Here is a 72,089-nt window from a genome sequence, read left to right on the forward strand (position 1 = left end):
ACCTATTTTTGATAGTAGTAGTTGAAGATTGGTAATACACATTCTTGAGGGTGTGGTTTATAGTCTATTGATTGGACAGTGATATGTTTGGAAGCAATGGAATCCAGAGTCTTACGTTTCATGTGAAATCAAACATTTTTGTGTGGAGTGACCCAAAAAACACTGATAGCAACAAAACATGCTTATAACCCTGTCAAAAGAATAAAACACATTCCTTTGCTGTAGGATCGTAGTTCCAAAGGTATCGTATTGGTTGATATAAATGAAAAGTTGAGATTCTGTTGTTTTCAGCAAAATAGAGCTTGCTTGCAGGGGTTGCTTGCATTTAAAGGGTCGGCAGACCTTTTTAAATTGATGTGGCAAAGCAGCGGGTACTCCCGGTTCCATTTCCTCTCATGCTAAGAGTGAAAATCTTATAGCTGACATACTAATCGGATATCTTTGAAGAGTTGTTAGAGTACTTCTTTATTATTTTCTTTACTCAAACCAGTACATCCACTCAATTAAACAAAATGCTTCTTTAAAATTTTCCGATTGCTCCTTAGCTTCCAGACCTGCCCCTTTTTTGTCTGCCACGGTCTTTCAATGTGTTGTTTGTGACATCCTGTATGAGGCTCCACAAAGTTGTTTGTGGTTGACTGTCTGGAGATTGTAACCCAGCCTATTCAGAGACCTGACATACGCTCTCCAGCAGTCACTCATAATGGTGTAACTTCTTCACACATGTCGTCTGATGATGGGGATTAAGGCTTCCTGTGAACGGTTTCCACCATTTTAACTGGGTGCCGTCTGTTGTTTGACCCTCATCATCCCAAATACCCAACCCTGCCTTCTCCACATTGGCCCCATCTTTCCACGATTGTGCAGAAAGATATGCACTTGTTTCTATCATTATTTTTGTGATAGGGAGTTGGCCAGTGGTTAGTCACGCCTTGGAATGGTGGGGAATCAGCAAATCCATGGGAACTAGCATAAATGTCACTTATGACACAAGCTAATCGATGGGTGAAGCTGTATAATGTTGAAAGACCCAAAACATGATCCTAGGAAACATCACTGCTGATGTGTCTAAGAGCACAGAGATTAATTTATCAAATAATTCATTATATTAAATGGGCAAGACCTCTTTTTTTTATCCATATCAGTATATCTACTGAGGAGTACTTTGATTACCATAAGTGAAATATATCAACAAATTATTTCTCAGTTCCCAAGCCCAGATAATGAATGTTACTTTCTCAAAATGGATAATGCTATACCTTTCTCTTGTGCGAGAACTTAGATTTATCTATCTACTTGTCGTTGCTGGACCGGTTCCATTTCACGTCTATACAGTCCGATCCATCTGCGCTGTTGGCCAGAGAACTGATCTCTCTGCCTGTCTGCCTCCCTGCTCCTCGCCTACCCTGGTCTATCTCTCCCATTCTGGACAGGTGCCCTCACCACTCTCTCTCTCCCCGGAGCTTTGCTCGCCTACATCCTACGCATACATCACTGACTTTTTGTTGGACTATTTGAATAGTGACTTTTAGGGCAATAAACAAACATGATGCTGTTGTTCCTTTTGCTGGTGTCTACCCTGGGCTTTTACAATGTTGGCGATACTTTTAGAGCCCGTTGCACTGTGAATGAGGAAATATGTATCCCAAACAATATGGGAGAAATTGGACTCCTGTGCTTTCATGTCAGGACTGTTTTCTTGGTATTTAACTATGTCTCTGGACTTTACACATCTCCTGAAATATGTGGCGTTAAAGAATCTGTTGACTATGGATTCTCATTCAAGTGCTGTCTGTAAATCCAAATGTTGCAACCCTCGATCTAGACTTGCCATTATCTTGCTGCTTCTATTGTCTGGAAATGTGCAGTCTAACCCAGGTCCTGACATTCTTACCCCTGCCGAATTAAGTAGTCAGAATGGCCTGAAGTCTTGATTTGTGAATAAAAAGATAAAAACTACCGACCCTGATGTAGTTATACTTTCTGAAACCTGGCTCAAAAAAATCTATTACAGACAGAATTATTGGCATAAATGGTTACAATGTTTTTCATACAGATCATAAATCTAAGGGTGGTGGGGTTGCTGTATACGTAAAAGACAAGTTCTCGGTGGTCGTTCTGACTTCTGTTACTAAACCTAAGCAATTTGAATATCTGTCTGAACCTAAACCTTGGCTCATCTTTAAATATTGTTGTATCTTGTTGTTACAGACCTCCATCTGCTACTGTTGGCTCTCTGGATTGTATTTTCGAATTGTTATCACAGAATGTCAATTCTGAGTTTGTCCTGATCGGCAAGACCTATATCAACCTTCTGAATCAGGACTGGTTAACATCTAGCTCTGATCAACTCAAAATTCTATGCAATACCTATAATCTCACTCAGATTGTCAACAGTGTAACTAGGTTGAATATAAAATATCCTCTGAAATCCTCTATGATTGATTAGATCTTAACCAATACTCATTGTTTTAATGCTTCTGGTATTTTTGCAAATTACATAAGTGATCACTGTGCTCTTGCATGTGTGAGAGATTCTTAAGAAATCTCCACGTGTCATTACAAAAAGAAACTGGAAGCGGTCTGATATTCGAGTTTTTTACATGATGTATCTAGCATTGAATGGAATAGAATGGAATTAATTCCTGATGTTGAACTAGCCTATTCTTACTTACACAACACATTCCAGGATGTATGCAATAGGCATGTCCCTCTGGATTAAGGGCAGAGAGAACCCTTGGTTTACCAAGGAATTTACAAAAATCACAAGGGAACGAAATGCTGTGGCTAAAGCAAGAGGGACTGTTTTGGCAGATGATTGGATGGCTTTCAAACATCTTCGAAATATGGGTGTGGCTATGATCTGTAAATTGAAAACAGACCACTACCTGAAATCTACTTCACATAATTTGAATAATCCATCCAAATTTTGACAAGTAGTGAAAGGTTTGGAGTGCAAAAAATATACACAGCTTCCCAAATAATTGGTAGACACACAGACTGTAACTGAGAGAACCTCCATTCTGAAAGCTTTGAATCAGCATTTTTTAGATGCAGGCAGTTTATTTGAAAAGGTCAAAGGTATAATTGAGCCCCTTATGAATTTACCTGACACCCCTGTGCACTCCTTCAACAGGTTCTCCTTTTCATCATTGTCTGTTTCGGAAATGTGTAAAGCCCTGAAAGAAATTGATGGTAAAAAAATCACCTGGCCCTGATGAACTAGACCCCTGTTTCCTACACCTAGCTGCAGACATCATTGCTCCCTCATTAACTTGTATTTTTAACCTCACGCTTGATGTTAAGGAAATCGGCAAGTTATGGAAATCAGCTTTTGCACTGCCTCTCCTGAAAGGTAGAGATCCTTCGCTACTTGACAACTATCGACCCATATAAAAATTGTCAGTACTGTCAAAGGTACTGGAGTTCTTAGTTAGTAGGCAGCTAAAGGCCTACTTCCAAGAAAACAGAATCTTAAATGGAATGCAATCAGGTTTTAGGTCTGACCACAGCACTTTTTCAGCAACAATGAAGGTTTTAAATGACATCCACTGTGCTCTTGATAAGAAGTTAATGTCTTTATTGATTTGTCTAAGGCTTTTGACACCGTGGACCATGCTGTATTAGTACAAAGGTTTAAATGTCTGGTCGTGCTCTAGATTGGTTTATAAATTACTTTTAAAATCGTCCACAATGTGTAATGGCGAATGGATGTAAATCTGATTCCATAGAGGTGTGCGCAGGGTTATATTTTGGGTCCACTGTTGTTCATTTTGTATAACAACAACATTAGGGATCTTATTGAAACAGCGGATGTTCATTTTTATGCAGATGATTCTGTTCTTTATTCAAGTGGTAATAGTTTATCTTTAGCTTTTGAAAATGACCAGAGCATTTAACATCATACAACAGAATCTGTATGATTTAAAGCTGGTTCTAAATTCAGGTAAAGCAAAATGCATGGTATTATCAATGCCAGGCATAATCATGTCATTTCTACATTGACTGGTCATACTATAGAGCAAGTTAAAGTTTACAAATATTTGGGTGTGTGGGTTGATGATAAGCTGAGCTTCACTGCACATGTAGAGAACTTGTTAAGGAAGCTCAAACTGAGAATAGGTTTTTATTACTGGCAAAGGCTTGTTTTTCTTTGGAAGCCAGGAAGGAGCCGGTACGATGTACATTTCTGGTGGTTTTAGATTTGAGTGATGTTATATATATGCAGGCTACCCTGAGAGCACTTGATTAAGTGTATCATGCAGCCCTTACAAATCAAAAACGACTAACACATAATTGTGATCTCTACAGCGCTGTTGGCTGGTCGTCATTGACCTTGCGTAGGCTTAAACACTGGTAAACACTGATTTACAAAGCCATATTGGGTAACATGCCATTTTATCTCTGTTCTTGTTTAGACAGGTCGGTAAATAAATATCAGTTACGGTCCCATTCTCATTTGCTTCTAACAGTATCAAAAATTAGAACAGGTCATGGTAGAAATAGTTTTAGTTACTTAGCCCCGTGGTCCTGGAATTCTCTCCTGAACATTTTAAAGTTTAATGATCTACTTTTGTTGGTGGAGTTTAAACACTTGATCGATGTATACATCATAGAAGAGTGTAATTGTCGTTAGGACAGCTGTTTTTAGTCAATACTTTCATGTTTTTAACGTAATTTGTAATTGTTGTACTGTATTGTGTGTTTATAGTTTTGTTTAATGCTTTGTTTAATGTTGTGTTAGTGTATGGGTTTCTAAACTTGAACCAATTTAGAAACCCTTCCTCCTCTTGAACCTCCTCATGTAACTGCGTTCATCTGTTGAAAGAAGAGAGTCGGACCGAAATGCAGCGTGTAGGTTACTCATGACTTTAATGAAAGAAAATATGCGGTACAATGAAATAACTGAAACTAAATACAAAAACAACAAACGGAACGAGAAACCTATTACAGCCTATCTGTTGACTACAACACAGAGACAGGTACAAACACCCACGAAATACAAAGCGAACTCAGGCTACCTAAATACGGTTCCCAATCAGAGACAACGAAAAGCACCTGACGCTAATTGAGAATCGGCTCAGGCAGCCAAGCCTATACCACACCCCTAATCAGCCGCGATCCCAAAATATACAAACCCCAGTATGAATACAACATATAAACCCATGTCACACCCTGGCCTACCCAAACATATAACAAAAACACAAAATACAATGACCAAGGCGTGACAGAACCCCCCCTAAGGTGCGGACTCCCCGACGCACCTCAAGAGCATAGGGAGGGTCCGGGTGGGCATCTGTCCATGGTGGCGGTTCTGGCTCAGGACGTGGACCCCACTCCATTAATGTCCTAGTTCCTCCCCTTCGCATCCTGGGATAATCCACCCTCTCCGCCGACCATGGCCTAATAGTCCTCACCCAGATCCCCACATAACTGAGGAGCAACTCGTGACAGAGGGGCATCTCGGGACAGAGGGGCATCTCGGGACAGAGGGGCATCTCGGGACAGAGGGGCATCTCGGGACAGAGGGGCATCTCGGGACAGAGGGGCATCTCAGGACAGAGGGGCAGCTCGGGACAGAAGCAGCCCGGGACTGAGGGGAAGCCCGGGACTGAGGGGAAGCCCGGTACTGAGAGGAAGCCCAGTAGAAGATTCAGGTTGACTGGCAGATCTGGAAGATTGTCTGGCGGCGCTTGGCTGACTGGGAGCACTGGCGGCGCTGGGCAGACTGGGAGCACTGGCGGCGCTGGGCAGACTGGGAGCACTGGCGGCGCTGGGCAGACTGGGAGCACTGGCGGCGCAGGAGAGGAGAAAGGCTCTGGCTGCGCTAAACAGGCGGGAGACTCCGACAGCGCAGGAGAGGAGAAAAGCGCTGGCTGCGCTGAACAGGCGAGGCGCACTGGAGGCCTGGTGCGTGGTGCTGGAACTGGTGGTACTGGCGCGAGGACACGCACAGGAAGCCTGGTGCGGGGAGCTGCTACTGGAGGACTGGTGTGTAGAGGCGCACTGGAGCTCTTGAGCACCGAGCCTGCCCAAGCTTACCTGGCTCGATGCCCACTCTAGCCCGGCCAATAGGAAGGGCTGGTATGTGCCGCACCTGGCTCTGCACCCGCACTGGAAACACTGTGCGCTCCATAGCATAACACAGTGCCTGCCCGGTCTCTCTAGCCCAACGGTGAGCACAGGGAGTTTGCACAGGTCTCCTACCTGGCATAACCATTCTCCCTTCTAGCCCCCTCCCAATAATTTTTTGGGGTTGCTTTTCCGGCTTCCAACCGCGTCACCGTGCTGCCTCCTCATACCAGCGCCTCTCCGCTTTAGCCGCATCTATTTCTTCCTTGGGACGGCGATATTCTCCCGGCTGCGCCCAGGGTCCTTTTCCGTCTAATATCAACTCCCAAGACCAGAAGTTCTTATATTGCTGCTCCTCACAATTAACAGGGAGAGTAGGCTCAGGTCTGATTCCTGACTCAGCCACTCTCTCTCTGCGCTCTCCCCCAATAAATATTTGGGGGTTACTTTCGGTTTTCGCTCTGCGTCGCCGTGTTTTCCTTTTAGACTCCATTCGTCTATAGCCCTCTTCGCACTGCTGAAGCGAATCCCAGGCGGGCGCCTGCACTCTCTCTGGGTCGGCCGCCCACCTTTCGATTTCTTCCCACGTCGTATACTCCATGCCTTTACCTTCCATAACGTCCTCCTTTAGCTCCTGCCAGTTATCTACGTCGTTGCCAGTTACATGCTGCTCGGTCCGTGAGAGGTGGGTGTTTCTGTAACGGCGTTCGTCTGTTGAAAGAATAGAGTCGGACCGAAATGCAGCGTGTAGGTTACTCATGACTTTAATGAAAGAAAATACGCGGTACAATGAAATAACTGAAACTAAATACAAAAACAACAAACGGAACGAGAAACCTATTACAGCCTATTTGTATACATCTTTAATAAAGATCAAAATACAACACACCAAACGAACTGTGAAAACCTAACCAGCTTATCTTTTTTTTATTTTTTATAAAAAAATAATTTATTATCTTCAATACCATTCATTCTTTAACTCATAATTTACACACATACACAAATAATGGTATTTTAAATATACTAATTAAACTAAACATAAACCCCAAACAAAACCTCAGAGGAGCATCTTCCCTCCCAGTCACCCTCCAAATTCCTCTCCCTATCTCCCCGTCCCTAATCTATCCTCTTACAAATCTAAATGACACCCAGCCCTAAACCCCCCTTCCACCTCTCCCGAGCAGCATGCTGCCCCCACTTCCTCTCCTCCCTCTTCATCCTCCCCCTCAAATCTCCTTCCACCCTCCTCACTATCCCTTCCACCCCCCAATCTCTCCCTGTCTTCAAATCAAATCAAATGTATTTATATAGCCCTTCGTACATCAGCTGATATCTCAAAGTGCTGTACAGAAACCCAGCCTAAAACCCCAAACAGCAAACAATGCAGGTGTAAAAGCACGGTGGCTAGGAAAAACTCCCTAGAAAGGCCAAAACCTAGGAAGAAACCTAGAGAGGAACCAGGCTATGTGGGGTGGCCAGTCCTCTTCTGACTGTGCCGGGTAGAGATTATAACAGAACATGACCAAGATGTTCAAATGTTCATAAATGACCAGCATGGTCGAATAATAGTAAGGTAGAACAGTTGAAACTGGAGCAGCAGCACAGTCAGGTGGACTGGGGACAGCAAGGCGCCATCATGTCAGGTAGTCCTGGGGCACGGTCCTAGGGCTCAGGTCCCCGAGACAGAGAAAGAAAGAGAGAATTAGAGAGAGTATATGTGGGGTGGCCAGTCCTCTTCTGGCTGTGCCGGGTGGAGATTATAACAGAACGTGGCCAAGATGTTCAAATGTTCATAAATGACCAGCATGGTTGAATAATAGTAAGGTAGAACAGTTGAAACTGGAGCAGCAGCATGGCCAGGTGGACTGGGGACAGCAAGGAGTCATCATGTCAGGTAGTCCTGGGGCATGGTCCTAGGGCTCAGGTCCTCCGAGAGAGAGAAAGAAAGAGAGAAGGAGAGAATTAGAGAACGCACACTTAGATTCACACAGGACACCGAATAGGACAGGAGAAGTACTCCAGATATAAAAAACTGACCCTAGCCCCCCGACACATAAACTACTGCAGCATAAATACTGGAGGCTGAGACAGGAGGGGTCATGAGACACTGTGGCCCCATCCGAGGACACCCCCGGACAGGGCCAAACAGGAAGGATATAACCCCACCCACTTTGCCAAAGCACAGCCCCCACACCACTAGAGGGATATCTTCAACCACCAACTTACCATCCTGAGACTAGGCCGAGTATAGCCCACAAAGATCTCCGCCATGGCACAACCCCATGTTCTGCCTTGCTTCCCACAGCCCCCCGTTTAAAGAGACTCATGAGAAGCCAGAGCAGAAACCTGTCCCTATCCGTCCCTCTCGCTCGCCCTACACCCCTCTCTAACCTGGCCCACGTCAATACAAAATCCCCCTTTACCAAACCTAACAACCCCCGTGCCCTAGCCCATACTACTCCGGCAAAGGCACAGTCCCAAAAGACATGGCGCACAGTCTCCTCCCTGCCACAAGAGGATCTTAGACAGGTGGGGGATTGCACCAAATTATACCGGTACAAGATGGAACGTACCGGCAAACACTTATGAAGGCTCAACCAATTCAGGTCCTTGAGCCTGTTATCCAGACCCCGCGCCTGCACTCCCTCCCAGACCACTTCCGAGATGCCCACTACAGGCGCTGGACTCCCTGCCTTTCTGACCTCCTCGTACAGGTGCCTGTGATCTAAACCTACTCGGGCAACTTCAACCTCAGGGTGCGCACGCAGCCACTTGGCCGCATGACCAAAGTGCCACGGCAGCTGTTCCGCCCGAGGACCCGTGTTAGACCACACCATTATGCTTCTCGCCTGATACGAGAAAAACACCCGCAGGAGGTAACCGGACGGGTGTATCACTGGCTGAGCAAGCTCCGTTAACAAGAAAGAAACAAAAATTGTGTCCAGCTTGAGGGGGAAATGTGGTACCCCCCTACCTCACTCCCCGATGGGACAGATCATGCGTGCCCTGGCGACCCACTCGCACCTGCCACTCCACATAAACTGAAACACAAGCTTCACTAGAGGCCTTCTCAGACAAGCCGGCAATGGGTAGATGTATGCCAAATACAAAAGAGACGGCAACACATCCACCTTTAGGACCAGAACTTTGCCCATAAAAGACAAATACCTAGCTTTCCACATTGCTAGCTTCCTCTGTACCACTGCGATACGCATGTTCCAGTTTAGCGTCGCTGAGCCGGAGGCCTCAAAATGGACCCCGAGAATCCTCAGGGCCCCCTCACAGAGAGATAACCCCCCAGGCACATCCGTTCTAACGCGCCATCTTCCGAAAAACTTGACGGAAGACTTTGCATGGTTCAGAACTGCTCCCGATGCTCGGGTGAAATCCCCAAAGATGGCAAGGGACCTTGTCAGGCACGAGTCCTTGCACAACAGCAAGGAAGTGTCGTCGGCGTACTGCGTCATCTTAACACGCAGCCCACCACTTCCAGGGATCAGCAAACCTTCCACCCCTGTGTCTGCCCTAATGGCAGCCCCCAGAGGCTCCATGTACAGAATGAAGAGGAGAGCCGAGAGTGGGCACCCCAGCCTGACCCCAGACGAGAGGTCAAAAACGTCACCCAAGTGACTATTTACACTAACTCGGCACCCTGCTCCGACATATAATGTACGAATCCATCCTATAAACTTCTCCCCAAATCCTAATCGACCTAACACTCTGAATAAAAAGGATCTATTCACGCGATCGAAGGCTTTCGCCTGATCTAGCGCTGCTACCATTAAAGGAAGACCTCTATCTTCAACCCAAGCGATGGAGTCCCTGATTAACTGTAGGTTCCATCTAATAGAGCGACCCTCTACCCCGCACGTCTGATCCTCATGAACGACGTAGTGAAGGGCTGTGCGCAACCGGTCTGCTAAAACCTTTGCAAGTAGCTTGTAATCTACACACAGCATGGTCAACGGCCGCCAGTTGCCAAGGTCTGTTACTTCCCCCTTCTTATATAAAAGTGACAGCACACCAACAGCCATTGATCCCCCCGGGACCCCCGTCTCAAGGATGGCCTTCAAGACTTCGAGGACCACTGGACTAAGTATACCCCAAAACTTGAGATAAAACTCAGCCGGCAGCCCATCTATCCCAGGCACCTTCCCTTTTCCCATCCTCCTAAGAGCGCTCTCAACCTCTTCTAGTGAGATCTGGGCCTCTATCACTTCTCTAATGTCCTCCGGCAACCGCCTGGACAAGTGTTCTAAAAACACATTTCCCTGCTCTACATCTATTTCCCTTTCCTTAAATAAACCTTGGAAATGATCAGTTGTCACCCTGACCATATCCTCTGGTTCTCTAACTATACTACCATTTTCTTCCCTAACACCATGCATTACCTTCCTACTCTGTCTTGCCCTAAACAACTTAAAGAACATAGCAGAACAAGTCTCATTATGTTCTAGAAAGCCACTATGCGCACGCTCAAGGAAAGCTCGAGCCTTCCGCTCCTGCAACTCCCTGAGCTGCGCCTTTAGGGTTGCGGATCTCTACCAGTCAAACGACCCGCCGAGGTTGCCTGCCTCGTATTCGAGTTCAATTAACCTCTGGATACGATCCACCTCCCTCCTCTCCTCCCTTTTTTTCCTCTTGCAATACCCTATTATAAAAGCCCTAATCCTCACCTTAACTAATTCCCACCCCTCTAACACCCCCTCGCACATGGACCGGAGGCCCTCAAGGCTCCAAAAGAAACCATAAAACCTGTCAACAAAAGCCTGCTCCTCCAGCACATCCCGATCTAGCTTCAAGTACCCTCTACCAAAGAGGCAGACTGGCGACCCCACCTGCAGGAGCACCCCGTCGTGATCCGAAAAGAAAACAGGCAACAGCCGCCCAGACAACTTACCCAAAGACCTGGGTACAAAAATATAGTCGAGCCTCCGCTCAACCCCCCTGGAGTTGCGCCATGTAGGACCGTCCATTTTCGGAGTAGTGTGCAGACCACCATCTACCAGACCATGGCAAGCCATTAGCCTGGCAATGGCGCCCGCACTGCTATCCCCCCCTCTTCCTAAATCTGTATTAAAATCCCCCTATCACTAATTTCCTATTTGTGACACACAGGGGCGTCAGACAGTCCACCATCTCCCTCCTGTCTGCCACCACCTGTGGCCCATACACCACCACTAATCTAAATTTACAATCCTTTATAGTGACATCCACCCCTATAACCCTCCCCTGCATTACCACAAAAGAATCCTCCACTTTTACCTCCCTGTGCCCACACAAAATCCCTACCCCGATGAGTGCACCCCCCAACACCCCAAACCGACTCCCCCTTGTCCCACTCCCTCTTAAACCTAATAACATCCCCTCCATCCCTCAGGTGAACCTCCTGTAAAAAACAAAAATCAAACCCCACACCCTCCAAATAACTAAAAACCGCCCTCCTCTTAACAAAATCCCTTAAACCCCTTACATTTAAACTAACAAAAGTAAAATTAGACTCAATGAAAAAAAAAACATGTAATACACTCAAATTCTAAACCCAGACAGAAAAAAACATAAGCAGGAGACTCACCCGATGCTCCCCTGCTCCATATCTACCGGTGAGAACACCATCCGTAATCCCGACATCCCCCCCCTCTTCCTCCATCACACCATCCCAGGATGCAGGAATAGTGTTTGGCTCCTGGGTGCCCTGCACCCTGGGTCTACCCCCACAATCCTCCCCCTCCCCAGTGTTGCAGCTGGTTTGGAAAAAAATTGGGGAGGCTGAGTCTCCAAACAAAAAACTCCCCACCTCCTCTTGTACCCAGTCCTGAGTCTTGTTATGTGTGTCCCCACCCAACAGAAGTTGAGGGCCTGGGGAAACCAGCAGCAACCCAGAGGTTTCTCCCGCCCCCATCACTCTCTTGGCCATCCCTTCCTCCTCACTGTCGGCCAATCGCCCCCTCCTCTTCATACTCTTCTTTGGTGATGGCGGCAGTGGAGAGATACCACCCCCCCCCGCCAGCTCCTCCACCATACCCCTCATCTCTTCCACCAGGGCACTTTCCCCCCAGTCCACTTTCTCTTCCACCGTCTCCTTCCCCACCACTCCTCCCTCGCTTTCTTCTCTCTCATGCTCCTCCACTCGGTTGCCTTCTTCCGCCGCTTTTTCTGGTTCTCCTACTCCCGTGCCTTCCGTTTCCTTCTCTCTTCCATCCGCCACTTCTGGCTCCTCCTCCTTCCTTGTGGCCTTCCCCTCTGGACCTGAACTCTGGTCATGGGGCGTGCTTCCTTCCCCTTCTCTTCTTCCCCCATCACCCGCTCCTGCTCCCCCCCCAGCCGCAGACGCATATGGCCTCTGATGGGCCGGGCACCCCCTCCACAGGTGTGCTGACGAGCCACACCCATGGCACGTCTTAGGCTTGTCACAATCCCTCGCCTCGTGATCCTCAGATGCACAAAATCTGCATTTTCTTGCACTGCATGGGGCGAATATGTGACCGTAGGCCATACAGCGCCTGCAAAATGGGGGCTGACGTGCATAAAACAACGTCCCCCTGTCAGCCCCTAGGGAGAACATAGCAGGAGGATGGAGGTAGCCACCATGTCCCCTTGGGTCCTCTCTGAGGAGGGCCTGGAAGCCTCTCCTCCCATTCCAAAACCCAAGGGAGTCTTTGAGGTGCCTTGCTGAGGAGACGTTATCCATGTATCTCCCCAGAAAAGCCCTCACCTCTTCGTCCTTAACATAAGGGTTGTAAATGTTGACAGTTACAACCCTAAAGTTATTCTTCGCCAGGCTTGTTATTTCATAGTGGCACATCGGCCTCTCACCTCCCACCGCTCTTGCCCTTCTCAGTATATCATCGTGTTTTTCCTCTGTATATAGCGCCACGTCGTATGCTCCCTCCAACGAGTTGCCTTGGAAACAAAACACGTCCTTCACCATCAGCTTTAGAATCCCCATCAATATTATCCTTCCAAAGGATTCCCGTCCTAAAGGCTCCATCTCCTTTTCCTTCCAAGCAAATCGAATCGTGTTGGCCAGCCCAATCCCAGGGACCGACCGTGTAGATGTATTTAGCACCATCTCCGCAAGGAGAATGGCGCTCGTTCTCTTTTTCCAAAACAAGTAAAAAGAAAAACCAAAGTGACCGCGCCTATCTGGTGACTACAACACAGAGACAGGTACAAACACCCACGAAATACAAAGCGAACTCAGGCTACCTAAATACGGTTCCCAATCAGAGACAACGAAAAGCACCTGACTCTAATTGAGAATCGCCTCAGGCAGCCAAGCCTATACCCGCTTTGGATAAAAGCGTCTGCTAAATGGCATATTATTATTATTATTATTATTATACCACACCCCTAATCAGCCTCGATCCCAAAATATACAAACCCCAGTACGAATACAACATATAAACCCATGTTACACCCTGGCCTACCCAAACATATAACAAAAACACAAAATACAATGACCAAGGCGTGACACCTCAGGGCTTTGTTGCAGACCTTCAATAATAAGAGGTAAGATAAATGTTAGTTGCATGTATTTGAGAAGACTTGAGTGTCCCAGGGAAGCATGACCATCAACTACTATAGAAGGGGCACCGAAATCAAATCTCACTTAGGGTCCCAAATCATCTTGAGCTGACTTGTGCTCCTGTTTTATGTGGAAATAAACTTTAATGGAAGTTGTCACAAAATAACTGAGTTTGTCCGTTGTTGCTATCTGCACTGTAATGCACTGTAAACATTTTATTTGATAAAACATTCAGCCTATATTCAGTCAGCAAAACGGACTTTAAAAAATTCTAACAAATTGAGTAATCAAAGTAATTACTGACAGATTGATTTTCAAAATAGTTGTTAGTTGCAGCTCTAAATACAGTACTAAAACACATTTTTAAACAGCTTTTACTTAATTTACCTGAATAGTGTAGGCTCGCAAGAATAATAAATTAGGGCAGCAACAGTTGTGCAAGCCTCCCCAGTCATGTCATATACTGCCCTTCCCAGCCTGCCACCATGACAAGTAACCTAAAATACCTGTGGGAAACACTTGTCAAGGTGGGTGGCAGAGCAAGCTAAATGTTTTGAAGAGACCCTTTAAGGCAGCCGTCCAGTAAATAATGCATGAAATATCCCAAAAGCCTGATTATGTCAGTTTCACCTGTCTTTGTGCTTGCCTCCACCCCACTCCAGGTGTCGCCCATCTTCCCCATTATCCCTTGTGCATTTATACCTTTGTTCTCTGGTTGTCTGTTGCCAGTTCGTCTTGTCAAGCCTACCAGCATTTTTTTCCATATTCCTGTTTCTTGTTAGTTCCTGTTTTATAGTTCTCCCGGTTTTGACAATTCTGCCTAAAATGAGCCTGCCTGCCGTTCTGTACCTCTTGACACTGCCCCGGATTACTGACCCCTGCCTGCCCTGACCCTGAGAGCATGCCTGCCGTTCTGTACCTTACAGACTCTGCCCTGGATTACTGACCTCTGCCTGCCTTTGACCGGTCATTTGCCTGCCCCCTGTTCCATAAATAAATATTTGATATTTCAAACTGTCTGCATTTGGATCTTATCCTGAGGTCAGATAGATTATTAAAAACACCCTTTTGCATACAGTTTAAGTGAGCAAAAATGTCCTCAGAGTGAATATAGGTTAACAACTGATGATGCCCCCTCTTTCAACAAATCTTGCAAGGAAACATGCACATTTACCTCAGACACAGATGCGTATTTTAGAGACTGGCACTAAGTGATAAATTAAATGGAATGTAGGCTAAGTAATTCTATTACATTCAATTATATTATATGATTTCCAATTAACTTTTTCAGTAGCAGTAGTAATACCTCCACCTTGTTGGAAATAGGAGAACAAAAGCATTCCAGACAGACAAGGAACATATTGAGTGGTATTCTGCAGGCCAAAGGTAGACCAGAAGGGTGTGCGTCTCCTAAGCTCTTTACTCGCTCTACATGGGCTTGCAGTCCTGAGTTGGAATGCAGCCTGGACACAGGAGCCCTTCAAGAAAGACTAGAAATCAAATTTATTGAGCAGCACAGGACACTGGCCTCTGGAAAGCTTAGTTTATTCTCTTCAATGCATGTTCATAGCAACATTTAAAAAATGTGTTCCGGCTGGTGAAATAATGTGTCAATGTACAATGCCAGGCTGACATTGACCAGTGGAAGCTGGTGGGAGGAGCTATAGGAGGACGGCTCATTGTAATGGCTGGAATCGATTAAATGGAACAGTATCAAACATGTTTGACTCCATTCCAATATACCATTCCAGACATTACAATGAGCCCGTCCTCCCATAGCTCATCCCACCAGCTTCCGTTACGGAAAAAGCCTGACATTGCAATAATCTGAGACAGCGCTCAGACGTAAAAGTATTTCTCCGCCATGTTGGAGTTAACAGAAATATGGAATTACAACATAAATATTCCCTTACCTTTGATCTTTCATCAGAATGTAGTGCAAGGAGTCCTAGTTCCACAATAAATTGTTGTTTTGTTCCATAATGTCCATTACTAGTGTCCAATTAGCTACTTTTGCTAGCACGTTTAGTTCACATGTCCAAAAGCTGGCGCTGGTCCAGGCGAACTCGGACAAAAACTCCAAAAAGTTATATTCCAGGTCGAATAAACTGGTCAAACTAAGTAGAGAATCAATCTTCAGGATGTTATTATCATATATATCAATAACGTTCCAACCGGAGCATTTGTTTTGCCTACAGAGTAATGGAACACAAGGTCATGTAATGACTACTGAGTGTAACAAGGAACTGGCATTCTGACAGACCAGTGACTCAAATAGCTGCCATCCGGTCCCACATCACATTAGAGGCTTCATTCCACGTTCTACTAACTGTTGACATCTAGTAGAAGGCGTAGGAAGTGCGAACAGATCCATATTTTATTTGGATGTGAATAGGCGATGAGTTGAAAATCAACCAGCCCCAGAATTTCCACTTCCTGTTTGGAAGTTTGCCTGCCCTATGAGTTCTGTTATACTCACAGACATAATTCAAACAGTTTTAGAAACGTCAGAGTGTTTTCTATCCAATAGTAATAATAATATGCATATATTAGCATCTGGGACAGAGTAGGAGGCAGTTCACTATGGGCAAGCAATTCATCCAAAGTGAAAATGCTGCCCCCTATCCCTAAATGTTTAAGCTGCAGCTGGCTCAGAACAGAGCGGCACATCTTGCTCTTTATTGTAATCAGAGGGCTGATATAAATACTATGCATGCCAATTGTGCATTGTCTCATGGGTCTCCTGGTCGCCACAGAGCCTGGACTCGAACCAGAATGTTCGAGACCAGTTAGTCTAGTTAGCACTGCGCCGCAGTGCCTTAGACCACTGCGCCACTCGGGAGGCCCCGGGAAGTTACTCTCTAACAGGATCCATACAACCCCTGGTGGACAGATGGCCTGTATTAGTAGGCCTACACGTGAGGCTTGACGTTAGCCTACTCTCCATCCGGCTGTAACTGAGCTCTCCTAGATAGCCATGGCTGTATGAATCTTAGACTGTACATAAGGTTAGGTATGAATATATGTGCAGTCAGACAGGTGATGAGGTGACAGGGCCAGAACTGTCCAGCGAAGTTAGCTACTCACTTTCAAGAAGATTGTTACTGAACTCTGCTAGCCAGATGGCTGAGACTGGGTCAGTAGTACTAGTCAGTAGTCAGTCATTACATAGATGTGATAGAACCCATACTCGGAAATGTGATGGGAACCCATACTGCAGTAGAAGCTTCGTCGCAATCCTGGATATCTCAACAGAGACATAATCTCAAAGCCAGTCATACACCAAATCATCCAGTAAAGTGCAGTAGGTTTATACAGGAACAGACACGCAGGCCAGGCAATATTCATCATCAGTAATCGAGGGTCGACACAGAAATAGAAACACAGACTTAATGAATGATTAAGAGAGTGGGGTGAATCATGGATGGAATGGAGTTTAGAAATGGAAATTTAATGGATTTAGAATATGGGGGATTTGAGGTAAGGATATCTTAACTTAAATCTTCTACTATAACAAATATAGTGTTTTATAATTACAACGTTTTATATCATGGGAAGGAAAACCCCTCAAATTATTTATTGGGTTATTTGCAAATGCAGAATTCTTTATTTTCTCTAACACTGACATTACATTTACATGTACAGTATAACTTTGACGTCTGAAAACCATGAAACATTCTGGTACAGCTCACATTACAGATTTCCCTTACAATTCAAACGCTGCATTGAGAAAGGCCTTCCAGTTGAGGATTCAGGCATATATAATGGGAAATATGATTTGAGACGCACATCATGCAATGCCTTGTGTATCTTTCAATCTTAGTAAATTGTGTTGAAGACAATAGTAAAGGCACTGTTAATATTGTCAATCATTGCTCATTATCTTTTTTGCTTTGTATTCAACAGAAATAGATTGTGTTCACAGTACATGTAAGCTAATCTTTAATGTAAAATCATAAATAAATAGTCCCAGGTCCAGTGGTACTGATGTTGCCATGTTCCATTTATGCTATTTTTTCCTGTGATAATTTCATAAAATTATTGGGATTAGGGTAAAAAATGTATCATAATTTTGATTAGACATTAAACTGCATTATTCACTCTAACCTGATGAAGGGAGGTTCAATAAATACTCTAGCTGGGTGTTGTCCTAATCAGGGTGTCTGATCAGTGGTTAGGGTGTGACCCCAGTCACCTGATGTTGATCCAATGATGTAGGTGAGACAGGAGAGGATCAAGACAACACATCCAGCACATCAAAAACGAATTATTACCTTATCAATACAGGCTTACGGGATTAACATTTAACATTGAGATAGCAAATAAGAGCATTAACAATATACACAAATGTTGTTTGTACTTATGTATTATCATAGACTTTATGTTAGAACTGTGATTCAAATTAAGATACAAATGGACCCAGGCAAACTCATGAACATTTACTATGGAGTTCTAGAATGTTTTACTTGATTCCAAAATAGCCAAACTTGTCTTTCACATTTTGGAAAATCTGGGCTTGAATCAAATAATTTTCTGAAATAGATTACGGTTCAACCTTGTTCTAACAATACATGTTTGGTGAAATCATATCGTTTTTTCTACATCTAAAACTTTCCCTCCCTCTTGCTCTGAGAGAAAGCAAGAGTGAAATAAGAGAGAGCAGCATGGGGACATGGAAGGCTGGCCTGAGAGTCAAACCCCTGGGAGGACCCTGACCATTTGGCTTGATGTTGAATAAACACAAATGTGTCTCCCCCCTCTAAAAACAGGCTCTCCTCTGCCCCATGCTGATCCTGTTTATGTGTTTTAGCCAGGTTTCTGTTTTAAGTCCAGGTGCTAAACACCTTCCCTCTGAGATAAGAGATGATTAATGCCTTTGAATGAGCAACGGTTTAATGGCTCAAAGCTTAATTAAGCTGTGGATGGACACACTCACCAATGGGATCCGACAGCATATATACAAGGTCCAGCCCAGCCAGACAGCTGAGATGAAAAGAAAACTCCATATTTTGGATATCATCCCTTTGATGTGAATGATGACCCCCGCCTTTTAGGCCCCATCCCTGTCCGCTACCACCATGGAAATTTGATTAGTTTGCCCTTTTTAATTCCGCACCACTTGCAGAGAGGGTCCTTGGGCTGGTGGTGACAATTGTGACCAAAGCCTGATCCCATATAAATATCAGAGGGTGTGGAAACCAGCAGGCCATTCGGTCAGGAACTAGCTATCAGGGAAGCTGTGCTTTGAGGAGGAACCATAAGGGAGCATAAGGAGTATTTACCATGGATATACTGCTGCCCTACCTACTGCTCATTCTGTGGGCTCTCAACGTAGCCTGTAAGTACTGTTGTTTGTCTTTCTCGATTTGACCATAAAGCTCAATGATCTACTGATGGACTTCAATCAACATTAAGACTTTATAATTCATTTTGATACACAGTAGAACCCAGGCACTGGTACAGAGACCAGCCGTATGACATGCTGATGTGTATCTGTGTCTGATACTGGCTGTTTGATTTAAACTGTTTGGTTTTTCAGAACCTTGTTGTGTGATGTGCTATATTATATATAGCTATTATGCTATATGTGAGAATATTGTATGTCACTTTATTATTAGGTAGTGTCCTGGTACTGGCCATGGCCACTAAGGTCTAGGCCTACATATAGGAGTGCTGATCTGGGATCCGTTTTGTCTTTCAAATTGTAATTAATGGAAAGGGAGGATCTGATCCTAGAGCAGCACTCCTACTCTGAGATATTATACTTGACCAAGGAATCAGAGCCCTGACAGCTCAGGAATGCTGATGTCACCTTGGACTGCTATACAAGGTGTTGATGTGTCTATGTTTATCTTATCCAGCAGCTTCCTTGTTGAACAAACATGTGGAGCACAGGAACCCGTTTGCACTGAGAGCCTGCTGCAAGAGACAGAGCCACTTTGTTTACATCGGCCAAGGTAAATCAATGGTAAAGCACCATAAAAGGGCAGCACTGTCTCATTCCCCATACATGACTTCTAAAGTGATACTATCAAAGTCTAGTCCCATACTGAAGCCAACTCTTCCCAAGGGACTAGGCTACTACAATACAAAGTCTTCCAAAAACCCTTGACTAAAAATTTCCTTGTTTTATCATAGACTTATCTCCCCCTATTCAACAATATTTGTCAGCAGAATTATGTGGTTTGAGAAATGCAAACAAAATGACATCTTCGTATAAATTAGTGTAAGATACATGCTTCCATAGTGACGTTTAGGAGCTTACAGAATTTGGGGTGAGAGAAATTGGGGGGCTTAGCAATGATTGTTGTTATCATGGATTGTTTACCTTCTGTCCTCAGACATCTCTGGTAGTCCTGTGAGTGTGGATGTGGGGATGTGCAGGACTCACTGTGGGGGAGAACAAAGCAGGACATCACATGAGGCTGGACAACAGCAGGGCTATTCCAAACATTCCTCCATGTTGGAATACTTCAGAAGCAAAAAAGTAAGTGAGCAGTTCCTCAAATGACCAACAGAGAGCGCTACAACTTCAGGATTGTAAAGAGTTTAGGAATTTTAAGGAATTAAATCAGGCATCCTTATTTGAGAATTTGATCAATAAAATACAAACATATATTCGATGAAGACAAAACTAACTTTTTTCTTAGTTAAATATGGTTACTTGTTACATTAATAGGGACATTATTATCTCAACATTAGGGTGCTGAGACCCTAACACCATTACAACTTAATAGGCATATAGTCTTGACTAAAAACATCGAAAAGTTTTCTATTTTCCCCTTTATAAAAGGTAAGGGTCCGCAAACCTACCACTCCAATCAGTGCCAAGGGTTCTGGTCAGGTTACGTCCTGCGGGGTGAACCATAACTGTGAGCCGACCGGGGTGAGGGTGGACCAGATGCTGCTGTTCAAGGGTCCCCGGGAGGTGGAGGTCATAGAGGAATGCCACTGTGAAAACAAACTGACCCAATGTGTCCGGGTTCCGGCGCTCAAAACCTACTTCTTTAAGACCCCATACGAGACTGTCATCGATGTGGGAAGCTGTTCGGGTTCGAAAGGTTCTCCAGGTGTGTAGGCTTGATATCTTTCTGAAGGACTACAAAAACAGCCAACATTTTGAGAAGGGTCTGACCGCGTCCAGGGAAGAAGTGCCTTCTCTTTCTGTTGTTTCCCGGCTACTTCCTCGGTCTACGGGTCGACTGTAGCATTGTAGCTAAACCTAACCCTGATCCTAACCTTAACCTAATTCACCCAACCTGTTATGTTAGTTCTCCTAACCTGCTCTGCTAATTATCCTAACCTTATACATGAATTATCCTAACCTGCTACATTAGTTCTCCTAACCTACTACGTTAATTATCCTTACCTGGAACGTTAATTATCCTAACCTGACAAACAGGGGGCTTGGTTTCCCTGGGCTGTTCTTCCCTGGGCGGTTCTTCCCTGGAGTTTCCAGGATGCGGTCCGCAGTCAGCCCTTATTGAAACTTTATGGTTGCAAAAATGTAATGCGTAAAAAAAACATGTATGGGAGATAATGTACAATGAGCCTAAAAGTATTGCTCGCATAGGGGTTAGGATTGAGCCCAGAAGGAGTAGATTATTATTTGTGTGTCATTGCTGTAATACATGGTAAAACATTTTTTATAGCACTCATTGTTGTACCAACAATTTGCACACACAAATACGTTCCTATTGGTAAAGTTCTAATAATAATTCAGTGGTAGCATAATTGCAAAGTCCATATCACAGGACGCATGGAAGACAATAGCATTTGAATAAGAAATGTCAGACAAACAGTTAATGGACACAGAGCTCATGAAACAGACAATCATCATGGTTCATGATCATGTTCAGAATCTAAGTAACTCTAATAATATTGAATAACTATTTCCTTCTCAGATGGGTTCTCCTGCGTGCCCACTAAATTTGACTCGGCCTTGGTGAAGACCCCTAACAAGGTAGACCTGGTCCAGACAGTGGAGGTCTGTGAGCTGAGTAAGAGCTGCTATAGAGTTCCCTACATGGAGTACTACTATGAAATAGTCTATGATGCTAACGGAGTCAAAGAGGAGAAACTCAAGGTGAGCTCATGTTCTGGTATCTTGTCTTTTTATTAGCAACGCCCCGCCCTGTCAATATGCCACTCTAGCAATATATCATTTTCTTTTTCATAAAGAAATAGCAAAAAGAAAAGCTTGCACTAACACCTATGCCTTTTTTCCTTGTCTTTTGGTCTCATTCTTTATAGAAACTGTTTTGCCACTCTTCTTTTTTTTAATAATGAACTTTAAAGCTATGCACAGACTACCTAAGATGAACCCTTATCTGATCTTATTCATTTATCAGCTAGGCAGCTTCACACCAATCAGATGTTTGATCAGAGAGCAAAGGAAGTTAGTGATTCCATCTGAGTGTCAGACACACTAACAAGTCACCTCCATTTGTCAGATAGATCTGTAAATAAAAGATCATTGGCCCACTTTAATAAATTTCCCCCGCACATCCAATCCACTCCCCACTGGTTGGCACCGCACAGACAGACACAGCAGGTGTGAAATGCTGTACTCTTAATGTACACGTCTGTGACTGCTCAAAAAAAGTAATGTCTGTCTCTTTGGCTGGGAGATAAAGAGATGGCTATAGTCTCTTCAATGGGTTCAGCTCCAAAAAAAATTTAAAAGTTTAACTGGATGGATGCTATAGTATGCACAGTGGCCTTTTCTGGGGCACAATGCAAACAAAACACTTACAGTGCCTTCAGAAAGTATTCACAGCCCTTGACTGACGTCTTATTGGGTTACAGTCTGAATTTTAAATGGATTAAATGTAGATAATTTTTTGTCACTACACACAATACCACAATGTCAAAGTGGAATTATGTTTCTGAAAATGTTTACTAGTGAATTACAAATGAAAAGCTGAAATGTCTTGGGTCAATATGTATTTAACCCTTTTGTTATTGTAAGCCTAAATAAGTTCAGGAGTAAAAATGTTCTTAACAAGTCACATAATACGTTGTATGGACTCAGTCTGTGTGTAATAATAGTGTTAACATGATTTTTGAATGACTACCTCATCTCTGTACCCCACACTTATAATTATCTATAAGGTCCCTCAGTCGAGCAGTGCATTTCAAACACAGATTCAACCACAAAGACCAGGGAGGTTTTCGCAAAGAAGGGCACCTATTGGTAGGTGGGTAAAAAAATGTAAAAAGCAGACAATGAATATACATTTGCTCATGGTGAAGTTATTAATTACACTTTGGATGGTGTATCCAGTCACTACAAAAATACAGTCATCCTTCCTAACTCAGTTGCCGGAGAGGAAGGATAAGGCTCAGGGATTTCACCATGAGGCCAATGGTGACTTTGAAAGTTACTGTGATAGGAGAAAACTGAGTATGGATAAACAACATTATAGTTACTCCACAATACTAGCCTAACTGACAGAGTGAAAAGAAGGAAGCCTGTACAGAATAATAAATATTTCAAAACATGCAATAAGTTTGCAATAAGGCACTAAAGTAAAACTGCAAAAAATGTGGCAAAGAAATTAACTTTATGTTCTGAATACAAAGCGTTATGTTTGGGGCAAATCCAATACAACACATCACTGAATACCACTCTTCATATTTTCAATCATGGTGGTGGCTGCATCATGTTATGGGTATGCTTGTCATCTAGGCAAAATCCTATAGGAAAACCTGGTTCAGTTAGCTTTGCAACATATACTGGGAGACAAATTCACCTTTCAGCAGGACCATAACCTAAAGCACAAGGCCAAATATACACTGGAGTTGCTTACCAAGACAGAATTGAATGTTCCTGAAAGACAAAATATTCCTTAGTGGGCTAGTTACAGTTTTGGCTTAAATCGGATTTTAATTATATGGCAAGACTTGAAAATGACTGTCTAACAGTGATCAACAACCATCTTGACAGAGCTTGAAGAATTTTTAAAATAATAATGTGCAAATATTCTACAATCCAGGTGTGCAAAACTCTTAGAGACTTTCCCAGAAAGATTTACTGCTGTAATCGCTGGCGAAGGTGATTCTAACACGTATTGACTCAGGGGGTTGAATACTTATCTAATCAAGATATATTAGTGTTTATTTTTTACAGATGTTAGATTTTTCCTACACTTTGACAATAGAGTATTTTGTGTAAATCGTTGACAAAAAAAATGACATTTAAATCCCACCCACTTCGTAACACAACAAAATGTGGAAAAGTCGAAGGGGTGTAAATACTTTCTGAAGGCACATGCATATATAAGAGCAAACAAAAAAGACATAGGGTTCACGTGTGTACAAGGGGGTTCAACATTTTCAAGTCTTGCCATAGATTTTAAAACTGATTTAAGACAATACTGTAACTAGGCCATGAAGGAACATTCCATTTTAGGCCTCCCGAGTGGCACAGCGGTCTAAGGCACTGCATTGCAGCGTCACCACAGACCCTGGTTCCTTCCCAGGCTGTGTCACAACTGGCCATGATCGGGAGTCCCATAGGGCGGTGCACAATTGGCCCAGCGTTGTCCGGGTCAGAGGAGGGTTTGTCCAGAGGGTAGGCCATCATTGTAAATAAGAATTTGATCTTAACTGACTTGCCTAGTTAAATAAAGGTTAAATAAAAAAATTATTTAAAAACCTCAACCTGCAGCATCTTCTTGCTTAAGTAAATAGTTTTTATTACTATTGTTTAAGACTTTATTTTAAGTATTTAAAAAAAGTGCAATATTGTTTGTTGACAAAGATAGAGATGACAAAATATAGTTATTTAACTGATCTAGGTCTGTTAAATTGAGCATATAGGCCAGGAGTATTCAAATCTTGCCCTACGAGGTCTGGACTACTGCTGGTTTTCTGTTCTACCAGATAATGAATTGCACCTACCTGGGGTCCCAGGTCGAAATAAGTCTCTGATTAGAGGGGAAAAGAGGGAGAAAAAGAAAAAATGCAGTGGAACTGGCTTCAAGGTCCTGATTTGAATTTGAGGGCAATAGATCTTCTGCTACCCCCTCTCACTAAAGGTGTGAGGAGAGCAAACACAAATGGTCTTTGCAGGTGTTGAATCAAAGCATTTAACATAGACCCCCCCTCCCGCCCTGCTGGTGGGTTGGCCTGGCTGTTTTTTTCAGCCTGTGGTGATTTGATTGCTGATGGCATTGTCTCTGTATTGCTAATGTTCCAACAGGAAATAGACGTGGGCAGATGTTTAGGAGGCTGCACCACAGGAAACCGCTGTCTTCTCAGGTAAGCTGAACACATGCAGCTGCTCCCTCCCTCCCGGAAGCACTCCAGCCCTCCTCTCTTCTCCTCCTCCATCATTCTACCACCCCTATCCTAACAACTGCCTGCTAGCTTATAGCTCTAACACTCTGTAATACCCATAAAGTGTAGCTGTTGTGGTTTAAATACGGCTTGTTTGGTTTGGTGATTTCGGTGTATATTTTAGGGATAAGTCTATATTTTAACATTTGAAAGTGTGTCTACCAGAGAAATAGATAGGACTTCAGTATTTGGAGTGCATTTTTATGACAAATGTTGTCTTACAACTTCTGTTTTCTCACTCTGTATTGCAGGAGCCACTCTGATTCCGAAGTGTGCTATCTGTGGGCAGAGAGACCCACCAACTCTTGTGTCCCTCGGGGCTACGACAGCCACATGTCCCTCAACCAGCATGGCCAGATACATACAGTTCTCTCCATCTCCTCTTGTTTCTGTCAGTCCTGAACCAGTCCTCAGTAGGATGCCCTCTAGTGGAGCAGAAACACACTGATATCCCCTGAGAACAAGAAGCTACTGCCCTGTCAGGTCCAGAAACAACCCCTATAGCCTCTAACCCTTAGCAAGTAATGTAGATCTCAAATACTTTGATAGGTAAAAGCAATGCATGATTGTAATGTAACTTGCCAATCCACTTGTCTATCCAAATGCAGCATTGAAGTGCCACACAGTGCCCAAGGATTAGGGGCTAGGGATTATTTTTGTGTGGGGTCTTCAAATCGTCCTTGTTTTAGACTGCAGTCCTATACCATTCATTTCTCCAGTGTAGAGCTAATGATCTCTCTGCAAAAAATTGCTAAAGATATTCTTGTATTGTATGTAATATATGTATAAAATAATTTAAATAAAATGTATTCCAAAACTATTAATCAACTGGCTATCAGCCATCAAATTATTGAATGAACCTCAAACTGGCCCATTATTCTCCCACCAGTCAACATCGGGACACACCTACTCATTAAAGGGTTTTTCTTTATTTTTACTATTTTGTACATTGTAGAATAATAGTGAAGACATCAAAACCATGAAACAACACATGGAATCATGGAGTAAAAAGTGTTAAACAAATCAAAATATGTTATATTTGAGATTCTTCAAAGTAGCCACCCATTGCCTTGGTGACTGCTTTGCACACTCTTGGCATTCTCTAAACCAGATTCATAAAGTAGTCACCTGGAATGCATTTCAATTAACAAGTGTGCCTTGTTAAAAGTTAATGTGTAATTTATTTCCTTCTAAATGTGTTTGAGCCAATCAGCTGTGTTGTGACAAAGTAGGGGTGGTATACAGACGATAACCCTATTTGGTAAAAGACCAAGTCTATTTTATGGCAAGAACAGCTCAAACAAGCAAAGAAAAAATGACAGTCCACCATTACTTTAAGAAATTAAGGTCAGTCAATGTGGAAAAATTTCAAGAACTTTGAACGTTTCTTCAAGTGCAGTTGCAAAAACAATCAAGCGCTATGATGAAACTGGCTCTCACAAGGCCCGCCACAGGAAAGGAAGACCCAGAGTTACCTCTGCTGCAGATAAATTCATTAAAGTCACCAGCTTCAGAAATTGCAGCCCAAATAAATGCTTCAGAGTTCAAGTAACAGACACATCTCAACATCAACTGTTCAGGGGAGACTTCATGAATCAGGTCTTCATGGTCAAATTGCTGCAAAGAAACCACTACTAAATGACACCAATAATAAGAAGATACTTGCTTTGGCCAAGAAACACAAGCTGTGTAAGGGCTATTTGACCAAGAAGGAGACTGATTGAGTGCTGCATCAGATGAACTGGCCTCGACAATCACGCGACCTCAACCCAATTGAGATGGTTTGGGATTTGGACCGCAGGGTGAAGGAAAAGCAGCCAACAAGTGCTCAACATATGTGGGAACCCCTTCAAGACTGTTGGAAAAGCATTCCATGTGAAGCTGGTTTAGAGAATGCCAAGAGTGTGCAAAGCTTTCATCAAGGCAAAGGGTGGCTACGTTTTTGCCATAGATATAAAAGCAGATTTATGTCAAAAATGTAACTAGCCCACTAAGGAACATTGAATTTAAGGCCTTGTCACACTGGTATAAAGGATTTGGCAACAGGTGCAGGAATACACAATAGGGGTTTTTAATACACCAAAAACAAACATATACACAAAACTCTGAGCTGTACCCAAACAAAAGAGCGAGGGTAAACCTCGTTGAACGACACAGAACGATACCCATCACACACAATATATGAAACACGCAGCATAACAGCTGCACCAACGCATAAGTACTCACACCACCAACAGACATGGAAACAATAACCGACAAAGACAGAGGGCACATATTTAACATACTAATCAGGGGAAAGGGGAACCAGGTGAGTGTAATCAGACAAGACAGTTCAGGGTTGATGATAATAAATCCTGTTCAGTGAACCCTAGAATGCGGTGAAGTAGATCTCCAGAATTTGTATACAGAATGAGCAGCAGTACCGGGGGGATCCATCACAGGCCTCCCGAGTGACACAGCGGGTCTAAGGCACTGCATTTTTAAATGATTTGCTACCTCCCATCCAAGTGGTGACTGCCATTTTAAAAAGTATTAATTTTACAGGACTTTTCTCAATTTGCGAAAAACATGTGTGTAATGACGAAAGGAACCAAAGGGCATACCACCGGTAGTGCTTAATACTCACTATAAAACTTTTTCTAACCAGTAATAATGATAACTACAACATATAATGTAAATAATAAATTGATAATAAAAACCAATTCAGTGCCTAGTTCTGTTGCTAAAAATAGCCCATGTTAAAGAAGATCTAGAGACTGCTAAAATAGTCGAAAAAAGCAACATTATTCGATTGCCACACACAATTGGCAATCAAAAAAGTGGATTAAGATATTTTACAAGAGTGTTCTAGTCTGGATATAAATACTTAATTGCTTACTGGAACTAAAAAAGACAACTGTAGTGCATCCTGTAAAATCCCTTAAATCCACGAGGGCGCACAAGTCTGAATTTATCCACACTAATGAATGTTGAATTTGCATATTTAGAGATGGGTTCAATTATGAGTTTAGCGAGGTCAAAATAGTCGGTGTTGTGTTTGACCAGCTGCCAAGACATATGTGTGTACATAAGTGTACATCCCCAAATAGGTGGCCTCCTTATATTTATACAAGTAGGCTAATTGTCTTTCCCCATAAGACGTTATCCCCATTTGTCTAAATGAATGGATTTATTTTGTGGCGGTTAACCTCTTCCTCAGCTATGCTGTCTACAGAAAGGTTTAATCATTTGCTGGATCTTTTACATTTAATGTTTTAATTTGACCCAAAATTACCATGAAAACATTTTTTTTTCTCATCAGACATTGAGAGGAACATTTGAATGAAATCTACATTCGGGTTCACACTTGTTAAATTAGCCTTCGCTGATAGTGGTCCTTCTGTAGCTCAGTTGGTAGAGCATGGCGCTTGTAACGCCAGGGTAGTGGGTTCGATCCCTGGGACTACCCATACGTAGAATGTATGCACATATAATAATATAATATAATATATGCCATTTAGCAGATGCTTTTATCCAAAGCGACTTACAGTCATGTGTGCATACATTCTACGTATGGGTGGTCCCGGGGATCGAACCCACTACCCTGGCGTTACAAGCACCATTCAAAGCGACTGTAAGTTGTTGTCCGAGGGTTTAAGGACACTATAGCCAATGCTGAAGCATTTGATAAAAACCTGGGGCCAAAGCTCTCTCGGCACTTGGACTTCGACTGCTGGAAGACAAGAAACTGATGCCTCAGCTCTCTCGGCACTTGGACTTCGACTGCTGGAAGACAAGAAACTGATGCCTCAAGGACCCACAACAATAATAATGCACCACCACAGATGTTACCTGTTGCCATGTTAGTGTGCTTGGCTACTGCAAAACCATCACTAAATTTGGAAAATCACTTTTCCATGGAAAACAATTCTGAAGAAGTGCGTTCAGCTGCTATCAAGAGGCTCCTGGAGGTTTTTGGTATGGAGGACCCTCCTCTCCTCAAGGGCGATAAGCAGCCACCTTAGTACATGATCGACCTGTACAACACAGTTGGAGATGTGGACGACGTTACCAAGGACCCCTACCTTCTGGGGGGGAATACAGTTTGCAGTTTCTTTAACAAACGTACGATTTTAACCTTGTTAATACAGAGGCGATAGATCGTCTCTGTTATACCTACCTGCCACTATGTATGATTAACATTATACAATGGTTGAAATTATTTGTCTTTTATGCAGAAATTGCACACACATATTATGCACGGGTAGTAGGCCCAAAGTTTATCTATCATCAGGAAACTTTTGTTGCGTTCTCATCTTGACAATATGCATCCTTCTCCCATAGAGTGCACAATGAACAAGTGGAGTTCCTGTTCAATGTATACACAGTGGCCAGGAGTGAGAAGGTTTTAACTACTGAGTTACATCTCTTCAAACTGCAGCCCCAGGCCTCCAACAGACATCACTTCTGTCAGGTAAGTTACTCAATTGTTTCCCTTAGGCAGACATGCACTGTCCTTCAACTCCTTAGACTGCAGACTCAACTATTCCTTATCTTCCCAGAAGTATTAGCTAAGTGAATCCATTTACACGTCAGTGTCTACCAGCTCATAGATTGCAGCAAAATGAACATAACGAAGGGTAAGAAGCTGTTGTCTTCTAGACTGATCCCTGTCCACTCCACTGGCTGGGAGGTGTTTACCATTACACAAGCTGTAATTCATTAATTAATTCACTCACTCACCCGCCCAGCCCACCCACCCACCCGTCCACCCACCCACCCACCCACCCATTCCGAACCACCAGAACCCTCTCCCTATAAAAATTTGTTCCTGTAATGTTGAAGAGGGCAGTAACCTGGGTCTGCTGGTGACAGTGTGGACCCTAGGAGGAAGCCAGATGGATCAGAAGGTAGTTTGTTCTGGCATTGATTTGCACTTTTCGCACCAAAATACCCTCATCTCTCGGAGACAGAACCCGTCTCGTTTCTGAGCAGTATGACAACTGCGTGGTCACATGGTGTTTATACTTGCGTACTATTGTTTGTGCAGATGAACATAGTACCTTCGGGCATTTGGAAATTTCTCCCAAGAATGAATCAGACTTGTGGTGGTCTACAATTTGTTTTCTGAGGTCTTGGCTGATTTCTTTTGATTTTCCCATCATGTCAACAAGCAAAGAGGCACGGAGTTGGAATGTCGGCCTTGAAATACATCCACATGTACACCTCCAATTGACCTGTGATGTCAATGATGTCAATTAGCCTATCAGAAGCTTCTAAAGCCATGACATAATTTTTTGGAATTTTCCATGCTGTTTAAAGGCACAGTCAACTTAGTTTATGTAAACGTCTGACCCACTGGAATTGTGATACATTGAATTATAAGTGACATAATCTATCTGTAAACTATTGATGGAAAAAGTAATTGTGTCATGCACAAAGTAGATGTCCTAACCGACTTGCCAAAACTATAGCTTGTTAACAAGAAATTTGTGGAGTGGTTGAAAAACGTGTTCTAATGACTCTAACCTAAGTGTAAGTAAACTTCCAACTTCAACTCTAAGTATCAAAAGTAAAAGATGGTATAAAATTACTGTAAGACAAAAAACATCACCTAATTTCTCATGAGATTTTAGGATGATTGAGAAAATGGTGACATTTTTCTCTTGTGGCTTAAACTCAAAAGCTCAGGCCACTCTGCAAAATATGTGTTTTGATTTAAATTAAACACAGGTAGGCTATGCTACATTTTGTTAACACCATCTGTTCTAAAATTCAATCACTGCACATAATTCAAAACAATACTATAACTCAAGAAGATGTAAATGCATATCCCTATGAAAATGATTGAGATGAAATGGTTGGTATGCTGATGCTGCATGGACATTTCACCAGTAAAACTTGAAGAATTATCCTTCAGGATAAACAGTAAGAAATGTGAAGGGAGGGTGAACGCAAAAATATGCGTGTAAAGTAAAGTTTAAGAAACACATGCGCAGAACACGACTTGGATTTTCAGCTTTGAGGAAACCATGATCCAAGAAGGGGGGGACGGGAGCAGATCTGCTGTTTTCAACTCTCTAGAAACAGCAGGAGTGGTAGAGATACTCTCAATGATAGGCTATGAAAAGCCAACTCACATTTACTCCTGAGGTGCTGATGTCACGTTCTGACCTTAGATCCCGTTTTGTCTTTTGTTTTAGTATGGTCAGGGCGTGAGTTGGGTGGGTTGTCGATGTTAGTTTGTCTATGATTTTCTATTTCTGTGTTTGGCCTGGTATGGTTCTCAATCAGAGGCAGCTGTCAATCGTTGTCCCTGATTGAGAACCATATTTAGGTAGCCTGTTTTCCATTGTGTTTTGTGGGTGGTTATTTTCTGTTTAGTGTTGTGTTGCACCTTACAGGACTGGTCGTTGGTTGTTTATTGTTTTGTTTTCAGTGTTCATTAAATTATTTAAAATATGAACCCTTACTACCCTGCACCTTGGTCCTCCTCTCCTTCCCCAGACGACAAGCGTTACAGAACCACCCACCAAAAAAGGACCAAGCAGCGTGGTATCGGGCAGCAGTGATCTCAGGACTCCTGGACATGGGAGGAAGTTTTGGACGGCAAGGGTTGTTACACATGGGAGGAGATCCTGGCTGGAAGGGATCGCCTCCCATGGGGACAGGTGGAGGCAGCCAGGAGAGAGGAGGCAGCAGGTAATGGGAGCCAGCGCTTCGAGGGAACCCGGCTGGCAAGGAAGCCCGAGAGGCAGCCCCAAAAATGTATTGGGAGGGGGCACACGGTGATTGTGTTACTAAGTCAGGTAGGAGACCCGAGCCAACTCCCTGTGCTTACCGGAGAGCGAAAGGGACCGGGCAGGCACCGTGTTATACCGTGAGGCGCACGGTGTCCCCGGTGCGTGTGCATAGCCCGGTGCGGTCCATTGCAGCGCCTCGTATCGGCCGGACTAGAGTGGGCATCGAGCCAGGTGCCATGAAGCCGGCTCAGTGCATCTGGTCTCCAGTGCATCTCCTCGGGCCGGTGTACATGCCACCAGCCTTATGCATGGTGTCACCGGTTCGCCAGCACAGCCCAGTGGGGGCTATTCCACCTCACCGCACTGGCCTGGCTACGGGGAGCCAGGTATTCAACCAGGTAAGGTTGGGCAGGCTCGGTGCTCCAGTGCACCTTCACGGTCCGGTCTATCCGGTGCCACCTCCATGCACCAGCCCCCCGCATCAGTCTGTCCTGAGCCGTCAGTCAGCCAGGAGCTGCCAGAGCTGTCAGTCAGCCAGGAGCTGCCAGAGCCGTCAGTCAGCCAGGAGCTGCCAGAGCCGTCAGTCAGCCAGGAGCTGCCAGAGCCGTCTGTCAGGCCGGCGATGCCGGAATCGCCCTTCACTCCGAGCTGCTCCAAAACTGCCATAAAAAAGCCAGACTACGGTTTGCAACTGCACATGGGGACAAAGATCGTACTTTTGGAGAAATGTCCTCTGGTCTGATGAAGCAAAAATAGAACTGTTTGGCCATAATGACCATCGTTATGTTTGCAGGAGAAAGGGGAAGGCTTGCAAGCCGAAGAACAAAATCCCAACCGTGAAGCACAGGGGTTGGCAGCATGTTTTGGGGGTGCTTTCCTGCAGGAGGGACTGATGCACTTCAAAAAATAGATGTCATCATGAGGACGGAAAATTGTATAGATATCCTAATTAAATGATATCTGTAATGGTTTTCTTGTGTCAAGGAGAGGCGGATCAAAACGCAGCGTGGTGATTTCATGTTTGTTTTTAATACGAAAAACTATTCATTAACAAACTACAAAACAATGAAATGTGAAAAACCAAAACAGCCCTATCTGGTGCAAACACAGAGACAGGAACAATCACCCACAAAACCCAACACCAAACAGGCTACCTAAATATGGTTCCCAATCAGAGACAATGACTAACACCTGCCTCTGATTGAGAACCATATCAGGCCAAACACAGAAACAGACAAACTAGACACACAACATAGAATGCCCACTCAGATCACACCCTGACCAAACAAAACATAGAAACATACAAAGCAAACTATGGTCAGGGTGTGACAATATCACTGAAGCCCTTGACAAAAAAAACAGCATTGTGTCTAACTTTTTATTGATCTCTCTAAGGCTTTTGATACAGTTGATCATGCTATACCGAGGCAGAGATTGTCGAACGTAGGTCTTTCGGAGCATGCAGTTGCATGGTTTGCTAACTATCTGTCTGATAGAACTCAGTGCACTCAAGTTGATGGGCTTATTTCTGTTAACTTGTCTGTCTGTAATGGTTTGCCCCAGGGCTCTGTACTTGGTCCCCTTTTATTCACTTTTTATATAAATAATTTAGACAAAAATTAGCAACTTCACTTTTATGCTGATTATTATGTGTTGTACATCGTCTCTCACAAAAACTTTCCAGAACTTGCAAACTGCTTTTTATACTGTTCAACATACCTTGTGTTAATTATAGCTTATCCTCAATGCTGACAAAACTAAACTAATGGTGTTTTCTAAAGCGAGAAATAGACTTCTGAACCTTTTACCTATTACTACCTGTCAGGGCAATGAGATTGAAGCTGTAACCTCATATACATATACCATTGTCCAAACGTTTGGGGTCACTTAAAAATGTCCTTGTTTTTGAAAGAAAAGCACATTTTTGGTCCATTAAAGTAACATCAAGTTGATCAGAAATACAGTGTAGACTTTGTTAATGTTGTAAATGACTATTGTAGCTGAAAACAGACGATTTTTCATTTTTTTTAAATCAGCAACCATCGCTCCTGTGTTCCAATGGCAAATTGGGTTAGATAATACAAGTGTATAATTTTAAAAGGGTAATTGATCATTAGAATACCCTTTTTCAATTATGCTAGCACAGCTGAAAACTGTTGTCCTGATTAAAGAAGCAACAAAACTGGCGTTTTTTAGAGTAGTTGAGTATCTGGATCATCAGCATTTGTGGGTTTGAATACAGGCTCAAAATGGCCAGAAACAAATAACTTTCATCTGAAACTCGTCAATCTATTCTTGTTCTGAGAAATGAAGGCTATTGCATGCGAGAAATTGCCAAGAAACGGAGGATCTCGTACAACACTGTGTACTTCTCCCTTCACAGAACATGGCAAACTGGCCCTAACCAGAATAGAAAGAGGAGTGGGAGGCCCCGGTGCACAACTGAGCAAGAGGACAAGTACATTGGAGTGTCTAGTTTGAGAAACAGACGCCTCACAAGTCCTGAACTGGGAGCTTCATTAAATGGTACCCACAAAACACCAGTCTCCATGTCAACAGTGAAGATGTTATGCAGGTGAGTGAGGACCCAAAAGCGACTTAACAGAAACTGAGTTTATTAAAGTCCAAACAGAGAAAACATAATCCTCAATCCTTTACAGGAAATGTCCAAACAGGGAAAACATAAATCCTCTTAGTTGTTGAGGAGAATTGCAGGATAAGCGGCAACAGACTGCAGGTCCCTTCGGGTAGGCGCAGGCCGTAGCGGACAGAGACACCTGCTCACACGCAGCATCTGATGAAAAGGCAAAACACGACAGGACGGAACAAGGACACAGCAAACAGCAAACAGCAAACAGCAAACAAGAATCCGACAAGGACAGAGGCAGAAACCGAGAGAGAAATAGAGACCTAATCAGAGGGCAAAATAGGGGACAGGTGTGAGAGAGTAAACAAGGTTGTTAGGAGAATGAGGAACAGCTGGGAGCAGGAACGGAACGATAGAGAGAGAGAGGGATAGAGAGAGAGAAAGAAACCTAATAAGACCAGCAGGGGGAAACAAAGAGAAGAGAAAGCACAGGGACAAGACATGACAATACATGACAATACATGACAGTACCCCCCCACTTACCGAGCGCCTCCTGGCGCACTCGAGGAGGAAACCTGGTGGCAACGGAGGAAATCATCGATCAGCGAACGGTCCAGCACATCCCGAGATGGAACCCAACTCCTCTCCTCAGGACCGTACCCCTCCCAATCCACTAAGTACTGGTGACCACGTCCCCGAGAACGCATGTCCATAATCTTCCGGACCCTGTAGATAGGTGCGCTCTCGACAAGGACGGGGGGGGAGACGAACGGGGGCGCGAAGAAAAGGCTTGACACAGGAGACATGGAAGACTGGGTGGACGCGACGAAGATGTCGCGGAAGAAGAAGTCGCACTGCGACAGGATTAACGACCTGAGAAATACGGAACGGACCAATGAACCGCGGGGTCAATTTGCGAGAAGCTGTCGTAAGGGGAAGGTTACGAGTGGAGAGCCATACTCTCTGACCGCGACAATACCTAGGACTCTTAGTCCTACGCTTATTAGCGGCTCTCACAGTCTGCGCCCTATAACGGCAAAGTGCAGACCTGACCCTCTTCCAGGTGCGCTCACAACGTTGAACAAAAGCCTGAGCGGAGGGAACGCTGGACTCGGCGAGCTGGGACGAGAACAGAGGGGCTGGTACCCAAGGCTACTCTGAAAAGGAGATAGCCCGGTCGCAGACGAAGGAAGCGAGTTGTGAGCGTACTCTGCCCAGGGGAGCTGTTCTGCCCAAGACGCAGGGTTTCGAAAGGAAAGACTGCGTAAGATGCGACCAATAGTCTGATTGGCCCGTTCTGCTTGACCGTTAGACTGGGGATGAAAACCGGAAGAGAGACTGACGGAAGCCCCAATCAAACGACAAAACTCCCTCCAAAACTGAGACGTGAATTGCGGACCCCTGTCCGAAACGGCGTCTGACGGAAGGCCATGAATTCTGAACACATTCTCAATGATGATTTGTGCCGTCTCTTTTAGCGGAAGGAAGCTTAGCGAGGGGAATAAAATGAGCCACCTTAGAGAACCTATCGACAACCGTTAGAATAACAGTCTTCCCCGCTGACAAAGGCAGACCGGTAATAAAGTCTAAGGCGATGTGAGACCATGGTCGAGAGGGAATGGAAAGCGGTCTGAGACGACCGGCAGGAGGAGAGTTACCTGACTTAGTCTGCGCGCAGTCCGAACAAGCAGCCACGAAACGGCGCGTGTCACGCTCCTGAGTAGGCCACCAAAAACGCTGGCGAATAGAAGCAAGCGTACCCCGAACGCCGGGGTGACCAGCTAACTTGGCAGAGTGAGCCCACTGAAGAACGGCCAGACGAGTAGAAACGGGAACAAAAAGAAGGTTCCTAGGACAAGCGCGCGGTGACGGAGTGTGAGTGAGTGCTTGCTTTACCTGTCTCTCAATTCCCCAGACAGTCAACCCGACAACACGCCCCTCAGGGAGAATCCCCTCGGGGTCGGTAGAGGCTACAGAAGAACTGAAGAGACGGGATAAAGCATCAGGCTTGATGTTCTTAGTGCCCGGACGATAAGAAATAACGAACTCGAAACGAGCGAAAAACAACGCCCAACGAGCCTGACGCGCATTGAGTCGTTTGGCAGAACGGATGTACTCAAGGTTCTTATGGTCAGTCCAAACGACAAAAGGAACGGTCGCCCCCTCCAACCACTGTCGCCATTCGCCTAGGGCTAAGCGGATGGCGAGCAGTTCGCGGTTTCCCACATCATAGTTACGTTCCGACGGCGACAGGCGATGAGAAAAATATGCGCAAGGATGGACCTTATCGTCAGAATGGGAGCGCTGGGACAGAATGGCTCCCACGCCCACCTCTGACGCGTCAACCTCGACAATGAATTGTTTAGTGACGTAAGGAGTAACAAGGATAGGAGCGGATGTAAAACACTTCTTGAGAAGATCAAAAGCTCCCTGGGCGGAAACGGACCACTTAAAGCACGTCTTGATAGAAGTAAGGGCTGTGAGAGGGGCTGCCACTTGACCGAAATTACGAATGAAACGCCGATAGAAATTTGCGAAACCGAAAAAGCGCTGCAGCTCGACACGTGACTTAGGGACGAGCCAATCGCTGACAGCATGGACCTTAGCGGGATCCATCTGAATGCCTTCAGCGGAAATAACAGAACCGAGAAATGTGACGGATGAGACATGAAAAGCGCACTTCTCAGCCTTCACATAGAGACAATTCTCTAAAAGGCGCTGGAGAACACATCGAACGTGCTGAACATGAATCTGGAGTGACGGTGAAAAAAATCAGGATATCGTCAAGGTAAACGAAAACAAAGATGTTTAGCATGTCTCTCAGTACATCATTCACTAATGCCTGAAAGACAGCTGGAGCATTAGCGAGACCGAACGGCAGAACCCGGTATTCAAAATGCCCTAACGGAGTGTTAAACGCCGTTTTCCACTCGTCCCCCTCCCTGATGCGCACGAGATGGTAAGCGTTACGAAGGTCCAACTTAGTAAAGAACCTGGCTCCCTGCAGAATCTCGAAGGCTGACGACATAAGGGGAAGCGGATAACGATTCTTAACCGTTACGTCGTTCAGCCCTCGATAATCCACGCAGGGGCGCAGGGTACCATCCTTTTTCTTAACAAAAAAAACCCCGCTCCGGTGGGAGAGGAAGAAGGGACTACGGTACCGGCGTCGAGAGCAACAGACAGATAATCTTCGAGAGCCTTACATTCGGGAGCCGACAGAGAGTATAGTCTACCCCGGGGGGGAGTGGTCCCCGGAAGGAGATCAATACTACAATCATACGACCGGTGAGGAGGAAGGGAGGTAGCCCTGGACCGACTGAAGACCGTGCGCAGATCATGATATTCCTCCGGCACCCCTGTCAAATCACCAGGCTCCTCCTGTGAAGAGGAGGCAGAAGAAACAGGAGGGATAGCAGACATTAAACATTTCACATGACAAGAAACGTTCCAGGATAGGATAGAATTACTAGACCAATTAATAGAAGGATTATGACACACTAGCCATGGATGACCCAAAACAACAGGTGTAAAAGGTGAACGAAAAATCAAAAAAGAAATGGTTTCACTATGATTACCAGAAACAGTAAGGGTTAAAGGTAGCGTTTCACATAATATACTGGGGAGAGGACTACCATCCAAGGCAAACATGGCCGTGGGCTCCCCTAACTGTCTGAGAGGAATGTCATGTTCCCGAGCCCAGGCTTCGTCCATAAAACAGACCTCAGCCCCAGAGTCTATCAAGGCACTGCAGGAAGCTGCCGAACCGGTCCAGCGTAGATGGACCGACAAGGTAGTACAGGATCTTGACGGAGAGACCTGAGTAGTAGCGCTCACCAGTAGCCCTCCGCTTACTGATGAGCTCTGGCTTTTACTGGACATGAAATGACAAAATGTCCAGCGGAACCGCAATAGAGACAGAGGCGGTTGGTGATTCTCCGTTCCCTCTCCTTAGTCGAGATGCGAATACCCCCAGCTGCATGGGCTCAACACCTGAGCCAGTGGGGGAGATGGTAGTGATGCGGAGAGGGGGACACTGTTAACGCGAGCTCTCTTCCACGAGCTCGGTGACGAAGATCTACCCGTCGTTCTATGCGGATGGCGAGTTCAATCAAAGAATCCACGCTGGAAGGAACCTCCCGGGAGAGAATCTCATCCTTAACCTCAGCGTGGAGACCCTCCAGAAAACGAGCGAGCAACGCCGGCTCGTTCCAGTCACTGGAGGCAGCAAGAATGCGAAACTCTATAGAGTAATCCGTTATGGATCGATCACCTTGACATAGGGAAGCCAGGGCCCTGGAAGCTTCTTTCCCAAAAACTGAACGATCAAAAACCCGTATCATCTCCTCTTTAAAGTTCTGATACTCGTTAGTACACTCAGCCCTTGCCTCCCAGATTGCCGTGCCCCACTCACGAGCCCGTCCCGTAAGGAGAGATATGACGTAGGCGATACGAGCTCTACCCCTTGAGTATGTGTTGGGCTGGAGAGAGAACACAATATCACACTGGGTGAGAAACGAGCGGCATTCAGTGGGCTGCCCAGAGTAACACGGTGGGTTATTAATTCTGGGCTCCGGAGACTCGGAAGCCCAGGAAGTAGCTGGTGGATCGAGACGGAGATTGTGAAACTGTTTTGAGAGGTCGGAGACCTGAGCGGCCAGGGTCTCAACGGCATGCCGAGCAGCAGACAATTCCTGCTCGTGTCTGCTGAGCACCGCTCCCTGGATCTCGACGGCTGAGTAGCGAGGATCCGTAGTCGCTGGGTCCATTCTTGGTCGGATTCTTCTGTTATGCAGGTGAGTGAGGACCCAAAAGCGACTTAACAGAAACTGAGTTTATTAAAGTCCAAACAGAGAAAACATAATCCTCAATCCTTTACAGGAAATGTCTAAACAGGGAAAACATAAATCCTCTTAGTTGTTGAGGAGAATTGCAGGATAAGCGGCAACAGACTGCAGGTCCCTTCGGGTAGGCGCGGGCCGTAGAGGACAGAGACACCTGCTCACACGCAGCATCTGATGAAAAGGCAAAACACGACAGGACGGAACAAGGACACAGCAAACAGCAAGCAGCAAACAGCAAACAAGAATCCGACAAGGACAGAGGCAGAAACCGAGAGAGAAATAGAGACCTAATCAGAGGGCAAAATAGGGGACAGGTGTGAGAGAGTAAACGAGGTTGTTAGGAGAATGAGGAACAGCTGGCAGCAGGAACGGAACGATAGAGAGAGAGAGGGATAGAGAGAGAGAAAGAAACCTAATAAGACCAGCAGGGGGAAACGAAGAGAAGAGAAAGCACAGGGACAAGACATGACAATACATGACAGAAGAGGCGACTTCAGCATGCTGGCCTTCTAGTCAGAGTTCCTCTGTCCAGTGTCTGTGGTCTTTTGCCCATTTTCTTTTTTGTTTTTATTGACCAGTCTGAGATATGGCTTTTTCTTTGCAACTCTGCCTGGCAGCCCATTATCCCGGAGTCGCCTCTTCACTGTTGACTGGTGTTTTGCGGGGACTATTTAATGAAGCTGCCAGTTGAGGACTTGTGAGGTGGCTGTTTCTCAAACTAGACACTCTAATGTACTTGTCCTCTTGCTCAGTTGTGCACCGGAGCCTCCCACTCCACTTTCTATTCTGGTTAGGGCCAGTTTGCGCTGTCCTGTAACGGGAGTAGTACACAGCATTGTACAAGATCTTCAGTTTCTTGGCAATTTCTCGCATGTAATAGCCTTCATTTCTCAGAACAAGAATAGACTGATGAGTTTCAGAAGAAAATTATTTGCTTCTGGCCATTTTGAGCCTGTAATCGAACCCACAAATGCTGAAGCTCCAGATACTCAACTAGTCTAAAGAAGACCAGTTTTATTGCTTCTTTAATCAGGACAACAGTTTTCAGCTGTGCTAACATAATTGCAAAAGGGTATTCTAATGAACAATTAGTCTTTTAAAATAATAAACTTGGATTAGCTATCCCAATTGGAACACAGGAGTGATGGTTGCTGATAATGGACCTCTGAACGCCTATGTAGATATTCCATTAAAAATCAGGAGTTTCCAGTCAATGACAACATTAACAATGCCTACGCTGTATTTCTGATCAATTTGATGTTATTTTAATGGACAAAAAATGTGCTTTTCTTTCAAAAACAAGGACATTTCTAAGTAAACCCACATTTTTTAATGGTAGTGTATATTGGAATTTTAATTCATGACAGCCTTTCTTTTAAATTGTATATTAAAACAACTTCCAAAATTGAAGCTGAAGTTGGGATATTATTTTAAGGCCTGTTTTTCTTTTGAAACCAGGAGGCTAGTATCAGCTATATTTAGGCCTGTACTAGACTATGGTAATATTTTATATGTGAATGCTTCTGCTCAGTGTTTGAGATCAGTTGGCCCTTTTACCACGGAGCATTGAGATTTATTTTGAAATAATATCAGATTCTGTAATTGATAGACAATGGTAGTTCCTAATCAGACAATCACTATAAAACAAATCTGTTTTCCTCAGTTTAATGTTTGGTGAATGCATGGATTTCTTTGTCCTCAGTTCTCTCTTTTGAATGCTATGTGTAATTCAATCCTAAACAACCATCAGCTTGATCACCGCAACAGATTCTCCGGTCTGCTGAAAGGGTCATTGGCTGCCACCTGCCCTCCATCAAGGTCATGCATGACACCAAGGCTAGGAAGCATGCAGGAAAAATCATCGCTGACCCCTTCTACCCCCTCTTGAACAACTTCTTCCCCCGCAACGTGGCCATCACCAACCGGCCACCTGGTCGATGATGATCCTCTCATCCATGGTGTCATGATGTGGCCCTTTCTGGGTGTAGATTCACCCAGAAGATTCACTCTCTGCTACACCCAGATTCTGTTATCTCAGTTCGTAAATTCCTGGCCAAGACTCTATTCCCCTGTTCATACAGAGAGAGAGACCACAGAGAGAACAAGAGATTTCACTTGGCCAAACTCCCAAATCGCCAAAATAGGAGTTTTAAATAATATGTCCACCTACAAGAGTGTGGGAATGGTCCGTTAACACTTAATTTGGGCTGAGATCCCACTAACGGGATCGATATGACAACAGCCAGTGAAAGTTCAGGGCGCCAAATTCAAACAACAGAAATCTCATAATTAAAATTCCTCAAAGATAGAAGTATTTCACACCATTTTAAAGATACACTTCTTGTTAATCCCACCACAGAGTCCGATTTCAAATAGGATTTACGGCGAAAGCACCACAAACGATTATGTTAGGTCAGAGCCAAGTCACAGAAAAACACAGCCATTTTTCCAGCCAAAGAGAGGTTACTACATATGTGTTATTTCATAGTTTTGATGTCTTCACTATTATTTTACAATGTAAAAAACAGTAAAAAAAATAATGAAAAACCCTTGAATGAGTAGGTGTGTCCAAACCTTTAACTGGTACTGTGTAGTAAATATATATATTTACAAATAAAAACTGATTGGGGGATTGGAAATGATACAGACAATTAGATCTTTAATATTATAGCTGATCTATCCCCCTAAAACATCTATATTAATACTTATACCCCTTTTGCATCAATAACCAGGGTTTTACCCTGTATATTTGAAGTGGATTTAACCCGTGTTAGACCCATTCATACAAAACCTACGACACAGGCAGTAAGCATGCAGGGCCGTTCATGGAAAAGACCGGTTCAGCACACTAGTAGTGCTGTTGCGCTTGGACATTACTGACTTTGGGTCAGTGACCACAATCAAGTCCTCCATCCCTCACTCAAACATAGGAACTGGTTCCTCCAGTCTGACCCCTGCTGCTATCTCTGGCTCCACACCCACCCCCGCCTGACCAAAATACATAACTGCAGACCTGAATGTGCCTCAGGGCCAAAAGAGGTAGGCATCATTGTACTCTGTGCCTCAAGACATCTCACATCCCCTGTACTACTTGCGCTGTTACCCTCTGCTTCACAGCAGAAAGAGAAAGCTATAGGACTTGGCATCAGCAGCACAATCTTGTGTAGAGGACAGTGGGTGCTCTAAATTCTCTAATTGTCGATAGTGTGTAAATATTTTTTCACTTTGAGCGTGGTTTGTGCACTTATGACATTAGATAAGTGTTTGCTGCTAATTTGACCCTTATCTTAAATAGTTCACATCTGTGTTGTGAGGCATTGGATCAGCGTTCTCATCTCATGTTAGTACCTTTTATGTAGGGAAGCTACATTGTTTGTTTTATCTTTTACCAGATCTATTGTGTTATTATACTACATTCATTTCACATTTCCACAAACTTCAAAGTGTTTCCTTTGAAATAGTATCAAGAATATGCATATCCTTGCTTCAGGTCCTGAACTACAGGCAGTTAGATTTGGGTATGTCATTTTAGGTGGAAATTGAGATGAAGGGTCATATCCAGAAGGGTTTTTTAAGCATGTCCCGGTTTAGGTCAACCAACAGGAAGAATTCTGACTGAGTTTAGGGTACAGACTATTTCTGATGATGGAGAATAACACCCAGCAAGTCAACAAAGAGATATTTGAAAGCTTAAATGTCTAAAACCAGCAAATCAAATTGTTTGGAGGCCGACTTGGTGAAGACAACAGAGCACTTTGACACATTCATCCACTCCCCCGCTGAAAGATCAACCACAAAATGTTGGCACCATTATAACAGGTTAAAATCAAGCCCTTGTCTCCAGCATGGGAACAGAAGAGGAATGCCTGGTGCAGTAGTCTCAGGTTGGACTACTCCAAATCTCTTGGTTCTGACAAACACACCCACACAAACGCAAGCTTTGGAGGTCAATCAATCCATTTAAATACATCTCACACCCTACAGTAAACTGTGGATCATGAAATAACCTTCACAAATCAGCAGAATGTTAATAACTTTATGTAGTGTCCTGTGATACTTAGTTTTAAATGAGACACCATCAGTCATTCATAACACGTCCATAGACTCTATATCGCGTGACTCTGTACTTAATTTAAAGTCTGACGCCTTTAGTCATTCATAACACATAAAACTTAATGATGTAAACACAAATGTATTACCACTTGGGGAATTATCACCAACAGCTAAAACAATTAAACATGACACTATATATACATTTCATTTTATTTGTAAATTTTTTAAACAATACATTACATTTAAAAAATTCTAGCAATGAAATTACATTGAACAGGGCAGTGAATAGTGTAGCTTGTCCCTGAGCTGGCAGACAAATAGTTATTGCCTCTCTTCCTGCTGGAGGTAATGCATATTGGTTCCAACCTTAAAAGTAAAAATAAAGAAATTTAGCAGGTCTGTTGGGAAATGCTTTGTCACACCATCTGGATGAGGGCATTTCTAAATCTTTCCATTTAGAAATTCTAAATGGGAAGATTGGAAACCATTCAATTTGTATTACAGTACCAGTCAAGATTTTGTACACACCTACTCAGTCAAGGGTTTTTATTTTGACTATTTTCTACATTGCAGAATAATTGTAAATGCGAATTTGTTCTTAACTGACTAGCCTCCTTAAATAAAGGTAAAATAAAACGAAGAATGCTTCTCCAACAGTCTTGAGCGCTTGTTGGCTGCTTTTCCTTGACTCTACGGTCCAACTCATCCCAAACCATCTCAATTGGGTTGAGGTCGGGGGATTGTGGAGGCCAGGTCTTCTGATGCAGCACTCCATCACTCTCGTTGGTCAAATAGCCCTTACACAGCCTGGAGGTATGTTTTGGGTCATTGTCCTGTTGAAAAAAAAATTATAGTCCCACTAAGCGTAAACCAGATGGAATGGCGTAATCACCACAGAATGCTGTGGTAGCCATGCTGGTTGTGTGCCTTGAATTCTAAATAAATCACTGACAGTGTCACCATCAAAGCACCCCCACACCATCACACCTCCTCCTCCATGCTTCATGGTGGGAACCACACATGCGGAGAACATCCGTTCACCTACTCTGCGTCTCACAAAGACACAGTGGTTGGAACAAAAAACAAAAATTTGGACACATCTGACCAAATGACAGATTTCCACCAGTCTAATGTCCATTGGGCGTGTTTCTTGGCCCAAGCAAGTCTCTTCTTCTTATTCATTCATCTTATTAGTAGTGGTTACCTCTACAGCAGAGAGCCAGTTTCATCAGTGTTTGATTTTTTTATTTTTTTAACTGCACTTGGTAGAAATTCTAAACGTTCTTGAGATTTTCCACATTGACTGACTTAAAGTAATGATGGACTGTCGTTTCTCTGCTTATTTGTGCTGTTATTGACATAATAGGTACTTGGTCTTTTACCAAATAGTGTTATCGTCTGTATACCACCACTAACTTGTCACAACTGATTGGCTCAAACACATTAAGAAGGAAAGAAATTCCACAAATTAACTTTTAACAAGGCACACCTAATTGAAATGCATTCCAGGTGACTACCTCATGAAGGTTGAGAGAATGCCAATAGTGTGCAAAGCTGTCTTCAAGGCAAAGGGTGGCAACTTTGAAGAACCTAAAATATATTTAGATTTGTTTAACACTTTTTTGGTTACTAAATTATGACATGTTTTTTCATAGTTTTGATGTTTTCACTATTATTCTACAATGTACAATGAGTGTGTCCATACTTCTGACAGGTAGTGTATATGCATAAAAAGGGAATTACATTCTATTTACACAAGCTTAACTCGGGTCGGAATGTGCAGTTTTGTCCAACAATGCCTCAAGCTGAGGGAGTGTGCAATTGGCATGTTGACTGCAGGAATGTCCACTATTGCCAGAGAATTGAATGATAATTTCTCTACCGAAAGCCGCCTCCAATGTTGTTTTAGAGAATTTGGCAGTACATCCAACCGGCCTCACAACTGCAGACCATGTGTACGGCGTTGTGTGGGCGAGCGGTTTGCTGATGTCAAGTACTCTCTGACCTGAAATTCTTCATCGGAGATGACCAAATCCCAACAGTGTCTGAGCAGCCGGTAAAAAGCCTTGGAAGGTGGTATGATGCAAGCCTGAAGGACAAAGACCAGGTGCAACAGCTGCGCAAAGACATCAGTAGTAGCCTACAGTCCATCGACAACACCCAGCTACCTGGAAAGTTAAAGGCCTGGTGTCTGCAGTTTGGTCTCCTACCCCGGGTGTTGTGGCCCTTAGCACTGTATGAGGTTCCAATCTCAACAGTGGAGAAGATGGAAAGAGGAGTCACAGGCTACTTAAAGAAGTGGCTTGGAGTTCCACGATGCCTTACCACCATAGGCCTCTATGGAGATGGTGTCCTCAAGCTGCCCCTCACCAGTCTAACAGAGGAATTCAAGTGTGCGAAAACCAGGCTCCAAATGACACTGAATGAATCTCGAGACCCAGTGGTGAGCAACAACGCACCGACCTTGGCAACTGGGCGCAAATGGAGGCCAGGAAAAGCAGTCCAGGAGGCAACAGCAGCCCTCAGACATGCTGACATTGTGGGTCATGTTCAGCAAGGGAGAGGAGGCCTTGGGCTAACTAGCCGTGCTGCTTGGAGTAAGGCCACTGCACCAGAGCGGTGGAAGATGGTAGTGCAGGAAGTACGCCATCAGGAGGAGGCTGCAAGGTGGGCCAAGGCAGTCTCTCTTGCCAAACAGGGACAGTGGACTCGATGGGACAGTGTGGAGAAGAGGAAGATCAGCTGGAAGGATCTGTGGGCCATGGAAGCGAGGTGGTTGAGCTTTTCCATCAGAGCAACATATGACGTCCTTCCAACACCAGTTAATCTTCACCAATGGTATGGTGAAGATCCGGACTGTGCCCTCTGTTCCATGCCAGCCAACCTCAGGCACATTCTCACAGGCTGTAAAACAAGCCTCGCCCAAGGATGCTACACTTGGCGTCACAACCAAGTCCTTAAAAACCTTGCGTCCACCCTGGAGGACAAGCGAGCTGCCACCAACTCCCTACCACCCACAGCAGCATCACACTCCTTACGGACAAACTTTGTCCGCGAAGGGGCTAAACCACCGAAGAGCGGCTCTACACCATTAGAGCGAGACCAGCTGCGCTTGGCCCGCGACTGGAAAATGCTAGCTGACATTGGCCGGCATCTTGTGTTTCCTCCGGAGATCGCAACCACCACCCTAAGACCTGACATGGTGCTCTGGTCCCGTTCACTCAATAAGGTCTTCATCATTGAGCTCACAGTACCCTGGGAAAACTCAGTAGATGAGGCTTATGAGCGAAAACATCTGCGCTATGCTGATCTAGCTGCCGAAGCACGGCATCATGGCTGGAACACAGAAGTCCGACCAGTGGAGGTGGGCTGCAGAGGTTTTGTGGCAACATCTACAACCAGACTGCTTAGAGACCTGGGAATTAAGGGCCAGAGCCAGCGTTCGGCAATCAAAGCTGTATCGGAGGCAGCAGAAGGCAGCAGTCAGTGGCTCTGGATGAAGAGGAAAGACCCCAGCTGGGCCCAGAAGTGAGAGGGCCAGGAGGTATGCGGTCAACAATGATTGACTCAGGGAGGACGACGCCCCTGCCATGCATAGTCCCACGGGATGTTGGCTATCAACAACAAGGCAACTCCTATGACTAATTGGGAATGGGACGCAAGCGTAGGATTGATCACCCTGTTGCTGGTCGCCTTTGGGGAGGGTGTATAGTGTGAAAGGCCGAAACACCCTAGGAACCAAAGGTACACTACTGACGATGCGCTCCCCAAATTTCACCACGCTCACTGTTCATTAACTCTTGGAAGTGCTTGCACAAAGGATAGTAGCATCTCATCCTGCGTTCTTGGAATCTGTGAACAATGCCCCATGGCGGCGGTGTGGTTACGGTATGGGCAGAACAACGAACACAACTGCATTTTATCGATAGCCATTTGAATGCACAAAAATACAGTGATGAAATCCTGATGGCCATTTTTTTTTAAGTATCTTTGACCAACAGATGCATATCTGTATTCCCAGTTATGTGAAATCCACAGATCAGGGCCGAATACATTTATTTCATTTGACAGATTTCCTCATATGAACTGCATGTAACTCAGTAAAATCTTTGAAATTTCTGCATTGTTGCATTTAAATATTTGTTCAGTATATATTCGTCACGTTAATTTACTGAGAAACATAAAACTAACAAAAACAACAGTCAATGAGTAGACAACTCAGCCATATAAACTTTCCAGGTGTATGCTTGGCTTAGTCTCAATTCTCTTTCATCCTTTAGTGTGTAGTTGTTCACTTCCTTTCACTGATTTGAAAGGAAATAATTGGTGGAACAGATGTGGTGGAAACCCATGCCTCCAATTCATTGCTTTTAGATTTGTGGGTAGTGAATGAGTGCACACTTCAGAAGATATTGGGTGTTAAGCCCCTTACTTGGTTATGCTTGGAGCATTAACACATACGAGAGTTATGTATTTGTTTTAGTACTTTATGTACTAAGTCAATAGGAAAACTAAGAAACTGCTATCAAAGTCTGAGGGATGCTAACCAGCCCTAGCCATTAGAAACATATTTTTGTTAGATGCCGCATGAAATTCATGACCAAAATGTAATGACATGTCTGGAAAATATTCAACATGGGGAAGATTCAGACTTAGGAAACGTATGCGTTTCCTACACACTTCTCAGTATTTGGTATTCAGACTTACATTAGTCGGGTAACACGCTCTGAAAAAAACTTAATTCAATCACATTTTCTGGCAAGCAGATTTTTCATCCAACAGGGTTCAACACATTTATCTTAAGCCATCCCTTCCAATACGGTGTACCTTTCAGTTTGAATTTTGATGACAGACTCACTAGAATATATTGAGAACGAGTTCAGAATATTATGGATCAATGAAAGATAGCAATCTAAACATATGCATATCTGTCCGTTTTCAGCACCAGTCGGTAGATTGAAAAATACTCTGATCTTGACGATTATTCAGGTTTAGGAAAGTATTTATGAATCATTAAAAAACAGGTTTAGCGAGACTTTATGCACGAAAGAAAGAGGTGGTTTGATTCATTCTGAAAATTGCCACATTCAATTACCCATGGCAATGTTGGAAGATTAGCGCATATTGAATTATAATAGGGAGAATAGTGTACAATAGTAGGCTCTTACCATCGTCTATTGCATGCACTGACCATGAAACTGTGTGATGACACGGCCAAGTATTGTGTCGTGTTCAAACTGTTACAGCTTGGTTTGCGCTCAACTCCATGATTTGACGCCTCTACACGTTTAAAAAATATATTACCAACTGTTACTAATGATCGTCAGCAACAACCACATAGCCATGACTGTATTTACAAAGGAAGCAAATCAAGGTAAATAAAACAATGTAATTAAATGAAATGATAAAGGGAACAGTAAATTGGCAGAACAAATATTTAAGGGATAATCAACGACGGCTATGCGTTCTATGGAAAATAATGAACGACGTGAAAGGTGTGTCCCACGACGCACTAGAGTGGAATTTACCTTCTACGAGTTGCATTATTTTCCAGAGAAAGCAGAGCCCCGAGTAGATGATCCCTTTTATACCATGCCAATAATTTAACACATTTGCCTCTATAAATGTGTTTAACATCCACTAAGGTAGCTAGGAACTTTACTAGATAACAAAACAGACTTGCTAGATTAGCTAACCAAACCATCAGACCTAGTTTGCGATTATGAAAATCTAATTCAACAATGCCAGTGTTTTCAATTCGACTTTGGCTTTCAATGCAGCTCAAACACAGAACATGTAAGGATGAACTATAGCCATTGAATTCTACCGTGCTGATATACCGTGCTTTATTTCCCTATAACGCACGCTCTAGAATCCCCTTCAGAAACTAGTACTTAACAACGCCATGGTATAAGTGTGGTTATTAGGCCTACTGACCGTCGATACTGATAGTGGCTAATATTTAACATGATAGAAATAGGAAACGGAGAAAGTTGGGGGTAGCCTAAAATTAAGACTTTTGAGAGTGCCCATCCCTGCAAGTTAAAATGCCTTACAAATTAAATTCTGCATAACGACACAGCATTTCATAAACTTTACTGTGGGACATTTTTATATACTTCAGTTTTCTGCCATATTCATGGTTTCCTCACACGTAAAGGTGGTGGAATTATTAGTGGATTAAGTTCAAGGTCAGAAAGAAGTGCATAAAAAGGGAATTAGGTTCCATTTACGCCCGCTTAACTCAGGTCGGAATCAGCCCCCATGTGAAAGCTGAATGGATGGGGATGACGTAGAAACCAGTCAAATGACTGACCATAAGACAGGTCAGTATACGGTGACAGACAGGAGTTCCTCTGGAGCCTGGGGTGGTTGGTTGGGTCCCAGAGGTGTGGTGGTGGTCTGGTGAGTAAAAAAGTCCCAAGGTAGAAACTGCAGTCTTAAACATGTGCCATACCTTAAAATGTTGGAGAGGAAAACACCCCCACACTCATCAATATGATGAGCAGCCAAATCCCCAATTTGTTTTTGTCTCAGCTGCAAAAATAAGTATTTATTTTTGCAGTTGAGAAAACAAAAGATAAAAATAAAATATAACAATAAAAAATACAACTCCAGATGTTTTTATGTTGATTGAATGTAAAGAAAAAAATAACTGGAGCTAGACTTCTGAGTATACAGAAGGACTCATGTTGGTCAGGGTAGGATGTCCGTTGGGATGCCCTCAATAAAATGCCAAAACAGCAGTAGCAGTATCCTGGCAGGCAATCCTTTAGGGGGACTAACGCTATGTACTTCCAGCAGCCTGGGCCTCTCCTCCCTCTGAGTTAACTGCGGGACAGAGCAACAACAACGTTAATACCTGTTATACTGTATGATGGACAGAAAGACTAGTAGTACATAAATAGTGATTGGAAAGATACATGAAGACATGCTGCTAACTGCAGGGAGAAGACTACAACAACTAGAGCAATGGGCACAGTTGGGAATAATTATTCACAATATAATACCACAGAGGCAGTTGAAGAACTTTGAAGTCACACTAAGTGCTGGAATGCCACAGACACACACCAAAGTCACTCACACATGTCAATCTCTGGTCTAAACCAGAGACTGATGCACGCACGTGCACGTGCACACAGACATATCTCTAGTGGGCTTACTGTGTGTGTATCTAGTTATTGATCAGACCTGCAGCATTGTTGACCTGATCTTCCTCATCGCTGTCCCCTTCAGAGTGGGGCAAGTCAGCCTCAGGGGCACAGTCTGCAGCCGGGGCCTCCTGGGGCTCCTGGTCCGCCCGGCTCTTCAGGGCCAGGATACGATGGTGCAGGGCTGCGGCCAGCTGACCTGTGTCCTCCCTAGAACTAGCCTGGAGATGATGACAATAACAGCAAGGACGGACAGAGCGAAGTCATTAAAAACACCACAACAATAATAGGGATAAAGAACACATCAGACAGACAACTGCTGCACTGTGTCCTAAAAACTAGCCTCAATTGAACCACAATGACAGGGACACGGAAGTTATCAGAAACACTTGTGCTGATGAGGCGTTGAATTCAAGCACCTGTCCACTTCCTTATCCCTGTACTCCCTCTAGTGTCTCTACTGAGTACTACACCACATTTAAAAATAATTTATTTAAATAGGGACAGGTACAAACACAGGGGTATTTTAATTTAGACACAAGATCGCAGAAAGCAGTTGCAAACAGTTGTAAAAGAGCTTTGCAACGGAAACCAGTTACTCCAAATGGAAAATGTTCGGTAATGAAATCAAGAGTCTTTGACAAATCCAGGTAGGTCCCTCCCCATTTCGTTCTGTTGGCTTCCGTTTGGTTCGTTAGGTTCGCCCCCAAAGGTGTGACAGATGGAGAAAAAAAACTAGAGCTGAATACAACACCCAACCCCAGATAAAATGCAAAAACTATACACAAAGCGTGTGATACGACTAACGTAAAGCAGGCTAAACGCTGGGCAATGGTGATGTCATACCGATATTAGGAAGACCTTAACCCCTTGGTCTTCTGTGTCCATGGCGGTGACACGGACACTCTTTTCGCTGGCCTTGTCCACTTGCATCTGAGGCCACAGTTTGGTGTTCAGGATCAATCTAAGGCTGCCTTGGGTCCGCATCACTTGGGGAACACAGAGGTATATGGATCAAGGAAGTTAGATAAAAAAATGTAAACAGAAAAAAAAATAGGTAGACTACCGTTATAAAGTTTGGGGTCACTTAGAATTGTCCTTGTTTTTGAAAGAAAAGCACATTTTTGGTCCATTAAAATAACATGAACTTGATCAGAAATACTGTTGTTAATAGACATTGTTAATGTTGTAAATGGAATATCTACATAGGCGTACAGAGGCCTATTATCAGAAACCATCACTCCTGTGTTCCAATGGCACGTTGTGTTAGCTAATCTAAGTTGAGTTGATAATTTTAAAACGCTAATTGATCATTAGAAAACCCTTTTGCTGAAAACGGTTGTTCTCATTAAAGAAGCAATAAAACAGGCCTTCTCTAGACAAGTTCAGTATCCGGAGCATCAGCATTTGTGGGTTCGATTACAAGCTCAAAATGGCCAGAAACAAAATAACTTTCTATTCTTGTTCTGAGAAATGAGAAATGAAGACTATTCCATGTGAGAAATTTCCAAGAAACTGAAGATCTCGTACAATGCTGTGTAATTACTCTCTTCACAGAACAGCGCAAAGGGCTCTAACCAGAATAGAAAGAGTGGGAGGCCTCGGTACACAACTGAGCAAGACGACAAGTACATTAGTGTCTAGTTTGAGAAACAGACACCTCACAAGTCCTCAACTGGCAGCTTCATTAAATAGTACCTGCAAAATACCAGTCTCAATGTCAACAGTGAAGAGTCGAGTCCGGGATGCTGGCCTTCTAGGCAGAGTTACAAAGAAAAAGCCATATCTCAGACTGGCCAATAAAAATAAAAGATTAAGATGGGCAAAAGAAAACAGCCACTGGACAGATTAACTCTGACTAGAAGGCAAGCATCCCGGATTCGCCTGGACAGAGTGTCCCATGGTGGCGTTGGGGTTATGGTATTGACAGGCAGGCATAAGCCACGGACAACAAACACAATTTTACTGATGGCAATTTAAAGGCACAGAGAGACCGTGACGAGATCCTGAGGCCCATTGTCGTGCCATTCACCTGCAGCCATCACCTCATGTTTCAACATGCTAATTTACAGCACCATGTCGCAAGGATATGTACACAATTCCTGGAAGCTGAAAATGTCCCAGTTTGTCCCTGGCCCGCATACTCACCAGACATGTCACCCATTGACCATGTTTTGGATGGCTCTGGATTGATGTGTACGACAGGTTGTTCCAGTTCCCGCCAATATCCAGTAACTTCGCACAGCCATTGAAGCAAAGTGGTCAACAGCCATCAACTCTATGCGAAGGAAATGCTGACTGGTTCTCTGATCCATGTGCCAACTTTTTTTTTTTTTTAAGGTACATATGACCAAAATATGCATCTCTGTATTCCAAGTCATGTGAAATCTATAGATTACAGCCTAATTAATTAATTTCATTTGACTGGTTTCCTTATATGAACTGTAACTCGGTAAAATCTTTGAAATTGTTGAATGTTGCATTTATATTTTTGTACAGTATATTATTTACTGAGACAAACAATCAGTCAAAATGAAATGTGTACAGGCCAGTGTGTGTCCAGGTGAGTGTGTACCTACCTAGACGTGATTGTAGTGATCCGTCGTCTGTGGATGCCATGTCATTAAGCCTGAGCAGACCTCGACCCCGCTCTATCCACGTCTGGGCTGTCTTGTCAAACACAAACAACTTGCACTGGACCTGAGGGGGGGAGACACACACATTACTTATCAGGGTGGGGGGGGAATCACCTATGTCCTTGTAATCTAAATATTTTAAACTAATCCTACATCAGCAATCCTACTCTGAGACGCTATGTGAATATGGGCCCTGATGTATTCATATATCGTCAGCCAGAGACTAGACACCTACCTGCAAAACGTTACTTTCTGATTCTTCTCCAGTTTTGACGTCTACCTTCTCCAAGATGCACTTCTTGGCTGTGGCTTTGGTGTACGCTGCTGCAGATTCCTCCAGTGACTCTGTCACGTTGTTACACACACACACACGTAACAAATTAACTAGAAATATACATAGGGATCAGCACTGGGCTGTGCGTGAGTCTTACCCTTCTCTGGTATGTTTTCCTTGGAAGAGGATTCAGACACAGCGGGAGCTGGTAAGACTTTACAGTCTTCCACTGATGCCTCCCCTCCCTTGGAAGGGCTCTGAAAATACACAGTACTGTCAGCCAACCATGCATTGTCACTACAGCGCAATAATAAAGTCCATTCCTACAGTTCACTCCTGATACTGCACATTCCGGAAAGTATTCTAAAAATGTATATGAAAAACGTTTTCTCATCAATCTACACACAATACCCTATAACGACAAAGCGAAAACAGGCTTAGAAATTTTGGCAAATCTATTAAAAATAAATATTACATTTACCTACGAATTCAGAGCCTTTACTCGGTACTTTGCTGAAGGACCTTTGGCAGCGGTTACAGCCTCGAGTCTTCTTGGCACACTTGTATTTGGGGAGTTTCTCCCATTCTTCTCTACAAATCATCTCAAGCTCTGTCAGGTTGGATGGGGAGAGTCGCTGCACAGCTATTTTCAGATCTCTCCAGAGATGTTTGATCGGGTTCAAGTCCGGATGTTTGATCAGGTTCAAGTCCGGGCTCTGGCTGGGCCACTCAAGGACATTCAGAGACTTGTCCCGAAGCCACTCCTGCATTGACTTGGATGTATGCTTAGGGTTCTTGTCCTGTTGGAAGGGGAACCTCTGCCCCAGTCTGAGGTCCTGAGCAGGTTTTCATCAAGGATCTTTCTGTACTTTGCTCTGTTCAACTTTGATCCGTTCATCATTCCCTCGATCCTGACAAGTATCCTAGTCACTGACACTGAAAAACATCCCCACAGCATGATTAGGGATAGTATTGGCCAGGTGATGAGCGGTGCATGGTTTCCTCCAAACATTACTCTTGGCATTCAGGCCAAAGAGTTCAATGTTGGTTTCATCAGACCAGAGAATCTTGTTTCTCATGGTCTGAGAGTCCTTTGAACTCTTTGGCCTTTTGGCAAATGCCACGTGGGCTGTCATGTGCCTTTTATTGAGGAGTGGCTTCTGTCTGGCCACTCTACCATAATGACCTGATTGGTGGAGTGCTGTAGAGATGGTTGTCTGTCTGGAAGGTTCTCCCATCTCCACAGAGTAACTCTGGAGCTGTTAAGAGTGACTATTGGGTTCTTGGTCACCTCCCTGACCAAGGCCCTTCTCCCCGATTGATCAGTTTGGCCGGGCGGCCAGCTCTAGGATGAGTCTTGGTGGTTACAAACTTCTTCCATTTAAGAATGATCGAGGCCACTGTGTTCTTGGGGACCTTCAATGCTGCAGAAATGTTTTGGTACCCTTCCCCAAATCTGTGCCTTGACACAATCCTGTCTTGGAGATCTACGGACAATTCCTTTAACCCCATGGCTTGGTTTTTGCTCTGACAAACTGTCAACTGTGGGACCTTATATAGACAGGTATGTGCCTTTTCAAATCATGTCCAATCAATTGAATTTAGCAGAAGTGTACTCCAATCAAGTTGTAGAAACATCTCAAGGATGATCAATGGAAACAGGATGCAACAGAGTACAATTTCAAGTCACAAAGCAAAGGGTCTGAATAATTATGCATCTGTTTTTTTATTGGTAATACATTTGCAAAAAAATCTAAACCTGTTTTCGGTTTGTCATTATGGGGTATTGTGTGTAGATTGATTAAATACAAAAATTATCCTCATCAATTTTAGAATAAGGCTGTAACGTAACAAAATTTGGAAAAAATGAAGCGGTCGGAATACTTTCCGAATGCACTATAAGTCAAAATAAATGTGCACAGTACACACACACAGTTCTCTCGTCTCCATAACAGTCCCAGGCGGTTGTATTTCTCAGGAGCCATCTCTATTTGGGTTCAACTGGGTTTGCTCGATCACCATCTCTATGGTCTATGTAATGGCCTAAAGGGCAATGCCCCTACTAATCAAACGGACAGTCTCTACTCACTAGGACTCTCTCTGACATGTTCTGTCCAAAGACAAATTTGGCCCCCTTGTCTTTATTGTGTATGGCGTTCTTTGAACTGAAAGGAATCAAGAAGAACAAGAAGATATTAGCATATTTTAGTCATTTAACAGACAGTTATCCTGAGCAACTTACAATTAAATGCATTCAATTAAGGCAGCTAAAACAATCATATTACGATTATTGCAAAACCATAAAAAATTGTGAAAAGAACAAGTCTGATCTGAACTCAAAGAAGCAGATTCCCTGCCAGAGCAAAGGTCTGAAAAGCCAGTGACATAAAATGTTACCTGGGGGTGGCGATGTATTGTAAGAAATAGTTTGTTCCCTCCTGAGAATCCAGGGGTAACAACTTGCCATCTTTACTATTCTGGTCCAACTAGAAAGGGAGATAAAGAGAACCGTCAGCTAAAATAAATATTCTGATGTTTCTTGCTAAGATTCTTTTTTACTAAAATAAATTGGATATTTAAACATCACCATTGAATAATTTGAAGTGATTGTTTAAAGGGGAAATAACCACCTTTGCTCGGTCTTTGATATTTTGCCCAAACACGAATGAGGACTCTGCAGAACAATCATTCTTCTCTCTGCTTGCTCCATCCTCCCTTTCATGTTTCTACAGGAGGCAAGATACAGCAGTCAGTCAAACTGATGGGTTTGGGGAATTCAGCTTTAATTTGTTGTAAAATAATAATAATTGGGCAACCCGAAAATAAACAACTGCAGGATTCTGACAGTAAATGATTTCCAAAAAGTAGCTCTGGGCAGTTACTACTCTCTTTATGCAATTACAAGCTAATCAAATCTCAAGTGTGGCATGTAGCGCTAGTACACTTCTGCCTCTGTATATTAGACAGGACCATGATCGTAGTCCTCACCGGTGACTTAGCGAGGCCGTCTGAGTGCTCAGTGTTGTTCTGGAAGATGCTCGACCCTTCTGACGTTCCATCGGAAAACTTCTTCACCCCGTTAGTGGACTCTGATTTGGACTTGACTGGTGGGGCCTGGAGCAAGGCTGGCCGGAGCACACTGCGCTGCTGCTCCTTGGGTTTCTGACTGGGGACGCCTGGAAGACAATCTGCTAATGGATTGGATCTGAAGGCCTTACAACTACCCCATGCACAACCATGTACTATACCTTGCACCACCATGCCATGTACTATATCACAACTATCATGCACTATATCACAATTACCATGCACCACCTTGTGCTACATCAGCACTATCACACAACTAACATGCACCACCATGTACTATATCAGAACTACCATGCACCACCATGTACTATATCACAACTACCATGCACCACCACGTACTACATCAACACTATATCAGAACTAACATGCACCACCATGCACTATATCAGAACTACCATGCACCACCACGTACTACATCAACACTATATCAGAACTAACATGCACCACCATGTACTATATCAGAACTACCACCATGCACCGCCATCCATATTAACATGCTGTACTGCCACCTACGTTTATAAATTTACTTGGACCAGGAGTTTTTCCTGACTACTTAACCTGACCAGGAAAACTTATAGGGCCTAGTCATGGGCTATAACAAGGGCCCAGTTTTTCTCCTAGTCAAGTCAGCATGCCACATACCAGACAACACCAGTTGAGGCTGGTGGGAGGAGCAGGATGGGCTCATTGTAATGGTAAACATGGAGCGGTATCAAATATATGGAAACCACATGTTTGACTCAGGTCCATTTATTCAATTTCAGCCATTACAATAAGGCCATCCATCTATAGCACCATCCACCTATAGCTCCTCCCACCAGCCTCTACAGAACCACACATACACAGGCATCAATACCCACCTGAACTAGGCGCCTGGCCGTGGATGAGAGTAGGTGGTTTTAAACGAAACCCTACAGGCTTCTCATCTGGCAAGAGGAAGAAAAAACAGAACATGTAGAATTGTTTAAAAAAATCAATAACTAAAACGGCAGCGTTCAAAGTATTATTGTACCCTCAGTACATTTTATCATTAAATAAACACAGCTGCACTACAGTTTATAAGCATACAATCCACATTACATACAAGTCAACCACTGGATACTTCATGAGTGAAGACTTTATGATGAGGAGTAACTAGAAGTAGACAAGTCTCACCTGGTTCTGAGTCCTCGGAATTCCCAGTTGGAGACTGGCAGAAACTTGAGGGCATGAAGACATTGTTCTTACTAGACCCTGCAGAGAGCAGGAGAGAGGCAGCATTACACACAACACATACAAGAGCAAATCTAGAAAATATATTATTTTCCAACAATTAAGTACAAATCAAGAAAAATACATTCAGCAGGGAAAGAATTATCTAATAAGTTTCATTACCAGAATGTGAAGGTGGGAACTGTGTTAAAGATGAAGTCCTCTCTCTTTTTACTGGAGGAAAGTAGCCACCATCCTCTTTGTCTGAACCTGAAAATAAGCAAATTGTCTTATTTTAGCCTTCTGTTAAAATTACTAATTAAAATGCTCTACCTGGGCACTAAGATACGCAGTAGGGCTGTCCTACTGGTCGATCGAGAGGGGCCAGAGATCAAGATTGCCTAACCAGCTGGCCTGCTGCTGGCCTGCTGCTACGCTCCTGAAGTTGCCGGTACTATTACCTGGCTACACCAGGGGTCAGCAAACTTTACCAGTTGGAGTGCCACTTTATCTTACTATTGCTAACGATCTGCGTGACAGTTATGATTTTCATATGCACATTTTTAAATTATAATAAAGTGTTCATATCTCAAAATCATTGTCATATGGTCAATAAACATTATATCTCAATCTTAACGACAATGATACAAATCTGAAAGCAACTATTGCCATTGCCAACTATGTACAAATAGCCTACACATATAAAACACTGCAGCTTGCAGGTAGAAAATATCCTGATAAAAATGAATATCCTATAAATCACATTGGCTACACAAGGCCTGTTTGCAACTAACCTGATAATCAACGGGGTCCGGCCCAAAGCTCGCACTAGCAAATAGAGGTCGACCGACTATGATTTTTCAACGTTGAAAAATCATAGTCGGTCGACCTCTATTTGCTAGTGCGAGCTTCGGGCCAAATTTTTTACAAATATATATTTGTAATAAAGACAATTACAAAAATACTGAATGAACAATGAACACTTTTATTTTAACTTAATATAATACATGAATAAAATCAATTTAGGTCTCAAATAAATAGTTAAACAGGTTCAATTTGGTTTAAACATGCAAAAACAAAGTGTTGGAGAAGAAAGTAAATATGTGCCATGTAAAAAAGCTAAAGTTTAAGTTCCTTGCTCAGAACATATAAAAGCTGGTGGTTACTTTTAACATGAGTCTTCAATATTCCCAGGTAAGAAGTTTTCGGTTGTAGTTATTATAAGGACTTTCTCTCTATACCGTTTGTATTTCATATACCTTTGACTATTGGATGTTCTAATAGGTACTTTAGTATTGCCAGCCTAATCTCGGGAGTTGATAGGCTTGAAGTAATAAACAGTGCAATGCTTGAAGCAGCATAGCTGCTGGCAAACGCAGTAAGGTGCTGTTTGAATGAATTAATGTTTTTTTATAATATACTTAATGCTAGCTAGCACCTTACCTTGGCTCCTTGCTGCACTCGCATAACAGGTAGTCAGCCTGCCACACAGTCTCCTCGGAGTGCAATGTAATCGGCCATGATCGGTGTCCAAAAATGCAGTTTACCGAGTGTTATGAAAACTTGAAATCGGCCTTAATTAAATCAGCCATTCCGATTAATCGGTCAACCTCTACTAGCAAACTTACAAAATGTTATAAAATATTCTGGGACCTCAGAGTTTCCCGCTCCAGTGAGCTTGGGACAGACACAGCTGTAAGGCTATTTGTGTAAGGGATAAGAAGTAATCAAGTTTTGGTTTATTTTGAAATAAAGTGAAACTTGTTTCTCACAAGTATAGCATAGGTTTTGAGCTTTGCAAACAACGTGTCCACTCCAACAATGAGAACAGTAAACAACATTAATTATAATATGTTGAACGCATTAACAGAAATTACCATTACCAAACAAGCATGGAAGATTAGAAATTATGGGAATTAACGGTAAATATACTACTGGTGATATGTTATGGGGAATTGATAGACACTAACAATCAAAAGGCAAATAATTCACACAATGAAGTTGGGAAACAATGAATGCACACGAAATGGTGGGAGAAAGTGCATTCTGGAGAGGGACGTGCCTTGTGCATATTAGCCACACTCCCCTTCTTCTTGGACTATGGCATGCCCGCAGCCTCATCAATGAATTAGTCCACTGAGACAGGAGCAAATCAGACAGGTGTCTTGCATGCCATGAAAAAAATTGTCTATTTGCAACGGCTCGTCTAAATCAATCTCGGTCGATCAACAGCCTATCGACCAGTGGACTAAAAGGGGTCAGCCCTACTACGCAGTATAATTTGATCCCTGGTAAATTAACTACAATAGTATTAAGGGCATTATAAGGTTAGATGGAAATCATATGATGAAATAGGCTAACAGTCAGATGCAATGTATGCATAACCTACCTTCATCTTCTGCACTCGAGCCATCAGCTGATCTCTGTAATATAGAGAGCAGCACAAGGTCAACTCTTTGTTTCTCAGACTAGAAACAACTGAGTCAAATTGTGAAGCTTTACAGTGAATTTCCATGAAGGCCCATTGATTTCCATCAATGTGAGGGGAAAGAATAGAATACTGTCTAGCTTACCTTCTGTGCTTTATCTTTTTGGAACAGAAACACTGGTGGCACTATGGCAGGCTTCTCTGTTTAATGAAGAGGGAAATCATGCTTTACCATACAGAAGAGTACATTTGTGACTTGTGTGATGTGTAGGCCTAACATAAAGACATCACAGCCTGTGAATCAGTTGTTTGTGTCAACAATGAAAAACATTGTCACAGTGATTGTCAAAATCATTTGTCATGAGCAAAACACCCTGCAGCAGTTTTGAGTTGACACAGGTTCTGCCATAATGTTTTTTCAGAAAGCTAAAAGGCCTACATATGTGCAATTCCATGTCTGACACTCTGGATTCTGTTTAACGCAGGCATGTGTTTCTAATTCCACAAAGATGTTCAGAGTGCCACTTGGGGAAATGCAGGAATACTTAGCTAAGGCTAAACCATAAACCTAGACAGAAAATATTTCTGCCAAAAAGAATCCCAACACATGGATTCAGACTGTTTTGTCCTTCCTCCAACTTTCTGCTAACTGGGTCTATTACACATACTTCAACTCTCCCCATTCAATTGAGATACTTCTGAATAGATGCCAAATGACCATGATGCAAGGTTTGAGAATAAACAACTTGCATTATATAATAATTTATTCCATTCAGAGAGGTTGAAGTAAACAATCAGTTCAGTCAACAAAAACAACCATACTAGCCTAGAATTGATAAGGGACATTATATTTACTAAAACAAATGTATCTAAATCAAATTAGGCATTTCAAATAGGACAATGTGTGCATCAAACAAATGCTATTTTAAACACAGGCTACATGTATGGACTTGGATTTAGACCATTAAAACTCATGGCCTATCCAACTGAAACTGCAAGGACAACTAGCACCTCAGCAGGCCAGGGTCAGAGAAAGGACCGTCATACTTTGTAAATAAATACAAGCACATGATCTAACAATATGTGTAGCTTGATTGTCATCATAGCCTAGCTTCCAATCCACATATCCAACCGTACTAGATAACTACAAAATGTGGATAGTCTGGGTAATATAAATGCGGTCACAATATAGCGCTGGCCAACTACAAGCTAGTTAGCTAACAGGATTTGGCGCACCAACCAGATTTTATAAATTAGTCACCCAGTTCAGAATGTGCAGCATTCATTGGCTAAGATTGCTAGCAACATTTGCTAAGTTGGCTAACACTAACTGTTACCTCGCTGGCAAGTGGGGTGTGAACAAATAGCTTGCTACCTTTAAAGAGACTTCATAATTGTATTAGCTAAATCAATGTCCTTGACAAATAGCTAGTTACTACTAATGCCAATTGAATGATATAGAAGTTAGCATTAAGAGGAAGGTAGCTAGCTAGCTAAGTTAGCCATAGCCCCATGAAGTGTCATTTCACCGGTTAACGTTAGCTGAGGAAAATGTTAGCAACCTAGCTATGACTGTAACAAATTAACAACTCGTATAGCTAACAAGGTGGCCAATGTGCGTTAACTATAGCTAACTGATTAGCTACAGTATACCTTACCAAATGTAGTTAAAAGTAACGTTAGCAAACAGATCTGATTAGCTAGCGTTAGCCAGCTTCAAATCCCCGCCTAAATAGCCGAAGTTAGATGTGGCTGGCTTGCTATGGTAGCTAGCTAACATTACCTGTATATTGTGAAAATTAACATGTTCTTTCTTATGTAGCCGGTCTGAAACAACAATTAGTTCCACTATTTTACTTAAATGCTGTAAACCACTACGTTTATTGCAAAGTTTTTTTTAATTGTTTTTATTTTTATAAATACGTAAACGGCCATGCAGATAATTAAAGTTTTGCTTTGTTTCCTCACACGGACACTGCTCACCTTCGTTTGCCAATTCCGCCATTTTACTTCTCTGCTCACACCCATAACCCACCGCGCAACATACATAAACACCGCCCATTTCTACAATTTATTTTGTTAAAAAATGCTGCTGCTCTCTGGGCGCTTTCGTAAATTCACTCTGGCTATGTACTTCGATTTCAGAGCACTCCCGTCTGAGTGTGCAAAAGTGCAGAATAACTGATGAATTTATGAACGTTCAATACGCCTTAAATATGACCGGTGTCAGTCAACGTCGGCAAAGAAACGTAATTAAATTGTTGCCAGAAACACAGTTACAATCACCAACGCTTTGGATAACATGAACAAAGCCTAGAGAGCTCTGCAGAGCTAGGCTTTGTTCGTGTTTGTTTGTTTGTTCGTTCATGTTATCCATAGCGTTGATGATTGTAACTGTGTTGCCGGATATATCTCAATGTTGTCTGGAAGTAGCTAGCAAGCGAGTTAACTTTAGCCAGTAAGCTTAGGTGCTTGACTGCCGTTGAGGCCAGAACGCTCGGAACAACCCTACTCCTAGGCCATAGCGTCTAGTGTGCGCTCTGAACGTTCCGAGAATGGACAATCTGAAAACATTCTGAATTTACTAACACGAACGGACCGCATCCTCTGTTTATTTCTATTCTACTCTGTGTATAGCCTCATTACTGTTATTGTATTGTTGCTCTTTAATTATTGGTTATTTTTATAGTTCATTGTTTACTTCAGTTTATTTAGTAAATACTTTATCACTTATTTTTTCTTAAAACTGCATTGTTGGTTAAAGGGCTTGTTTTCAGTGCATGTGACAAATACAATTTCATTTTGATGTAGCGTTTATATTTTTGTTCAGTATAAATTTGCTTGTCTCAATTACCAATAGGACTGCTACTGTAATATGTTGTATGGCAGGCACTGTTTTTCTGCATGTGTCATTATCCATCATACATGTCCTGACATTTTCAGTTGGAGAATCCAAACAGCTCATCAAGAACAGTGAAAAAATGTAATATTTAATTATTTCAGGCTCTTTCGCAATGTTTTGGAGTATCAATCAAGACATACTTGATGCTTCACTGATGTCATGAAGAGTAACAGACAGTTTTCTTTAATACAAAGGTCAGTATGTGAACCTATACTGAGGCTTCTCTCTGTGCCAAAATAAATGTTTAATTCTGCAACACTGATTAATGGCTTTGGATATTGCTTTTCTCAAATGCATGCAACTTGACGACAACTCGGCTATACAGGACTAAGATTTAATTTGCTATGGGCTCGCACTAGTGTTCCAATTTAGCCAACGTTCTTAAACCGTTTTTCAGCCTTGTGTGAATTTTGATTCGTTCTATTATCCAGCCTATAGATAGCCAGAGCGAATTTACGAAAGCACCTGAATGTCACAATGCACAATGACTACCATTTAGCTAAACTAAGAATGACGAGAATAGTCAAGTCATAAAACGTTGAGTAGTTAGATAGCCTGGCAAGTTTGATGTATAACTACTGACGTTAGGTAGCTAGCTAACATACGGGTACATACTGCTGTAATGATATGCTATGTGGTTCGTAAGTACATCGTAGGTAACAAATTGTCAGCCAACAAAGTGTAATTAACACAAGTAATTTCTCCAACAATTGTTTACAGACGGAATATCACAATTCCAGTGGGTCAGAAGTTTACATACACTAAGTTGACTCTGCCTTTAAACAGCTTGGAAAATTCCAGAAAATTATGTCATGGCTTTAGAAGCTTCTGATAGGAAAATTTACATAATTTGAGTCAACTGGAGGTGTAGCTGTGGATGTATTTCAAGGCCTACCTTCAAACGCAGTGCCTCTTTGCTTGACATCATGGGAAAATCAAAATAAATCAGCCCCCCAAAATTGCAGACCTCCACAAGTCTGGTTCATCCTTGGGAGCAATTTCCAACAATAGTACGCAAGTATAAACACCATGGGACCACGCAGCTGTCATACTGCTCAGGAAGGATATGCCTTCTGTCTCCTAGAGATTAACGTACTTTGGTGCGAAATGTACATATCAATCCCAGAACAACAGCAAAGGACCTTGTGAAGATACTGGAGGAAACAGTACATAAGTATCTATATCCACAGTAAAACGAGTCCTATATCGACATAACCTGAAAGGCGGCTCAGCAAGGAAGAAGCCACTGCTCCAAAACCACCATAAAACAGCCAGACTTTGGTTTGCAACTGCACATGGGGACAAATATCATACTTTTTGGAGAAATGTCCTCTGGTCTGATGAAACAGAAATAAAACTATTTGGCCATAATGACCATCGTTATGTTTGGAGGAAAAAGGGGGAGGCTTGCAAGCCAAAGAACACCATCCCAACCGTGAAGCACGGGGGAGGCAGCATCATGTTTTGGGGGTGCTTTGCTGCAGGAGGGACTGGTGCACTTCACAAAATAGATGGCATCATGAGGATGGAATTTTACGTGGATATATTGAAGCAACATCTCAAGACATCAGTTAAGTAAAAGCTTGGTCGCAAATGGGTCTTCCAAATGGACAAATGACCCCAAGCAAATTTCCAAAGTTGTGGCAAAATGGCTTAAGGACAAAGTCAAGGTATTGGAGTGGCCATCACAAAGCCCTGACCTCAATCCTATAGAACATTTGAGCACAGAACTGAAAACGTGTGTGCGATCAAGGAGGCCTACAAACCTGACTCAGTTACACCAGCTCTGTCAGGAAGAATGGGCCAAAATTCACCTAATTATTGTAGGAAGCTTGTGGAAGGCTACCTGAAACGTTTGACCCAAGTTTTAAAGGCAATGCTACCAAATACTAATTGAGTGTATGTACATTTCTGACCCACTGGGAATGTGATGAAAGAAATAATAACTGAAATAAATAATGATTTCTTCTATTATTCTGACATTTCACATTCTTAAAATAAAGTGGTGAGATCCTAACTGACCTAGTTTAAATGTATTTGGCTAAGGTGTATGTCATTTTCCGGCTTCAACTGTATGTATTTATAACACCTGGATGTGATCTTCTTTCAATAAAGCGTTTCACATTCTCCACTGGTTGAAATTAAGTATCACATTGAAATACTGTCCTGTGTCCTCAGATTAATGCAGATTAAGAGAGTTAGATACGCATTTTTCTTTCTGTGTATATGAATTACAAATCAACCATGTTTCTATTTAATTGCATAGTTACAATTTGAAATCATTGATGTCCCAGGAGCAGGAGTGGTAAACACTGTTGAAGTGTATAATTGTAATACAAACATGCAGACACAGCATCATTCAAATAATGGAGTTTGATATGACTGAAAAAGAATGTCTCAGAGATTCATAGTTGAACAGCACTTTATTTGCCAAGGAAGAGTTCATGATCAGTGAATATATTCAATGTACAGGCTACAATATGGGAATCTTATGCATGGTGATAACTACAGTACACGTGTTTATAGGACTTACATCCTTGGCACAATAAAGTTCTTGTATTCTACTCTATCCATAGGCTTCATTAATGCCATTCAGACTTGAAGTTGATACAACAACTATGATAGCTGAGGTTCATAGATTGGTATGACTATTAGTTCAAAACCTAACGTTTTAGGGTCCACGCACAGATCGGCTACATACTGTAGCTAGCTACACATCCATAGGCATACAGTTATTTTTATACTCCACTATACAATAAGCACGTAGATAGTTAGCTAGCTAGATTCTTTACATTCACTATTTCACAAGACGACAGCCTGGTTTGCTGGAGTCCATGAAACATTAAGCAACACAAATGACAAATTAATTCTCCTAACACTAGCTAGCTGGCTAATGTTAGCTGGTCAGATAACTTGCTAAATAGCGGTTTTCGTAAATTAACTTTTGACAAAAATATTCAAAAATATTCACAAACGTTTGTCTCTACATTAACTGACATATTCCTCTCAATTGTATTTTTTTAGTTTGACTCGTTATGACAAATTACATCTGGTTCGACCGCCATCTTTGTTGAAGAACGACTGCCCTGACTGTGACAAAAGTTTTGCTCTATTAGATAATCTTAAATTACACCAAAAAAACACACATGAAGGAGGAACGTAATTTCCACTGCTCTGACTGTGTGAAAAGCTTTGTCCTATTTGAACAGCTTGAAAAACATCAGCTAACACACAAGAAAAGTTACAGCTGTTCAAAGTGTGAGGACTTTAGAGGTATTCATATTTTCAATGTTGCAAGGCAAGGGTGGCTCGTGTCACAATTCATCATTGGAACCACTCAATATGATATGATTGAGAGAACAGCCCTCATTATGCATTTGGGTCCAAAGGGGTGGCAGGGTAGTCTAGTGGTTAGAAAGTTGGACTAGTAACCAGAAGGTTGCAACCTTAGAAACACCATAATATGAATCAAATGAATTAAGCTACAGAAAGAGAAACATTCTCTGAGGGCAGAGATATGGGCGACAGCTGATGCATTGGTCCAGAGCTAGGTGGTATTGGCGGAGAGTCACTTGTCATTGGCTGAGAGTCAGGTGGCATTGGCGGAGAGTCAAGCGGAGAATGACGCATTGAAGAGGGCGAGGAATGAAATGGAGTCACAATTCATGCCAGGCAACACCTGTGTGCTCTGGAACTCCCCCTCGTGTTTGTGAACTCCACAAACAATGTGTCCTTGATAGGCTAGACGCCATCCACCCTTGATGGGCTATCAGCGGAGAGTTTAGGGACTACACTCTTGCCGAGTTTAGGGACTTTAAATGTAAAGTGTTATTGGATGTTTACAAGGCATGTCTCTTCTCCCATATCTTTTGCATAGACCACCAAATGCACTGTTTTCTAACCACCATCTGGATGGATCCATAACGAATTACTATGGGAATAAAATTCAGTCAGTGACAGAGCATGGGGACTGGTCTTTATCAGATTTTTATGTGGAAATGTAAGGATTATTTTGCTCTTCACTTGCAGTCACTTAGTAGCTTAGGCCTACTCCCGATCGGTCACGCTGTACAGCGCCATATTTTCCTAACTGAAACCCTTAATTAAATTGCTTTAGCCGTGATTGTAAAATTAATCAAGGTTCCCTTTTATTATTTTGTTTTATAGGTCAAATTCTTGACTGTATTTAAAGACATAGATGACTTGTATGCTGTGTGATGACATGCACAAATGAATGAGTGATTGATGCAATGTATATTTAAGTAGGCCTTTATGCCAATAAGTAAGTTACGATTAAACAGTTACAGTAACAAATGCATTTTTGTTTTCTTGGAATAGAAACACGTTGTACAGTGCCATATTTTCCTAACAGAAACCTTTAGGCCTTGATTGAGGGTTTCCGTGGGTGTTACAGGAAAATATGGCCACGTGTTGAGGATCAGCGGGGAGGAGATGTGTTACCCTATTCAAATAAAAACGAAAATGCATTTCAGTACATCGGCTACAGTGAGACATTTTTGCATTTGAGCTTTTCTTGGAATAGAAAAACCATAAAATTAATCAAATGAAGCTAATTAAGCTACACATCAATCCCATATAGTATGTTCTATTCAAGGCTCCCTTTGACTCTTAGGCCTACAGCTCCATGTCATGTCAATAACTTAGCTTCTCAAAGATGCCCTCTGGTGGGAAAACTAGCACTAACTACCATTACTACCATTAATGGCAGCAATGACTGACACTTACTGTAAATAATATACCATAGAATTGTGCGGCAGCCAACAAGCTGTCCTGCAGTACAACACAACTTTTAAAGGAAGAACCACTGTAGCGCTCAAGTTTAATTTGCACTCAACTGGCCTGTGCACTCTCAGGGCTGTCCTCTTTTCCAATGATCACATTTAATTTCTCTCAACTCTCTCTTGTGCAATGATGTTTCATTAACCTGGGCTAGCCTAGGGGGCAGAATTTTGACTTGCGGATGAAAATGCGGTCTACATTTGATTGTGAGGAATTCTAAATCAGGTGAACAGAAGGATTTGAGTTCCTGTATGTTTTCTTCATCACACCATGTCCCGTTAGTCATGAGGCATACGCCTCCATAATGCGTGGAGAAACCCGTTGGCTGTCCAAAGCAAACTGCCTGTTTCTCAGGCCCAGAAGCTAGGATATGCATATAATTGGTAGATTTGGATAGAAAGCACTCAAAACTTTCTACAACTGTTACAATAATATCTGTGAGTATAACAGAACTGATACGGCAGGCGAAACCACAAGGATAAACCATCCTCCCCCAAAACAATTCAGCATACCCTGTTACCAATGGCTGTCATGTTTATTATGAGGCGAAATCCTCCCAGATTGCACATACAGAGTACATCAAACATGAATTAGACCTTGTTTATGGAAAAGGGATTATTTCTGTATTTCAATGTTGCAACTTGCTGAAAATTGTCCACAGTGTTCCTACCAGCTAGTTCAAACGGTACTGCAAAAAATTGCACCTACAGAGTGCATCAAACATCAATTAGACCTTGTTTATGGAAAAGGGATTATTTCTGTATATAAATGTTGCAACTTGCTGAAAATTGTCCACAGTGCTCCTACCAGCTTGTTTAAACATGGACAAGTGATTATTTCTGTATTTCAATGTTGCAACTTGCTGAAAATTGTCCAGTGTTCCTATCAGCTAATTCAAACAGTCTGTAAAAAAGTACACTTTACAGAATACATCAAACGTGATTTAAACATGGAAAAGTGTTTACTTCTGTATTTCAATGTTGCAACTTACTAAAAATTGTCCACAGTGTTCCTACCAGCTAGTTTAAACAGTACTGCAAAAAATTGCACCTACAGAGTGCATCAAACATCAATTAGACCTTGTTTATGGAAAAGGGATTATTTCTGTATATAAATGTTGCAACTTGCTGAAAATTGTCCACAGTGTTCCTACCTGCTGGTTTAAACAGTACTGCAAAAATATTGCACCTCCAGAGTGCATCAAACATGATTTAAACATGGAAAAGTGTTTATTTCTGTATTTCAATGTTGCACCTTGCTGAAAATTGTCCACAGTGTTCCTATCAGCTAGTTTAAACAGTACTGCAAAAATTGCACTTACAGAATAAATCAACCGTGATTTAAACAGGGACGTGTGTTTATTTCTGTATTTCAATGTTGCAACTTGCTGAAAATGGTCCACAGTGCTCCTACCAGCTTGTTTAAACATGGACAAGTGTTTATTTCTGTATTTCAATGTTGCAACTTGCTGAATATTGTCCACAGCGTTCCTATCAGCTAGAATAAACAGTTCTGCAGAAGAAAATGCACTTACAGAGTGCATCAAAAATGAATTAGACCTTGCTCATGGAAAAGTGTTTATTTCTATATTTCAAAGTTGCAACTTGCTGAAAATGGTCCACAGTGCTCCTACCAGCTTTTTTAAACATGGAAAAGTGTTTATTTCTGAATTTAAATTGTTGCAACTTGCTGACAATTGTCCACAGCGTTCCTATCAGCTAGAATAAACAGTTCTGCAGAAAAAAGTACACCTACAGAGTGCATCAAACATGATTTAGACCTTATGGAAAAGTGTTTAAATCTGTATTTCAATGTTGCAACTTGCTGAAAATTGTCCACAGTGTTCCTATCAGCTAATTCAAAGTCTGTAAAAAAGTACACTTTACAGAATACATCAAACGTGATTTAAACATGGAAAAGTGATTATTTCTGAATTTAAATTGTTGCAACTTGCTGAAAATTGTCCACAGTGCTCCTACCAGCTTGTTTAAACATGGACAAGTGATTATTTCTGTATTTCAATGTTGCAACTTGCTGAAAATCCAGTGTTCCTATCAGCTTGTTTAAACATGGAAAAGTGTTTACTTCTGTATTTCAATGTTGCAACTTACTAAAAATTGTCCACAGTGTTCCTACCAGCTAGTTTAAACAGTACTGCAAAAAAATTGCACCTCCAGAGTGCATCAAACATGATTTAAACATGGAAAAGTGTTTATTTCTGCATTTCAATCTTGCAACTTGCTGAAAATTGTCCACAGTGTTCCTACCAGCTAGTTTAAACAGTGATGCAAAAGAATTGCACCAACAGGGTGCATCAAACGTGATTTAAACATGGAAAAGTCTTTATTTCTGCATTTCAATCTTGCAACTTGCTGAAAATTGTCCACAGGTAACTAGTAACTGTAATGAATTACATTTACAAAGTAACCTACCCAACCCTGGTCATCTTTGGAAATGTTGGGGTGGTATGCAAATTGGAGTGGGTAAAGGGTGTCTGGGATGAAAATGTTGATGTGTGTCATGACCAGCCTTTCAAAGCACTTCAAAATTACAGATGTGAGTGCTTACGTGACGATAGTCATTTAGGCAGGTTATCTCGGAGTTCTTGGGAACAATGACAATGGTGGTCAGCTTGAAACATGTTGGGATTATGGACAGGGCCAAGGCGAGATTGTAAAGACACTGTAAAGACACTTGCCAGCTGGTCTGTATATGCTCTGAGAATGCGCCCTGGTATTCAATCTAGCTCGGCGGCCTTAACCTTGGGGTGGTTAGAGTGTTGGACTAGTAACCCGAAAGGTTGCAAGTTCAAATCTCGAGCTGACCAGGTACAAATCTGTTTTACTGTTCCTAGGCCGTCATTGAAAATAAGAATTTGTTCTTAACTGACTTGCCTAGTTAAATAAAGGTTCAATAAATAAAAAACCTGTTTAAAAGTCTTCCTCACATCAGCCACAGAAAGCATGATCACACAGTTGTCTGGTACAGCAGGGGCGGCGATCATGCATGACTTAGTGTTTCTTTCCTTCGAGTGAGCACAAAAGGCATTTAGTTTGTTTTGGAGTATGTCACTGGGCTACTCTAGACTGGGTTTCCCTTTGTAATTCATTATCGTCCGCAAGCCCTACCACAGAACAATAAGCATCAGAGCCACTGTAATAAGATTCCACCCTCCTCTTATATTCTCCTTTGTATAAGGAATAGCTCTAGCCTTTAGCCCAACGGGGATATTGCCTGTAATCCATGTTTTTTGGTTTGGATACAGTCGCACTGTGGAGACGATGTCGTCGATGCACTTATTGATGAAGCCTTTGACGGATGTAGTAAACTCCTCAATGCTATCAGATGAATCCTTGAGCATATCCCAGTCTGTACCAGAAAAATAGTCTTGTAGCTTCGTGTATGTTTCATCGGATCACTTCTGTACTAAGCGCGACACCGGTACTTTCTGTTTGAGCTTTTGTTTGTAAACAGGAAGCATGAGGATAGAGTTGTGGTATATTTGCCGAAGGGAGGGCCTTGTATGCGTTTCTGTGGGTAGAATAAAAGTCGTCCAGAGTTTTAGCGCTCCTTGAGGCGCAGGAGACGTGTTGGTAGAAGTAAGGTAGATTGGATTTCATTCTCCCCGCATTAAAGTCTCTGCCCATAAGAAACATTGCCTCTGGGTGTGCATTTTGTAGTTTGTTTACGACTCCATATAGTTTGTAAAGCTCCAAAGTAGTGTTGGCTTGGGGAGGGATGTAGACAGCAGTGATAATTATGTCTGCGGCTTACCATTAGGTATTCTATGTCAGGTTAGCAAACCTGTTATGGCAAGGAGGGAACCCTCAGGGAACTCCACCCCCCCATTCAGCTGAAAAGGTGGAGCAGGGAATTCAAAAATATTCTTTAGAAATATTTAACTTTCACACATTAACAAGTCCAATACCTCAAATGAAAGATAAACATCTTGTTCATCTACCCATCATGTCTGATTTTTTAAATGTTTTACAGCGAAAACACAACATATATTTATGTTAGACCACCACCAAATCAAAGGGAAAACGCAGCAATTTTTTCCAGCCAAAGATAGTCACAAAAGCAGGATTAGAGTCACAAAAGCAGGATTAGAGATAAAATGAATCACTAACCTTTTGACAATTTTCATCAGATGACACTCATGACATGCTACACAATACATTTATGTTTTGTTCGATAATATGCATATTTATATCCACAAATCTTGGTTTACATTGACGCCATGTTCAGAACTGCCTCCAAACTATCCGGAGGAATTATAGAAAGCTACGCCAGATAAGAGAAATACTCATCATAAATTTTGACGAAGGATACATGTTCTACATATAATTAAAGATACACTTGTTCTTAATGCAACCGCTGTGTCAGATCTTTTAAAAACGTTACGGAAAAAGCCTGACATTGCAATAATCTGAGACAGCGCTCAGACGTAAAAGTATTTCTCCGCCATGTT

The 72,089-nt window shown here is 42.8% G+C and overlaps 2 protein-coding genes across 6 annotated transcripts; one reads left to right on the plus strand and one right to left on the minus strand.

Moving 5' to 3' along the window:
* Positions 1–16,397: 16,397 nt before the first annotated feature.
* Positions 16,398–25,750, plus strand: LOC124040834. Of its 2 annotated transcripts, none has more exons than XM_046357936.1 (7): positions 16,398–18,938; positions 19,465–19,557; positions 19,942–20,087; positions 20,394–20,670; positions 21,505–21,686; positions 24,807–24,865; positions 25,195–25,750. In XM_046357936.1, the coding sequence occupies exons 1-7, from the start codon at positions 18,884–18,886 to the stop codon at positions 25,343–25,345; spliced, it is 963 nt and encodes a 320-aa protein (XP_046213892.1). In that variant the 5' UTR covers positions 16,398–18,883; the 3' UTR covers positions 25,346–25,750. The 2 variants fall into 2 exon arrangements, with proteins under 2 accessions (XP_046213892.1, XP_046213891.1); XM_046357935.1 differs by having other exon boundaries at positions 16,399–18,938; positions 19,462–19,557.
* A 22,733-nt stretch (positions 25,751–48,483) lies between these two features.
* LOC124041514 (ran-binding protein 3-like) lies at positions 48,484–63,756 on the minus strand. Of its 4 annotated transcripts, none has more exons than XM_046359192.1 (16): positions 63,714–63,756; positions 60,062–60,117; positions 59,878–59,911; positions 57,672–57,758; positions 57,453–57,530; positions 57,158–57,223; positions 56,199–56,398; positions 55,841–55,936; positions 55,608–55,696; positions 55,300–55,375; positions 53,368–53,467; positions 53,172–53,320; positions 52,880–53,000; positions 51,147–51,289; positions 50,341–50,521; positions 48,484–49,980 (listed from the first exon to the last, which is right to left on the minus strand). In XM_046359192.1, exons 5-16 carry the CDS (start codon positions 57,505–57,507, stop codon positions 49,937–49,939), a joined length of 1,320 nt encoding a protein of 439 aa, XP_046215148.1. In that variant the 5' UTR covers positions 57,508–57,530; positions 57,672–57,758; positions 59,878–59,911; positions 60,062–60,117; positions 63,714–63,756; the 3' UTR covers positions 48,484–49,936. The 4 variants fall into 4 exon arrangements, with proteins under 4 accessions (XP_046215148.1, XP_046215146.1, XP_046215147.1 ...); XM_046359190.1 differs by lacking the exon at positions 63,714–63,756 and adding an exon at positions 61,900–61,970 and having other exon boundaries at positions 56,199–56,386; XM_046359191.1 differs by lacking the exon at positions 63,714–63,756 and adding an exon at positions 61,900–61,970 and having other exon boundaries at positions 53,172–53,281.
* Positions 63,757–72,089: the final 8,333 nt, after the last annotated feature.

This window comes from Oncorhynchus gorbuscha, linkage group LG08 (genome assembly GCF_021184085.1).
Source record: "Oncorhynchus gorbuscha isolate QuinsamMale2020 ecotype Even-year linkage group LG08, OgorEven_v1.0, whole genome shotgun sequence".
Taxonomy (NCBI): Eukaryota; Metazoa; Chordata; class Actinopteri; order Salmoniformes; family Salmonidae; genus Oncorhynchus; species Oncorhynchus gorbuscha.

Excerpts from the sequence above, each read along its gene's own strand:
- LOC124041514 (XM_046359188.1), bottom strand. The coding sequence starts at position 61,921 with ATGGCGGAATTGGCAAACGAAG. Across the intron at positions 59,912-60,061 it reads AAAAAGATAAAGCACAGAAG|AGATCAGCTGATGGCTCGAG; the intron begins GTAAGCTAGACA and ends TCTATATTACAG. Across the intron at positions 55,376-55,607 it reads CAATACATCGCCACCCCCAG|TTCAAAGAACGCCATACACA; the intron begins GTAACATTTTAT and ends GATTCCTTTCAG.
- LOC124040834 (XM_046357935.1), top strand. The coding sequence starts at position 18,884 with ATGGATATACTGCTGCCCTACCTACTGCTCATTCTGTGGGCTCTCAAC. Across the intron at positions 20,671-21,504 it reads GGGTTCGAAAGGTTCTCCAG|ATGGGTTCTCCTGCGTGCCC; the intron begins GTGTGTAGGCTT and ends TTTCCTTCTCAG. Across the intron at positions 24,866-25,194 it reads GGAAACCGCTGTCTTCTCAG|GAGCCACTCTGATTCCGAAG; the intron begins GTAAGCTGAACA and ends TCTGTATTGCAG.